At 41.1% G+C, this 61346-nt stretch overlaps 1 protein-coding gene across 2 annotated transcripts; it reads left to right on the top strand.

Annotated features, from left to right (window-relative positions):
• Positions 1–34274: 34274 nt before the first annotated feature.
• On the top strand, positions 34275–61096 carry LOC124872826 (multivesicular body subunit 12B-like). Of its 2 annotated transcripts, none has more exons than XM_047373201.1 (10): positions 34275–34545; positions 36009–36131; positions 36698–36805; positions 52382–52478; positions 52648–52777; positions 55943–56080; positions 56717–56811; positions 57216–57271; positions 57558–57617; positions 59092–61096. In XM_047373201.1, exons 2-10 carry the CDS (start codon positions 36021–36023, stop codon positions 59176–59178), a joined length of 882 nt encoding a protein of 293 aa, XP_047229157.1. In that variant the 5' UTR covers positions 34275–34545; positions 36009–36020; the 3' UTR covers positions 59179–61096. The 2 variants fall into 2 exon arrangements, with proteins under 2 accessions (XP_047229157.1, XP_047229158.1); XM_047373202.1 differs by lacking the exon at positions 34275–34545 and adding an exon at positions 34636–34845.
• The last annotated feature ends 250 nt before the right edge of the window (positions 61097–61346 follow it).

Raw genomic sequence — 61346 nt, 5'->3', positions numbered from 1 at the left:
GTACTATTCCATCCACTCACTTTGAAAGTACCCCATGCAGTTTCAGCACTGCTTTTGCAAACTAAAATGAGTTTTCTGTCACCTGCAAGACATCTTTCCTGTATGTCTATCTTGCTGTCACAACCACATCTCAAAATAGAACGGTGTACAGCACTAAACCCAGCAACATTAATCCCCACAGAGGAGGATGGAGAAACTCATGATTGTGAAACATTATCTGAGGAAATAGCAAAAAGCAGAAAAGACTTAAAAGATACTCCTTTGACAGAAGGAGAAATATTATTTGTAGACGGGTCTTCCAAAAAGGATGAGAAAGGTAAAACAAAAACCGGATATGCTGTAGTGACTCTTAATAAAGTACTAAAAGCAGAAGCACTCCCTTCACACTACTCAGCGCAAGCTGCTGAGTTAGTAGCCTTAACTGAAGCATGCAAATTAATGACAGGAAAAAGTGCAACAATATACACTGATAGCCAGTATGCATATGCAACAACGCATACTTTTGCACAACATTGGAAAAATAGGGGTATGATTACCTCCACTGGAAAACCTGTAACACATGCAGCACTATTAACAGAGCTATTGCAAGCAGTCCAACTGCCAAAAAAGCTTGCAATATGCAAATGTGCAGCACACACCACAGGAACAGACACTGTGACTAAAGGCAACGCCTTTGCTGATAAAACTGCTAAAGCAGCTGCAGAACAACAACCAAGTAGTCTTCTCCTAGTAACAATGGAACTAAAAGATGAAACATTACTGGAAATGCAACAACAATCACCCCAAAATGAAATACAAACCTGGCTAAAAAAGAGAGCTCAACTTAAAGAAGGAATATACACCTGACCAGAAAATAAACCTATCCTACCAAAAAACCTATACAAATGGGCAGCAATATCGAGTCATGGAGTTTCTCATGTCTCGAGAGGAGGAATGGTAGGATTAGTGAACAAAATATACACAACATATGGATTTAACTCTTATTCAAAAAATTTTTGTAGAACATGTTTGATCTGTGCCAAACACAATGCACAAGGGAACTTCAGACCAAAAAGGGGACAGTTCCCCAAAGCAAAATATCCTTTCCAACACATACATATGGATTTCATAGAATTAAATAAAAGTGAAGGAAAAAAGTACTGTTTAGTAATAATAGACTCTTTTTCTAAATGGATAGAGTTATTTCCTACACAAAATCCTGATGCATTGACCGTAGCAAAAGCACTATGTAAAGATATCATACCTAGATATGGAATTCCAGAAAAAATATATAGTGATAATGGAACTCATTTCGTAAATCAAATGATAGAAAAAATAGGAGAAGCCCTACAAATGGATCTTAGACATCACTGCGCTTATCACCCTCAAAGCGCTGGTCTAGTAGAACGAATGAATGGAACAATAAAAAATCGATTAAAAAAGTGCATGGAAGAAACAGGAAGACCATGGACTAAATGTTTAGACTTAGTAAAGCTCTACATAAACATCACAAGCACAGGAGGACTAACACCCTATGAAACCCTGTTTGGGAGGCCATATAGATTACCATTCTTTAAAAATAAATGGGAAACTGATGATGAAAGCACACTAGCAGATTACATGAGAAAAATGTTACAGCAAAAACAACAAACAGATGAACACGCAAGTGACCATGAGCCTTTTGTGTCTACACAGGAAAAACCATTAGTTGAACCTGGAGACTGGGTCCTGATAAAAAGCATAAAGAAGAAGCATTGGCATTCACCTAAGTGGGAAGGGCCCTATCAGGTGTTGTTGACCACTGGAACTGCAATTAAGATTGCAGAAAGAAACTCATGGATCCATCTGACACATTGTAAAAGAATAATAGAACATGACTAAAATAAGTTTCTTAATAGCAGTGTATATTCTAACCATCATAATTTGTGTTGTGGTCATAGCATTGTGGTATCTGCTGTAGCATTGTGACTTTTCAACAAACCTACAGAGGAAAGTCCGGCTACAAAGGGAATTGTAATTATAGTTTACAATTGTCTCAAACCGGTGAAGATCTCCACAACTCTGTTTAAAGGTGCTTAGGAAAGGTTCCAATCTATAAGTAAGATGTACACCCCCACACACAAGAAAATAGTGCTAGTAGCTGGAATAATCTCAGTGGTAATTGTAGGAGCTATTTTACTATGGGAACGTTTTTACGAAGAAAGAAAAGATTTGAGTAAAAGACAAATAAATGTTAATTCCTGCCCAAATGATGTAAGCATCAGAACCACAAAACTATGTGTACCAGTACAGAAAACCACTACAGTAAAAATACCCTGGGGAACGCTTGGAACAGCACGTGATGGCACAAATGAACAAGCCTCAATGTATAAGAAATGGGATTGGTATTTGACCTATGGAGATGTGCAATGGTGGAGTTGGAAATACTTAGTAGCAGAAACAGGACAGGACTGGTCTGATTGGTCCACAGGTCCAGCAATTAAATGGAGAAGACAATTGACCCTGATAAAAGATGGAGGAGGTCTAACCTTGACTGTAATCTCCCCCAACAACACGGGATGTACAGACTTTGTGGCGGCACCATATGTAGATTCTAGCCAAGGCCAATATTACTGGCAGATTCAAATATGCGTTAAAAACATTACTAAGCCACTTGCGGTAATACGGCATGATGCCGCCACACCTGAAAACACAACAAACAAATGGCATATGGGGCTAAAACTATTAGTGGAGTTTAAGACAGAACCAGTAACCCCGGATGACTGGTTCAAAATAACTACAGGAATATCTAAAATAGATAACAACTGGCTCTTAATGGCAGAACAGGCTGCCCAGGCAGTAAAAACAGATTGTGTAGTATGCATGGGAGCCAGACCCCTGCTACAAGTGGTTCCCTCAACGTTGACAGAAAAATGCTTAGTAGAAGTAATGAACAGCACAAGACTCTCAACAAACTGTACTATGTGGGATAAGATTTATCCTTTGACTACCGCCGAAAAACAAAAACCGATGTTTTCAAATAAGGTTGCTCCAGGAAATTTTTCTTGTATAAACCGAACAGGTGTGGGATCAAACATAAGCAGACTCAATAAAGATCAATGTCACTCCATCATAGCAGTAGGTGTCAGCTTTAAACCTAAAGCACGCAGCGACATCTGGTGGTGGTGTGGAGACGATAAACTGTATGACAGGTTGCCATACAACACAACTGGATTGTGTGCATCAGTGTCATTAATATTTCCCGTGTCTGTTATTCCACTCTCAGTAGCAGAGTTGTTGGGTACAGTAGCCAGCATATTTCCACACACCTGGAAAAATAGAGAAAAAAGATCAGGATGGAGTAAAGACGACCCTACTTATATAGATAGCATAGGAATACCAAGAGGAGTTCCTGATGAATATAAATTAGCAGATCAAGTAGCAGCAGGTTTTGAATCCACCATATGCTGGTGGTGCACAATAAATAAAAATGTTGACAGAATAAATTACATCCATTACAATGTGCAACGACTAGGAAATAAAACTGAAGAAGGATTCTCAGCCATCCATGAACAATTGTCAGCTACCTCTTTAATGGCTTTCCAAAATAGAATTGCTGTCGATATGCTCTTAGCTGAAAAAGGTGGAGTATGTTCAATATTTGGGCATCAATGTTGTACATTTATTCCAAATAACACCGCAGCTGATGGGAGCCTCACCAAGGCCCTGGAGGGCCTTAGGTCACTTAACAGCAAAATGAAAGATCATTCTGGAGTTGACACCACAATGTGGGATGGGTTTGGAGAAATGTTTGGTAAATATAAACAATTAGTGTTGTCTATCCTTATGTCAATAGCAGTCTTTGCAGCTATTCTCACATTGTGTGGATGTTGCTGTATTCCGTGTATAAGAGCTTTGTGCACTCGCATAATAACCTCTGCTATTCAGCCAGTCAAAACAGAAATGTCAGAGATGTATGCCCTCCTGAGACCTGAGGAGACAGAAGGAGCCAGTGATGATGATGATGATGACCAGGAAGAAGAAGAGACTTCTCTGCATTTCCCTGATCTGTATCTTGACCCTAACGACAATTAGTTGTATACAGTAAACTTAAAGACCTCCTGCTACTTTTTTAATGACATGTACAGATAAAACACACCATGATGTCTTAACTGAAAATCTGAGAAGAAAAGGTTAATGATTGATGTATCAAGTGTTTAAAACATTTATAAAGAGGAGGAAAATGTTAGGGTTAATTAATGATTATATATGTTTTAACTTTAATAGAAGTGAAGCTTGCTGTTCAGAGTGATTATATCTTATATGTACAAGAGCTGCAAGATAGAGACAGGATGTTCTAGAACATTCTGTCAGTGCAGCTGTTTCTAATCAATATGAGTGTGCATCTCTCCCTGTTTTGTGCTTGGAACATTCTGTAACCAGGGCCTCTTCTCTTATGAATAAAAGGCAGAGAGAGCAGGGGCTGTTTCAGAGTGTGGTATGGAGGATTGTAATTGAGCAGCCTCTGAGACACTCTCACCTGCAGGTTAAAATGAACTAACTTCTCTGTGTCTTTCTTTGTGCAGAATTGTGAAAGTGTTTGGTGTTTAAACCTAACAATACCCGACCAAAAAATTAATTAGGTAAGTTGTGTAAAATCTAGGCTAATTTTAATTGTTTTTCCTCAAATTAATTTTATGACAGAGCAATTGCCCTGTTAATTAGAAAGAAAATTCAATATGTGTTTTATTTGATGTTTTTTCACTATATCTTAGTTCCCTATTTATGAAGATCTTCTGACAACTTTTGTTGGTCTTGATTAGTTAACGAGCATAATTAGGGAAATGTTCACAGTCCTAATTGCCGGTGAGTGCATAAGCACCACTGATCTTTATAGCCTGGTTTGTCTGGTCTGTGTCCATACCTGTTTGCTGTCCTGTAAGTTGTCATTATCTTCATTAAATCCTTCAATTCACCATGTTGAGCGTACGTCAGCCCCTTGTTACATAACAAAAATACATATCAGATATTAGAAATGTATAACAATTTAAACATTTTGGATTCCTCTCACCTATGACAGATGGACAATTATTCTACATTCGCCACAGAGGCCAGGCTAATTTTGTAAAAGCCAAGGTTTAAGTTGGTCAGAAGGAAGCCAATGAAGTCTTCCAGGGTTTTCATGCCCTGGTGGTCCACACTGTGGTAAAAACAAACAAACAAGAGAAGCTATTTCTCTACAGTTTTACTGGCCTGGGATGTCTGAAGACATAGATTTGTGGGTCAGTATGCAACTTTATACTCTTGTTATTTTGTTAAGTCTTTGCAATGTCTTTCTTATGAGGTTAACAACTACATGTAATACGTAAATAGAAATGACGTTATCTACTAGATTGGTTTTAACTAATTTCAAATCTTCTGAAATGTGATGTCATTTTTCCTCTCAGGTGAGTCAGTGTGTGGCATGCCAGGCTAGCAAAGTGACAATTAAGCAAGAGGTGGAGTACACACCAATAAAGGTAAGCTTGATATTCTTTTATATAAACAGACAGACATCATAACCTATAATATTTTGAGAGGACATTAAAATCAGTACAAAGCCTCAGTGGGAAAACTAAGTTAACGGAAACTGCTGCCTATATATTTTGTAGCCTGACTTTTTTCTTTCTTATTGTGTTATTGAATAAGTATGCACATTATGAGCATTGTACAATCCAAATTCAAATTTCTTGTATGTGTACACATACCTGGCAAATAAAGCTGATTCTGATTCTGATTTAGGTAACTCAGCCTTTTGAATTAGTTGGCATGGATCTTGTGGGAAAACTTCAAACTACAACTGGTGGATATCAGTACATCTGTGTAATGATTGATTACTACACCAAGTGGCCACAAGCTTATCCTTTAAAGAGCAAAAGTGCTGAGGAGGTGACTGAGTGCCTTCTTAAGTTTATATCAGTTTGAGGCACCAATGCGGATCCTCACTGATCAAGGAAAAGAGTTTGTGAATGAAGTAAGTATAACTTCACCTAGATATAAGTTAAGTAAATAGAACTTCAAATGTGACCTAACGCTCACATTTAAAATTTTTTGCCTTCATATGTTGACAACATGCATTTTTGTTTTACAATGATTGTTTTTAACCAATTGGTATTTAAATTGCCTCTTCACATAGAGCAACAGAAAGGTGTGTGAGAAGCTGGGCATCCAAAGGAGTCTTTGTGCACCACAAACAAATGGACTGGTGGAAAGAATGAATGGCACCATACGGAGGTAAACTTTTTTGTACAAACGTTTTATTGAATTTGTTTTCCTTACCATTAATGTTATCAAGTGCTTTTCGATAGAATTTCAAATTCTTGTCCATTGTTCATTTAGAGCACTGTCCAAACTGGTCGAGGGCAAACCAGAGGTGTGGGACAAGCATTTAGATGCAGTGTTATTTGGCCTCAGACCAAGTGTCAGGTGACAACAAATTTATCACCATATTTTATGATGTTCGGGAGAGAAGCAAGGTATCCTGTTGAAATCCCTGAGGATTACAGGGTGAGGTTTACTTACAAACATAAAAGCATCAACTTTTTTCATGCAGTGCCATTCCTCAAAATTAAAATTTACCTGATACTTATTTCAAAGGTTGACAACAGTGTGGAGGACAACTTGTCTGTGGAGGAGGTCACTGAAAACATTCTGAAATGGGATGAAGTCATTCAGGCTTCCAAATGTGATAAAAACAGGAGAGGGATAACAACCCCTAAATTCCATGTAGGGATGAAAGTGTGGCGGCTTAACGTGAGGAGCCAACAGAGAAAAGGAGGAAAGTTGGACCCCAACTACCTGGGGCCCTACACTATAGTGTCTATTACTGGCAAAAGTGTGGATCTCCAAGACAACCAGGGAGTCATCAAACACAAAATTAACATGGATCGTCTGATGTTGTACTCGGAGGAGAAACCCAGCATGCCCCGGAAGACTTATGAAGTTCCATCCTCGTCCACTTCCCCTCAAGTCTCGTCCTAGGCCTCTCCAGCCTCCACGGCCTCTCCAGCCTCCATGGCCTCTCCAGCCTCCACGGCCTCTCCAGCCTCCATGGCCTCTCCAGCCTCCACAGCCCCGTACACGGTTCCTGCAGCCACCAGCACGGCCTCTCCAGCCTCCACGGCCTCTCCAGCCTCCATGGCCTCTCCAGCCTCCACAGCCCCGTACACGGTTCCTGCAGCCACCACCACGGCCTCTCCAGCCTCCATAGCCCCGTCCACGGTTTCTGCAGCACCCATGGCCCCTGCAGCCACCACCACGGCCCCGTCTATGGCTCCACTGACCCCACCTGCCTGAAAGGTCCCTGCATCCACCACCTTGGACCCTCCAACCTCCACAGCCCCTGCAGTCACTACCACAGCCCCGTCTATGGCTCCACCGGCCCCACCCGCCTCCACGGCCATGTCCACGGCCTCTGCAGCCACCGCAACAACCCCTCCAGCCTCCACTGCCCCGTCTACGGCCCCACTGGCCTCCACAGCCCCATCCATAGGCCAGTCCATGGACCAGTCCAAGGCTCCTCCAGACTCCACGGCAGAGTCCACACTGAACACCTCAATTATCCAAAGTAAGTTTCAACATGAAATCAAACAATACAAGTTATCATAGTTCTATTGAAAATGCTAAAACAGATTAAATTTATGCTGATGATGAGCTATATGGAGTGTTCTATTTGAAAGCAAGTCAAAGTCTGCATGAGCGTGCTGCAATGGTAGAGCAACATACTGACCTAACATATAAACATTTTTTATTTAGAGAATAATCATAATGAGAATTTTTTTCTATTTAATTTTTGACACAGAGTTAAACACAAACATTGAGAAGACCAAACCAGATTAAACAAGATTTAAAGGAAACAATAGTATTGAGATATTGTGGAATCCTTTCAAACTGATTTGGATTTAAAGCTGAAGATTAATGGAAAACAATATCACATATTGATGTTTCATGACAGATGTGAAAGATGCATGGGAGGGTAAAAAAATCTATCTTCCTGTCTCCAAAATTGGACCCTACAAATTATTCTTCAGTGACATTTCCAACACTGCCCCTCAAAAAGAAGTTGAAAGTGAGGTAAGATGTCAATATATTCAGAACTCCTGACTTCAACATCTTGTAAATGAAACTTGAAGGTTTTTTGTTTGTACACTAGGTTATCAATGCATACCTGACCCTGCTTGTAAAGAAATTCAATGACAAAAACACGGAAAAGGCCTTTGTCTTTGATTCCTTTGAAATGACAAACATCTGGCAACAAAAGAAACCAAAGATGAAGGTAAGAGATCTTTTTTGGTCTTATGCTTAATGTTGAAGTACCCTCACAATTTAAAGACTTTTTATTTTTTTCTAACCTTCAGATTGACCCATGCTTGTACAAGTATCTCATAGGGATAGTCAATCAAAGCCATCACTGGATGCTTGTGGTCAAAGTTAATGACTTAATGAACTCTGTTGTTCATTCAAGATCCCTTAAAATTACATTGCCACGACTATCACCTGGACTCACCTGGATGTGTATGTACAGGTTACAATGCCAGGAGAAAAGAGAAGTCTTTTCTTAGACCCATTGGCAAAAGCAAACGGCAAATAAAACACTGTGAAAACATTTCCAGGTAATTTTTTTATTAACATGTATTTCAATGTCTTAGTGGAAACGCATAAGGACGTGTGATATGTAATTTCTGGTTTCTTTATGAATTTTAGGTCATTCATGAGACTCAAAGGCTTAAATGTATCTAGATGGGCATGTGACACAGTCAGTCAGCCAATCCAACAAGATGCCACTTCATGTGGCATTTACGCATTAAAGGTATGAGTCTCTGATTTGTTATGCACAAAGACCTGTTGTGTTGATGCTAAGATGAAATAGGCATATAGGCATGACAAGGCTAGCTGGCAGATGGTATGATTAATGAGACGTACAATTTGTAACAGTTTATTTTTTATTTATTCGTTTTTTCAGAAGAAAGTATAAAACAAAATGTATAAAAGAAAAATAAAGTCTTCAGTTATGGTGCTGTGATATAATTCTTAAACATAGAACATATAATGCTTGTTTGATATGAAATTTTATATTTATAGTGCCCTTTGAGTATTGTAAGTGGTGAAAACTAAACTAAAGTGGACTTGTGAGCAGTTTACAATAAAAATCACCAAAGCCTTTAACCCATCCTTTTTGTTTTCACATTCCTTTTTTTTTTTGGCCAACAGTTTGCAGAGTGCATCCTCGACGGGTCTCCAGTGACATTTCACAACTCGGCAGAAAGTGTCAATTCTATCAGAATGCAGATTGCTGTCTGCCTCCTGGAAAACACAGGTATCTTGCTAAAATCACACACATGTACTGCCTTGCACAACAGATCCTGAAACTTGGTATGTTGAATCTAAATATGATTATTTACAGTTACATTTACGTTGATAAACAATGTGTTTTTTTTCCTTTTTGTCATGCTATGTAGAGGACTTGACAAACTTATATTATTTCTGTGGACTGATGGATGGTGACACTAACTGGGTAACATTTAACATGTTTAAACTATATGAAAGATGTAAATACTTAATTTTAAATTTCCATAAAATGTAATAAGCCTCAGAATAACAAAGTGCACTGACACAAATTTTCTAAAATCAATTTGTTGCCAACTGTTTGTTTTTGTCTCTTTGTCCAACACAGATTGGATGTGATGTGTGCCCAAGATGGTTCAACCAAAACTGCGTGAAGATGCAAGTCAAAGCCAATACAGGAAAATTTGTCTGTGAGGCATGTCATGTTTTGTTCATCTTGTTTGATCAAAATTAAGCCAGTTCACTTTTTGAAGCTGTGTACAAATGTGTTCATAGATGTTGATTCTGAAGTGATAGCATAAAATAAGTTATTTCTAAAGGAAATCTTGGTCATGATCTCTTGAAAAAGTTTCAGTTGAAATGAGACCAGGACTACCAGATGTGTAAAAATAAAGAATAGATCTTTTGTGGGTTTCTGTCACTTTTTCATGAGTGAAACTTAGGCAGACTAGTCCTGCAAAACTTCATTGTAAAGCCATTTGAGGTGGATAGCTTGTTTGCAAATAAACAAGTGTAAGTGGAAGGGTTTGTAACGACAAAAAAAAAAATTAACTCAAGTCACTGTGAAAAAAAAATTGTATCTAACTTAAATATTGACCAAAAAGGAGCTATAAGTGCACCTGCAGCTGCTTAGTTTATTTATTTATTTTTTTTCCAGTGTAAGACTTAGATCTACAAAAAGTAACCATCAGACATGATCACTTTTTGGCAGGTGAAATACCCCCAAATTGTACTTTTGGGGATCTTTTTTATTGTGGGTGGGTCTGTGCTCAGCAAGATGTCCTAAATATAACCCCCCTAAATGAAATAAAGGAATTTTATGCAGGAATTCTATTCCATGGGTCCTAGAATAAGCTCTAATCAGTTTTTGGCAGGTGAAATACCCCTAAATTGTACTTTTGGGGATCTTTTTCAGTGTGGGAGGGTCTGTACTTAACAAGATCTATTAAATATGATCTATCTCATTGAAATAAATCAATTTTATGCAAAGATTACATTCCATGGGTCATGGATTAAGCCATGATCAGTTTTTGATAGGTGAAATACCCCCAAATTGTACTTTTGGGGATTGTTTTCAGTGTGAGAGTGTCTGTGCTCAGCAAGATGTCTTAAATATGATCCCCTTCAATGAAATGAAGCAATTTTAGACAGAAATAGTGTTTCATGAATAAGAAAATAATACATGATCAATTTTTGGCAGGTGAAATAGTCCTCTTTGGTCCATTTGGGGACCTTTTTCAGTGTGGGAATGATTGTTTGTTGCAGGATTAGTAAAGTATATTCCCTTTGAATGAAATAACGTTTTTTTAGGAAGAAATTGCATTTTATGGGTCAGGAAACAAGCCTTGATCACTTTTTGGCAGGTGAAATACCTAGATATTGTCCATGCTGGGCTTTTCTTGAGTGTGGAATGGACTGTGTTCAGCAAAATCGATAAAATAGGCAGAAATAACATTTCATGGGTCAGAAAACAGGCCTTGATCACTTTTTGGCAAACAAAATAGTGCAATATTTTTAATTTTGTGTATTTTATTTAGTGTGGAATGGGCAGTGTTTAGTAAGATCAGTAAAATATTATTTCTCAGACTGAAGCAGAGCACTTTTTGGCTGAAATTACATTTCAATGGTCAGAGAAAAAGGCCATAATCAATTTTTGGCAGAGGAAAAACACCTAGATTTCTGGCTATTTTAGCAATTTTGCACAGCGTGCATTCTCAGGTCAGTGAAATTCAGCTCATCAGTAAAACAGAGTCATTTAAGGCACAAATTACATTTCATTGGTCAAGACATATTGGCCATAATCATTTTTTAGCAAAGAAAAACATAAATTTTTGGCCATTTGGGACTTAATTCATGCCTTCACTGAGATCTGTAAAATATAGTTCCTCTGAGTGAAATACAGTTTATAATTTCGAAATTTTCGAAACGTTTTCATTGGGCACTACCTGTTTAATATTTTTTTTTTCAAAATAAATGAATAATAACCACCTTGAAAACATATACGTCAAAAAAAAAATTTATTTTTATTTTGTCATTAAGTTACATCCATCACAGTACAATTGCATGACAGAGTGGTTCTAAATCTAAGCAAGGTTAGTACAGATAAATGATCAAAAGTGTATTCTTACTGCTATAGTTTAAAATGTAAATTTGCAGATGAATAACGGCGAAAGCGTGAAACCAACTTTCACACTGAGAACGTCTCAAGTTTTATAAGGAGAAAAGGATAAACGAGACACGCCTTTGCTGTAACATTGACCATACAGATATAACTGTTTTATTTGTCTCTCTTGTTGACTTCAAGAGCTAAACCACCGAGAAAGGACTATCAAAACCAGACACTCAGCAAGCTCCTCCCCTTCTCACTGCTCGCTCCTTCGCGGGGACGCGCCCGAACTTACCCAATCAGTTTTTGGCAGACCATCACTTTACGGCACAACTGGCATCTGAGTACAAAAGGAACGCCCCATTCTTCTTCTTCTCTCCACTACTTTGGTTTCGAACAAACTAGACGCACTAGTGGTGTTTTGCTCCCATCTCCTGTTCATTATTGTAAGACTCGAACATGTGGTCATCTATGCGCAGTGTAGATGCACAAAGCTAGTCACAAAATTTTCTGTAACACCATTATAAAGATTAATACAGCAGAGGAGTCTATATATAGACTCTTCTGCTGTATTGTATGGGTGATAATTATTTTTGCAGCAACATTTTGTGTCTGTATATTTCTCATACTGAGATATTTTATTGTATGTGTCAACTATTCACAACAAAGTACTTTAATTATGCACTTAAGACCTCGACAGCCCGATCTAGGGACTTGGAATATCACCTTGATGGGGGAAAGGAGCCTAAATGTGTGCGGGAAGTCGAGAGATATCGGCTAGTAATGGTCAGGCTCACCTCCACACACAGTGTGGACTCTGGAACCCAGCTACTTGAGAGAGGCCGGACTGTCTTCTACTCTGGAGTGGCCTGCGGGGAGAGGCGGCGAACTGGGATGGGTTTACTTGCTGCTCCTCAGCTCAGCCGTCTCTTGTTGGGGTTTACCCTAGTGAATGAGAGGGTCGCATCCCTGCGCCTTTGGGCCGGGGACGGGTCTCTGACTGTCGTTTCGGCCTACGGGCTGAGTGGTAGTCCGGAGTACCCGGCCTTCTTGGCGTCCCTAATGGGGGCGCTGCATAGCGCCCCTTATGGGGACAACCTTTTTCTGCTGGGGGACTTCAACGCCCACGTGGGAAACGACAATGACACCTGGAGAGGCGTGGCTGGGAGGAAGGGCCTCCTCAATCTGAATCCGAGTGGTGTTTCATTATTGGACTTCTGTGCTAGTCACGGATTGTCCATAATGAACACTATGTTCAAGCATAAAGGAACACTTGGACAGACTTGGCAGGCCCAAGTGTATAGTGAGGGTCTGCTGGGAATGTCTGGCAGAGCCCTCGGCAAATTCACACCTCGGGGAGAGCTTGGACCAGATTCTGGAGGAGGTTGGAGACATAGAGTCCGAGTGGACCATGTTCTCCGCATCTATTGTTGATGCTGCCGCCAGTAGCTTTGGCCGTAAGGTCTGTGGTGCCTGTCGCCGCAGCAATTGCCGAACCCGGTGGACACTGGCAATAAGGGATGCTGTCAAGGTGAAGAAGGAGTCCTATCGGCAGTGGTTGAGGGACTCCTGAGGTAGCTAACGGGTACCTTGAGGCCTAGCATGCTGCTACAGCCTGGTCTGTAACAGAAGCAAAAACTGGGGCCTGGGAGGAGTTCGGTGAGGCCATGGAGAAGGACTACCAGTTTGCTTTGAAGCAATTTTGGCAAAACATCCGGCGCCTCAAGAGGGGGAAGCAGTGTTTCCCCAACACTGTTTACAATAGGGGTGGGGAGCTGCTGACCTCGACTGGGGACATTTTCGGGTGGTGGAAGGAGTACTTCGAGGATCTCCTCAATCCTGCCGTCACCCATTCCCTGGTGGAACCAGAGGGTGGGGACTCTGGGTTGGACTCTTTCATCACCCAGGTTGAAATCACCGAGTTGGTTAAAAAGCTCCACGGTGGCAGGGCTTTGGGTGTGGATGAGATCCGCCCTGAGTACCTGAAGTCTCTGGATGTTGTGAGGGCTATCATCGTTGACACGCCTCTTTAACATTGCGTGGTGGTCGAGGATAGTGCCTCTGGACAGTCAGACCAGGGTGGTGGTCCCCCTTCATAAGAAGGGTGACCAGAGGGTGTGTTCCATCTAGAGGGGGATCACACTCCTTAGCCTTCCTGGTAAGGCCTATGCCAGGGTATTGAGAAGAGACTCTGGCTCAATACTCTCTGCAGGGTACTCGAGGGATCATTGGAGTTTGCCCAACTGGTCCACATATGTTTTGTGGACGTGGAGAAGGCAAGACTCTGTCCCTTGTGGGGCCCTGTGGAGGGTGCTCCAGGAGTACAGAGTCGGTGGCCCTTTATTAGGAGCCATCTGGTCTCTGTACAAGCGGAGCAGGAGTTTGGTCCACATTGCCGGCACTAAGTCGGACCTGTTCCCAGTGCATGCTGGACTCCGGCAGGGCTGCCCTTTGTCACCGGTCCTGTTCATAACATTTATGACAGGATTACTAGGCGCAGCCAAGGGCCGGAGGGGGTCTGGTTTGGGGACCAGTGGATTTCGTCTCTCCTTTTTGCAGATGATGGGGTCCTGCTGGCCCCCCCTAGCCAAGACCTACAGCATGCACTGGGGCGGCTCGCAGCTGAGTGTGAAGCCGCTGGGATGAAAATCAGCTCCTCCAAGTCCAAGGCCATGGTTCTCGACCGGAAAACAGTGGCCTGTCCTCTTCAGGTTGGAGGGGAGTTCCTGCCTCAAGTGGAAGAGTTCAAGTATCTCGGGGTCTTGTTCATGAGTGAGGGGAGAATGGAGCAGGAGATTGACAGACGGATCGGTGCGTCTGCCGAAGTTATGGGGACGCTGTGCCGGTCTGTTGTGGTGAAGAGAGAGCTGAAAGGAAAAGCGAAGCTCTCAATTTACCGGTCAGTCTATGTTCCTACCTTAACCTATGGTCATGACCGTAAGAACGAGATCCCGGACAGAAGCGGCTGAAATGAGCTTCCTCCGTAGGGTGGCCGGACACTCCCTTAGAGATAGGGAGAGGAGCACGGCCATCCGGGAGGAGCTTGGAGTAGAGCCGCTGCTCCTCCACATTAAGAGGAGCCAGTTGAGGTTGCTCAGGCATCTATACCTGGATGCCTCCCTCGGGAGGTGTTCCAGGTATGTCCCACCAGGAGGAGGCCCAGGGGACAGCCCAGCACATGCTGGAGGGACTGTCTCTCGGCTGGCCTGGGAACACCTTGGGCTCCGCCGGAGGAGCTGGAGGAGGTATCTGGGGAGAGGGAAGTCTGGATGTCTCTACTGAGTCTACTGCTTCCGCGACCTCCGGTCCCAGATGAAGTGAGTACGATTCCAAAACTTTTATTTTTCCCTAAATAACTTGATAAACTAGACTCAACATTATGTCAATATGCAATTTAATCTAATGGAACTTTATTCCTAATTTGCTATTTTATCCATTTTCTGCATGTCCCTGTAGTGATTTTCCACCCTGTTAGAATGTGTGTAATTGTCTTCAAAAAAGGACAACAATTCTGTAAAAGCCATTTACAGGAAGTGACATCATTTGATTTTGGAGAGATTCGACTGTGGAAAAGGAGGTAAGCTTCAACTGTCATTTTCCTTTTTCCTTTTTTTTCTTCAACATGTTACACCTGTATGAGTCAGCTTTAGAATTCCATTCAGTTATGTCAAATCATGGAATATGTTAATTCACATGAAAAAAAACAACAAAACAAAACATATTAGAATAAGTTATTAAAGGTGTGTTATTCTGTTGAAGGTTAACTAGCTAAATGTTGATCAGTTATGATCAACATGACCATGTTGATGGTGCGTTCCACCCTGTTAGTAAAGATTTTTATTTAAATAATTTTTAAAAAGCATAAACTATTGTGAATGTCTTTGTGCCAAATCGGGAAGTAAGAAATATTAAATGTACAGTTAGGTAGAGGTCAGTCAGTCAGTTATTTTCTATACTGCTTCGTCCATAGTGGGTCGCGGGGAAGCTGGTCTCTATCTCCAGCAGTCTATGGGCAGGAGGCAGGGTACATCCCGGACAGGTCACCAGTGCATCGCAGGACAACACACAAACAACCAACAACACACTCATTCACACACCTAGGGGCAATTTAGAGAGACCGGTTAACTTGAGAGGCATGTCTTTGGACTGTGGGAGGAAGCAGAGTACCCAGAAAGAACCCACGTGTCACGGTGTGACATTTTGGACTTTGTTTTATGGTTTCTTGTGATGGTTTATTTTCTCTAGATGTTTCTATTAAGTTTATTAGTTTGTTTTGCTCCCTCTACTGCCTCCTGGTGTTTTATTGTTCTCCTCCCTCATTAAGTTTCCTTATGGTTGTTTCCTTATTACTTTGTATGGTTCTATTATTAAGATTAGTCTCTGTATTAGAGTTCTTTGTTCTCCTGGATTCGTTAGCTCCCCCTTTAGTATCTCTGTGTTCCTCCTCGTCTTTATTCCCTTTCTGTGTTCTTATTCTGTTCACATCTTGACACCACGCATGCACGGGGAGAACAAGCAAACTCCATGCAGAAAGACCTCTGGCCAGGAGTCAAACCCAGGACCTTCTTGCTGCAAGGCAACAGTGCTACCAACTGTGCCACCGTGCAGCCCATAGGTAAAGGTATTAAAATATAAATATAAATATTTTCCATGCTGTCAGTAAAAATAGGTAAAAACTAAATTGTTAATTTCATATTCGTAAGCAAATTATCTGTATCAGTTTTCAAAAAATAATAACATGATAACAAAAGGGACAATCTTTCTAAGAAAAAGTCTTTTTTTAATCAATAATTACATGTATGACTATTTGTGGACTATATGTAAATGTCCCTAACAATGTGGAACATATTCAATGACAATGTTTAAAAAAAAACACTTCTAATTATAATTGTATCTATCCCTGAGCTTGACTATCAGGAATGTGCAATATTGTTAAACATGTCAGTGTTGTAACAAAGTATAAAGAAAATAAAACTTAACATGTTTTTTCCAAAAGTTATGAAGCCAAAATGTTGCCCCCTTAGGAAACCAAAACGTTGTAACTTCAGAGGTGTTTACAGATTGACAGTTGCTAAACTCTCTTGTTTTGTGATACTTGTTCTTATACACAACCAGGATGCCTGATTATTTTAACAAATCCTTTGATTTGCATTTTTCATCTTATTGTTTTCATATTAGAGCCAACTGACATTTAAGTCCACAATGACCAAATCTTAACCTAATAATAAATACAAAGTCTGTAATTTTATCATTAGGAAGATGCTTTTTTGTTCTGTTTTGAAAAGAAGTCCCTTACATGTTTATTACATTATAATAGGATTTGCAGTTTTCCTCTTGGTTTATAGATGATTTACATGTAATTCAGAGATCCATACTGCAATTATAAACCAATCTTAATCGCATAATTTCCAGATTATCTCCTGTTTTGTTGCCAGTTTATTCCGTGGTGTGATGGAACCCACATGAATCACCATGCTCTGCTCACTTTGTAAGTAGGTTAATGTGCCGTAATATACTTAAAAGTCTGCTCTTCATTTGCTTGTAGTGCTCGTGATGAATCCTTGCACATGACTCTCTGCCCCTCAACCTACCTTGGACCCCCTTAAATGGGTTGAGAATTCTAGAATTGCACCGCTGAAGGCCCTGTGATCCTACAGCATTACGGTCCTAGAAAGGGTCCTGTTGGGCCACCTAAGTAAGAAAACAAGCACTGTACTTCTTTTACAGTGTTTGCAGCAAGATGCTGCAGATCTTCTACAAGTCTGTTGTGGACAATGTGATCTCTTCTGCCATCATCTATTGGGTTATCACCACTAAAGTCAGTGACTTAAAAAGCCAAACAAGCTGATAAAGAAGATTAGTTCTGTTCTGGGGACCGGTCCGAAACCTCTGGAGAGAAGGATTCTTGACAAAATTAGGAACATTATGCACCACCTTGAGCATCCTCTTCATAAGACTGTCATACAACAACAGATTGTTTTCAGGCTTCTTCAGATCTGCTGTAAGACATACTGCTACAGGAGATCCTTTCTGCTCAATGGAATGTGTCCAGGGTTAGTTGCAACAACATTTGCCTTCTTCTGGTGTCTGTAGTCAGGAAGGGCAGCTGTGATCCAGTAATGAATTCTGCTGCCCTCACCACCTGCTGCAGACCTTTCCTTTTCTCCTGTGAGCAGATGGAGAGCCACACAGTACAGCAATACACCAGGAAGCTCTCTATCTCTGACCTGTAGAAGCTTGTGAGCAGCGAGTGAAGGAGGAAAATGAGCTTAAATTTCCTGAGCAAATAAAGCCTTTGTGGACTTTTCCCACCTGATGTTTGATATGTGTGTTCCAGGTGAGGTCAGCAGAGATTTGGACACCCAGGAACTTGTAATTCTCAACTCTCTTAACCTCCTCGCCATGTATCGAGTGGGGAGTGTGTGTGGTGCGCTTACTTTTGTGGTGTCTACAGTTTCTGTGTTCATGCTCGGTTTCTGCATCCCAGTGCTCTACTTCCTTGGCCTTGTGTTTGCTGTAGAAATCCTCCTAAAATGCCCCCCATGAATCTCCTCACTGCTCCTCTGGCCACCCTCCTGATATCAGCTGTCTGGATCACACCAACAACTTACCGTTCGTTCACCCGCATGTCCACCCTCTAACTTTCCTCTGTTCATCAGACTCAAAGTCTTAAAGAAAACAACAAGGAGACCATTACCAAGCCGCCATTCATCAACACCTGCCAACCTGAGACTGTGGGTATACTCAACTCCCCTTGGATCTTCATCACCTCCTCAAATGGTAAAAAATTAACCTCTGTCAATATGTCAACATATTTTCTTATTTCAAACCTCGGGCGTTAACCACTTCCCTCTCCTCCTCAGTGCCCATCTGGAATCCCATTGTAAACCCAGAAAACCATCTACTTTTACATTTGTTTCTATAAACCTTTCAAACTCTACATTTGTGTCTGCAACTGTTGCTAAAATTAGGGTTTCATTTTTAACCATGACAAAACATGTATATTAGAGTAAATGGCCACTCTAAATTGTGTGTGTGTGTGTGTGTGTTCCTGTCTTGGCATCACAGTGAGAACCATTTTCCCGATTTCACCATCAAATTGAGGACCGTTTGTACCAAAGTGAGGACATTTTTCTGGTCCTCACGACCTATTTTGCTAACAGTTAGGTTTAGGACTAAGGTGTGAATTGAGTTTAGGTTAAGGTTAGTGTTAGGCATGCACTGGTAATAGTTAGGTTTAGGGTTATTGTCAGGGTTAGGGCATAGAAAGGGTTGAAAATGACTGAAAATTAATGGAAGTCAATGGGAGTCAACACAGGGTCCTCACTACATATAGCAAAACAAGAGTGTGTGTGTGTGTGTGTGTTCCTGTCTTGGCATCACAGTGAGAACCATTTTAACAATTTCACCATCAAATTGAGGACCGTTTGTACCAAAGTGAGGATATTTTGCTGGTCCTCACGACCTATTTTGCTAACGGCTAGGTTTAGGACTAAGGTGTGAATTGAGTTTAGGTTAAGGTTAGTGTTAGTGTTAGGCATGCACTGGTAATTGTTAGGTTTAGGGTTATTGTCAGGGTTAGGGCGTAGAAAGGGTTGAAAATGACTGAAAATCAATGGAAGTCAATGGGAGTCAACACATGGTCATCACTACATATAGCAAAACAAGAGTGTGTGTGTGTGTGTTTGTGTGTGTGTGTGTGTGTGTGTGTGTGTGTGTGTGTGTGTGTGTGTGTGTGTGTGTGTGTGTGTGAGATCAATGTGAGATCGTTGGGAAAAAGGTTGGATGAACTCCAAGCCCTACAAAGGACCCAGCCAGAGTACCGGGAATGCAGTGTTATGTGTTTTACTGAGACATGGCTGCAGGATCATATCCCCGACTCCAGCGTCTCTGCCGGGCTTTTTAACCATACGAGCAGACAGAGATTTAAAGAGGAGCAGCAAATGTAAAGGAGGTGGACTGGCAGTACTTGTGAACAACAGATGGTGTAATCCGGGACATGTAACTGTGAAGTGTCATCTCTGCAGTCCAGATATTGAACTGTTGGCAGTAAGTTTTCGTCCATATTATTTACCCAGAGAGTTCACCAGTGTTATTTTGGTAACAGTTTACGTTCCACCTTCCGCTGTTGCTGACACTGCATGTGATGCCATGAGCTCAGTTGTTGCTAAGCTACAGACACAAAACCCCAATGCTTTTGTGGCAATTTCTGGTGATTTTAACCATGCTTCACTCTCTGCTACACTTCCAACGTTTCAACAGTTTGTCAGCTGCTCTACCAGAGAAAACAAAACATTTGATTTGTTTTATGCAAATGTCAAGGACTCATACATCTCTACGGCAAGACCTCCTCTAGGCAAATCAGATCACAATCTTGTTTTTCTCTGCTCAAAATATAAGCCCCTTGTTCAGAGGCAACCTGTAATAAAGAGGACTGTGAGAAAATGGTCACAGGAAGCTGAAGAAGCTCTGCAAGGTTGCTTTGAGGCTACACACAGGGACGCACTGTGCCAGCCACATGGAGAGGACATCAATGCCATGACTGAGTGTGTAACCGACTATATAAACTTCTGTGTGGATAACATTATCCCCACCAGAACTGTGAGATGCTTCCCCAATAACAAACCTTGGATCACCAGTGACCTGAAGGACCTGCTTAACAAGAAAAAAAGAGCCTTGAGAGAGGGAGACATAGAATTATTGAGGAGTATACAGAAGCAATTTAAAGTCAAGATAAGAGACAGCAAGGAGGTGTACAAGAAGAAGCTGGAGAGCAAGCTCCAGCAAAACAATATCAGAGACGTGTGGTCAGGGATGAAGAAGATCACAGGCTTCAAGCTGAAGGATGATCAGACCAATGAAGGTCTGGACAGAGCCAATGAACTGAACACATTCTTCAATAGGTTCAGTTCAGAAAGAAGCGTTGCATCTTCCTCTCCTGCTCACAGTCAAACAGACATTCCACCCTCCTTTGACCTACAGCTGTCCAGTAACACCTCACATTTTTTATCTTCCACCTCAACCCTAGACCCTTCTGCTTCTACATGTTTGCCTTCAACCATATCAGAAGATGCTGATGCTTCCTTTGCTTCCCCCTTCCACCTGTGTGTCTCAAGAAGTCAAGTGAAGATGCAACTGGAGAGACTGAATCAGAATAAGGCTGCAGGTCCAGATCATGTCAGCCCTAGAGTCCTGAAGGCCTGTGCAGAGCAGCTCTGTGGGATTCTGCAGCACCTCTTCAACCTTAGCCTGGCCCAGAAGAAGGTTCCGGTGTTGTGGAAGACCCCCTGTCTTGTTCTGGTACCAAAGAAAACTCACCCATCAGTCCTCAATGACTATAGACCTGTTGCCCTGACATCCCATATCATGAAGGTCCTAGAGAGACTCCTGTTGGCCCACATGAGTAAGCAAATAATAAACTATCAGGACCCCCTTCAGTTTGCTTATCGCTGTGGAGTTGGAATTGAAGATGCCATCATACACCTGCTTCAACAAACCCACTGTTATCTGGACAAAGCCAACAGCACTGTGAGGATCATGTTCTTTGATTTCTCCAGTGCATTTAATACAATCCAACCTGATTTGCTTTGTCAGAAACTCCAGAAGACTCAGGATCAAAGACTACCTGACAAACAGACCACAGTTTGTGAGACTGAAGGGTTATGAGTCTAACCAGGTAGTCAGCAGCACAGGAGCACCACAGGGGACTGTACTCTCACCATTCCTTTTCACTCTGTACACCTCAGACCTTTAGTACAAGACAGACTCCTGTCATCTGCAGAAATACTCAGATGATTCTGCAGTCGTGGGATGGATCAGAGATGGACAAGAAGCTGAGTACAGGAAGGTGGTGGACCGCTTTGTGGCATGGTGTGGAAACAATCATCTCATTTTGAACGTGACTAAAACAAAGGAGATTATTGTAGATTTTAAGAGAAACAGGAATAAGTCAAAAACGATTTCCATCATGGGAAAAGAGGTGGAGGTGGTGGAGGAGTATTGTTAGGAGATTCAATTTGTGTACTCGTGTTAATGCTAAGGTGTGTGAGGTGTATTATTACCAAGTGAGGTGTAGTACCTAATTTTCACCACTGTGAGGAGTAAGTTAAAGAGGTCAGAGACACATGTGTCGTCCCGTTTCTTTTTCCCTCTCTCCGTTGAGATGTAATTTAAGAGAAGAAGATGTTCACTGTTAATGTGACTGAATAAATATGCCACAGCGGCTAAAGAGAATCACTGCCTCCATCAAATTATTCCTCCGAGCTCAGCGCAAGTGAAGCTGCAGTGCTCAACAAGTATAAATACCACGGTGTTCACCTGGACAACAGACTAGAGTGGAGATGCAACTGTGAAGCCATCAACAAGAGGGGCCAGAACAGACTGTACTTCTTGAGGAAGCTTAGGTCCTTTGGTTTTTGCAGCAAGATGCTGCATATCTTCTATAAGTCTGTTGTGGAGAGAGTGTTCTCTTCTGCCATCATCTGCTGGGTAAGCAGCATCAGAGCCAGGGACTTAAAAAAACTAAACAAGCTGATAAAGAAGGCTGGCTCTGTTCTGGGGACTCCTCTGGAACCTCTGGAGATCATTGTGGAAAGACGGATTCTTCATAAAATGAAGAACATTATGGAGAACCCTGAGCATCCTCTTCATGAGACTGTCCTACAACAACAGTGTCTTCAGTCAGAGTCTTCTTCAGATCTGCTGTAAGATGGAGCGCTACAGGAGATCCTTCCTGCCCACAGCTATCAGCATCTACAACGGCTCTTTGAAGAAACCTTCATAATGAGCTACAACAACATTTAACTTCCCTTTTGGATTAATAAAGTACTATTGAATTGAATTGAATTGAATCTGAATTTGAAATAGAAAGGAAATCAGTTTTCAATATAAACTATAACCTAAGGTCTGTGTTTCAACATTTTCTCTTTAGTAGTAATTACAGACACTATGTGTGTTCTGAAAAGCCATTATTACAGTACTGTGCAAAAGTTTTAGGCACAGTAATCTTTAAGAGAGAGCTGGTGTCGGCTGGCGTGACCGCGTATTTCTGACTGTCGGTTCACTTGACCGCAGTTTTCTTCTGTACAGTTGATGTCTCCTCACTGAAGCGACGCTGCAAGCCCTGCAGTTCGAGCAGAAGTTCAGAGATGCGGGGGATCAGAGTCTGCTGCTTTAGTCAGCGCTAACCAATAGGGAAACGTCTTACAGCGTTCGTCTTTAGGCCTCGCCCAGGATGTTCATGTTCCCAGGACTCAAAATTCGTTGAGTTCAACCAAAAACAGAGAGCGTCAAAACCAAAAAAGTGAGACTCGTAACCAAAGATTTTTGACATGCGCAAATAAAAGTTTATGTTTTGCAAATAACTTTTTTCTCTTTGTGAGAAAAAATTTGTCATTTTAATCAAAAAACGTTTTATCAAACAATTTTTCTTTCTCCCCAAAATAAAATATTCCATTAAAAAAAAAAAATCGTTACAACTCTGAAAGTTTTGATCACAACTTAATATTTTTTGATTGAGATTAGTTTTTTTTGATTGAATATTATTTTTTTGATTGAGATTAGTTTTTATTTTATTGAGATTAGTTTTTTGTTTGCTTGAATAATATTGAGACAAATTTAACTCCATAGCTTTCACTGGTATGAAATTGTTGTAATACAATCCTTCTAAGAAATCTAAAAATCTCTGGTAATTGGTGTAAAAACAGCTGTAATAAAATTTTCAAATACTGCTAATCCTTCTGAAAAATCTGAAAATCTATGAAAAGTAATGAAATCACACATTTAGGTAAAGTAAGATAGGAGGAAAAAAAATCATATTTGAGACTATTCTTAGCCGAATAGTGTCTGAATTAGCACAAGAAACCTCAGCAGGGGTAAGCAACACACACATAAGTAAAGATTTTGCAAGGATACGAATACATATAAGTCTGAGTGTGTTTGCAAGAATTAGACTGTCAACACTGATAGAAGCGCCTTTGTTCTTGAGAAGAGAGGTGGAAATTTTATCAATTGGCCGCATAGTCCTATCAGCACACAGCTGGTAGGGGAGTGCTGGGAAGAGCATTGTGTTTATATAACATCCAGGAGATATTTTATCGATAGCCAGTTAGCAGAAGTTGCCATGGCCACGATGGGGCAACAGATTTAGAAAAACAATAAATGTCGTGGTTCAGGCAGTTGTGAATTTCCAACCACCTTAAGAGCTTTACTGGTATGTCTCAATTGCGAATCTAAATAGCCAAATTTCTGGTACTTTCCGCAGATCTGGAGCGTACAACTTCTCCAAGATTATATCCCTTAACCTCTGAGTCCAACCGCTGTCAGGCTGCGATTCTGTTCAAGAATCGTGTCCAGCTTGCGATTCTGCACTCTTAACATTTCAGTCTGAGTGTTGATCACTCTACAGACTCCATCCAACATCACAGGCAGCTTTGGAAAGGTTTGAACAGCTGCCCACGTTTTGCAAATCACTCGATAAGCCAGGTAACCACCAACTCCAAAAAGCAGAAATCCTGTTATCAAAAGTCCAAATATGTACACATTTTCTACGTCCGCGACCGACATCATAGTCACATTTTTACATTTTATTCCTTTGTACACTGAAATTTAAAGTCTTATTAGGATTACTGGATGTGACCTCTTAAATGGGAACAACGCTGAAGTCAACTGCAGATGTGGTCCCTGTTTAATAGACTACAGTTCCAGAACCCGATATATTCTGACTATTCTCCATGATATGGAGAATAATCGAACTCCCACTCTTCTGGTCTGAAGTGTTAGGGTCATCCATTTTGGGGTGATAGACTGGCTGGGCTGCGCAGTTCGACATGCGAAGCTCAACAGACGTCACAGCTCTGACGTCACCTGGTATAATAAAACCTGCGGAAAATAAACTTTCATTGCCATTTCCAGCGTATCTCACAGGACGACGCAATGGAGGTGCATATCTGGAGAGACAAAAGCTCACAGGCAAACTTTTCCTCCACACGGCCATTCCTGAAAGAGTTTGAAAGCTGGGAATCTGTCTGATACAAGAAGGTCAGAAGATTCATATACCGATCGAAGACCCTGCCGGCGCAGGTGGAACCCCACAGAAGTTTTATTTCCAAGGAGACCCCTTGTTGGTGTAGTCGACTGCATATGTAACCTGTTTTGGATGGATGAGAAGTTTACCGTTTTTGAATTGATCACGGACACGTGTCACTCTGGTGTACGTTGGTGTAACTACAGCTGTAACTAACACTCTCCCAGTTAGGGAGGAAGCACGACCACCGTCTGGTGGCCAGTGAGTGAAATGCAGTTGCAACAGGATTTTCTCTGCTGCAGACAGGCATTCAGTGTCAACTTGTGGTCACTAGTGAGAATTACAGTTGGTACCACAGAAATTAACTAATTTGATTAGTTTTCCATTAACACAGGCAGATAATCCAATCACCGATGATCAAAGGACATAACTTGAGCTAAAATAAAGTTATTGATAATTCATTGCCACTTCTGCTCTGAAATTTATGTATTTTTGCTTGGTTTTTCTTGTGTGTGAAGCATGTTTTGACCAGACTCGTATAACTAACTTTAGTTGCCTAACTTGGTAAGTCCTGCTAGAAAGTAAATGACCCATAATATGCATCACAAACATTCATTTGAAGCTAAGAATAGCATTTGAATGTTTTTAGTTCGCTTTACCCACTTATAAAAATTTTTTTTTCTAAAAATGTTTTGTGTGTTTTGTGTTGCTGTTAATTGGTTTTAGCAGTCGTTTCATAGCTGAACAGATTAGTCTGTTTTGTGTTACTGCTAATTGACTTTAGCGGTCGTTTCATTGCTGAACAGCTTTGTTTGTTTTGTGCTGTCTTGTTTTGTCATTGTGCATTTTGGCTGATATGGATAAAACTTCCCAGGCTGCTGCTGTAACGGTGAGTCAGGAGAACTCCACAAGAATGTAAGCACAGGAAGGGATTGGAGCTTTGATGTTATTGTCTTCAGAGGAGCGTGAAGGTCTTAATGATTATAGCATTGAGCAATGTGAAGCAAAGATTCAGGAGTTGTTTCAGGTCATTAGGAACCCACCAAAAGACAGACAGGTGGCCGATGTGTTAGGACAGCTCACTCTTTCCTATCAGCGAAGGGTAATGTTGGAAGTTGACCAGCATTTTAAACTGCAGTATGAGCTGGATGACATGTTACAGACAATGAATGCCACTAGGTGTGAACTGTTAAAAGTGGAGGATAAGTCGGAAGCAGCTGAGTTGAGGGCCAGAAGGTTGTAGGTAGCTGAGAGTAGCCAGAACACATCCCCATCCCTAGAGAACTGGGGGGTGGAGGTAAAATCCACCTCACAGGTTAAAACCTCTGAAGGTCAGGCATACCTGCAACACCCTGAAGGAATCTTCCACTCAGAGCTGGAAAACGTAGAAGCTACTCTCCAGAGACTTCCTTCCCGAGCTCATGGTTTTCCCCACACATCCACAGAGTCCAAAACAGGTATGAGTAGGCAGATTAGATTCAGTGGTGCGATGTCCCACCCCACAGTAATAGACAACCATGAACAACAACTGGCAGTGGACTCACTAGAGGTAAATAGTTCAAGGTTTAGGGGGGGAACAGCCTTCACCTATGACTCGCTGCATCCTCCTCTATGATTCCTCACCTCTGCCAAGGCGACAGGAGAGCCGTCTCTGGGACTCAGGTGGCTCATACCGCCTTCAACCGCTGTCCAGGACCCAAGTCCATGGAGCGCAGGGCCCGCCATTGTACCAGCCTCCGGTGCCTCCCCCAAGGGTTAAAGTTAGGTGATGCCCTGACACACAAGGGATGCAGCAGAAGTGAACCTTCAGATGAGGACTCAGATGGGCCAGCATCAATCCCTGAGAGTGGATTGCACACACGGCAACTTGAGTCTCTTGCCCAAGACATAGAGGGTTTTGACCCTAATAACGCAGAATCAAACATTGATGATTATCTTAGGGTAGTCGAACGCTGTCTTTTAGACCTGTACTGCCCATCAGCATGGGAAAAGTTGAAGTGCATTTTGAAGACGACAATCAGGAGCGTCCATGTTTTCATGGAGAGCCTGCCCTCTAGAGTCCGAGACCGTTATTCAACCCTCTGTGAAGCTTTAAGGGAAGAATCTTCTTTGTACTCAGACCGGGCCTCTGCAACACTTGGTGCTTTCACCATCCAGCAAAAGAAAGGTGAAGCATCCAGAGAGTATTACCAGTGCCTGAGAGCCACTTACTTGCAAGGAGGTAATGCTCCCTACATAGAGGAGGACCATCCTTTTAAATCATTATTCCTCCACAGCCTTCATGAAAGCGTACAATATGACTATGCACTGTAGAACAAAAACCCTCACAATGCAAGAGATCCATAAATATGCTCAGATGGCGTGGGAAACACGTGCATGTCCTGCTAAGGGATCAGAAGGTAAGGCTAGAGTTTTACAGGTGCACACAGAAGAAGACAGTCTTGTGTTAGAAGGTTGAGAAATGCCCTATAAACAGAACCTGTGTTAAGAACAGGTTTAGAGAACAACATAGGTTTGGTCAGCAGGACTAGGGTGGGACTGAGTACCAAACAAAGTCCACTTTGCCGGACCAATTCCGGTTGAACAGATTACCTGACCATCATGTGAGGCCCAAAGGTAAGCATATGGTAAAGGTTGGAGTCAACAGGCAGGATAGAACCTGAAGAGACAGATGGAGAATGCAGCAAGAGATGGAGGAATCCGCAAGATTTTGACAAAAGCAGTGGGCCAGGCATGCACCCAACCTCCACCATCATTAGAGACAGCCAACCATCCGGTGAATTCAGATCCAAAACCCCCGTCAGCACGACTAGGCGTGGACCCAATCACCACAGCAATCAGAGTCTACCTGATCGAATGGGGAGACAAACCTGGGAAACTCCGAAAACCACTTGGGACCTCACCAGGAGAAACTCCACAAACCTTTGCTCTAAGGTTCTTAGGTCAACAGAGCCAAAAGGAACATACACGTCACCTATACTGTCTCATCCTTATAGTAGGACATATAAAACTGAATTTAAATTTTAAAACAGAGCCTTTCCCTGGTGGCCAGGACCTACTGGACAGGTTGGCCACGCTTATTGACGTCCACCAGGACCAACTCTGGGTCCAGGTGGAGGTGCTAAAACCACTGGGTGCAAGCAGCAAACCATCCTTTGTGACCAATCAGGTTGCCAGCTCAGAGGAGCCCAAAGAACCTCTAGCAAAGCTCAGGGCCTCGTCAGAGCCAGACACGGGCACCTCTGGTACAAAGATGCACCCAGCCACTCAGAAAGCTCCTCTCTGCAGTCGTGCATAATTTCTTTGCTCTTCAAAGAACACAGTTTTGAAAACTTATAACCCCAAAGTGGTGAAAAGTGTACACTTGGCCAAGAAATGTGAATTCCACAAATCATCAATCACATTTTTGGGTTACATCCAGGAGGGTGGACAGGTTCGCTCGGACCCAGAGAAGATCAAGGCAGTACTGGAGTGGCCTGTTCCAGACACCCGCGAGCAGCTACAATGATTTCTTGGATTTGCAAACTTTTATCGACGATTCATCAAGAACTTTAGCTTAATCGCCGCACCACTCACCGCCTTGACCTCCACAAACATTGTATTTTCCTGGACACCTAAAGCAGACAAGGCCTTTCAGGCATTAAAAGAGAGGTTTTCTCAGACACCCACACTAGTTCATCCCGATTCTTCCAGACAGTTTATTTTGGAGGTAGACACTTCTGATACAGGTGTTGGTGCCGTACTATCTCAGCAGTCAGCCGCAGATGGAAAACTCCATCCATGTGCTTTCTTTTCTCATTGTCTCACTAGCGCTGAAAAGAATTACGACGTGGGAGACAGGGAGCTGCTAGTAATAAAGCTAGCTCTCGAAGAGTGGAGACATTGGTTGGAGGGGGCTAAGCACCCCATTTTAGTATGGACTGATCACAGAAATCTGGCATACTTACAAACAGCTAAGAGACTGAACCCCCACCAATCAGGTTGGTCATTGTTTTTCTTTCGTTTTGATCTCTCCATTTCTTACAGACCAGGCTCCAAGAACGTCAAGCCGGATGCTCTTTCCCGGCTTCATTCACCTGATTCCACCGAGAAGGATGCCGAACCCATTGTGTCGTCCCATTGGACCTTTGGAGCCTTAGTTTGGGAGGTAGAGGATCTTATAGACAATGCCCAATGAAACGAACTGGACCCTGGTACTGGTCCTCCCAACAGAAAGTATGTACTTACCTCTGTTAGGTTTAGGCTCATCTGCTGGTTTCATACATCCAAATTCTCAGGTCACCCAGGGATTAGCAGAACCATATCACTCATTTCAAGCCAATTTTGGTGGCTATCTCTTCATAAGGATGTTACTGAGTATGTGCAGGCTTGTTCAGTATGTGCCAGACACAAATCGAGCAATCAGCCCCCCTATGGGTTACTTCAGCCTCTCAATACACCCAAACGACCTTGGTCTCACATCGCTCTGGATTTTGTTACAGGTTTACCCTTATCAAAAGGGAATACTGTCACTCTCACCATTGTTGACCGTTTTTCTAAGTCATGCCATCTTGTAACATTAAAAAAACTCCCATCTGCTTTTCGTATAGCCCAGCTGTTGGTTCAGCATGTTTTTCGCCTTCATGGCATACCCCAGGACATTTTGTCAGACCGTGGTCCTCAGTTTATCTCTTGTGTTTGGAAACAGTTTTGTTTGGCTCTTGGAGCCAAGGCCTCCCTGACTTCTGGTTATCACCCCCAATCTAATGGACAGACAGAACGCATGAACCAACAGATGGAGTCCATACTTAGATGCATGACCACAACCGAACCACTGGACTGGTGTATTTTTCTCCCCTGGGTCGAATATGCCATAAATTCACAAATCTCATCTGCAACAGGCCTCTCACCTTTTGAGATTTCCCTTGGTTATCAACCTCCTTTATTTCCAGCTGATGAAAAAGACATTGGGGTAGCATCCATTCGGCACCACATACGCCGTTGTAAACGGATCTGGGTAAATGCAACCAGAGCTCTCCTTCGTACAGCAGACCAGAACAAGAAGTACGCTGACCGCAGACGGCGGCCTGCTCCAACGTACCATCCTGGTCAAAAGGTTTGGTTGTCCTCCCGAGACATTCCTTTGAAGGCTATGTCAAAAAAACTGTCTCCTCGTTTCATTGGCCCCTACACTATTGACTCAGTCATCAGCCCCTCTGCTCTTCGTCTACAACTGCCTTCCAGCTTACGTATTCATCCTGTGTTTCACGTCTCACAAGTCAAACCTTTCGTTTCCAGCACTTCTTTTGAACTTCTCCTGTAAATCACACACATCATTTCTCCATCTGTCCCGCAGTTTAAAGGGCAGTTTTTTGATGATTGTTTGCATATTGGCAGAAACATCCATCTCATGCATACAGCCATTGTTTTCCATCACATTACAGCATTCCCTGAGCAAAAAGCTGAATGCTTGTAAAGCCTTTACATCTTCTGCTTGCAAAGCAGGCCATGACAAGACTTTACTCATGTATGCAGCAATTATCTTCAATGAACAACCAAAATGTTCTTGAAGTAAAGATTTAGCTTCAGCATATCCAGAATCACTAGGCATATGAACACAACGTCTTACTAGGTCATGAGGCTGACCTCTAGTGTACTGCTCCAAGAAGTATAATCAATCTTTGGCACTGTGCGCCTTTGTTTCAATGCTGTGTTCAAATGCTTTCATGAATGTCTTAAATTGGAGTGGACCACCATCAAATATTGGTATGTCCCATTTTGCCAGAAAAAATATTGTTGATTTACAAGCAAGCTTGTAATTTCATTCTACCTTTCCAACACACTTAACAGTTGTTTATTTTCATCAGCTGACAATGAATTTTTATGATGTGATGGTTGTGGCTGTATTTGATGAAACATTCGTTGAGTTGGAACTTCAACTTGTGTTGTTTTTATCTTCTCCTGGTCAGTCATTGTGTCTGGATTTTGTTTAATTTTTGTATCTTTAGGCGTGCACCCAAATAAGAATAGGACTGAAAGGTTGGAGCTTTGTTATGACAGTCAGTTCTAACTGCTGTAGGTACAAATGTATCTGCATCAACATTCAACATTTGAGATCTTTTATTTTCACTTTCAAAATATGAATTCATGCCATCAGACCTAATCTGTGCAGCACTAATTACTTGAGAACAGACAGAGCCCTGGAACATTTTAACTTTAATCTCTTTATTCACACAGGGTTCAAAACTGGTCAATTGAACCTGATTTAAATCAGCTTCTTCACCCGTTTGGGCTGCATTGTTGAGTTGTTCTGCACCTGAAAGCCATGTTTCAACTTCTTGTATAAATTCAGAATTATATTTACACAGGCTTGAAAACCAAATGTTTAGTTTTTCTTGTTCTTCAACAGGACACAGTGGAATAACAGACTCATACAGCTGTTTTGCATTCTCAAGCAATAATTTTAAATCATCTCAATGAGACTGAACACTCTCAAGATGTCCTTCATTTTTCATAAGCTCTTTAATAATGTTTATTTCTCCTTTGATTTTATGAACCCTTGATTTGAGATCCTTTTGAAGCTTCTCAGTTTTATTTTGTAATGCTTTAACACTTAATTTTGATCGCCTTTTTTCATCTTTACCGCTTACAACGGAACTTGATTTAGATCCAGCTGACTCCATTTTCCGTTGTTTGTCTTTAAACAATTCCTCTTCAGACAAAGCGACTCAGTGCGTGTGTATTTGTCCATACCTCAGTTCCAACAGACTTGATTGAGCTTCAGTGAAGGAATCTCATTCAATTAACTGATGACGCTGCACTCCATGCGCCATTACCGTTTCCAAACTGTTCCAAGCAGAAGCGAAGAATCCAGACTTGCCTTTCCAATAAGCCGCTCATTAAATTGTCAGTTTCTGTTGACGATAACCGTGCGGCAAACTAACAATGTTGTAGAGGACCGCACTGGGTTAACTCGGTGAATTTCGACTGTCAAACGCGTGCTTCAAATACTCTCCAGGCCGCTTCTTGTATGTTGCAACCATCAATTTATTCCACTTTAACTGCCATACTTCTCTTTACAGGACTGACACATACTGACCAGGCTAAACCATACAACGGTGCCAACAATAAAACAAAGTCATGTCACGGTCAACAGAAATTACGACCACCACCGGCGCACCCACTTCCTCATACATACAAAAACCAGCGCGCCAGTATGGCTCCCATTCATACCTTAGTGACAGTCACACCCACCTCGACACACCGACCACGCAAGTGTCTGGAGGATATCGTGTAGGTAATGCTCCAAAACGAGTCACTAATACACACTAGTATACAAGCTACCCTGTCATGACATGCGCTAACACTCGGTCGGCTACAGAAAGCTTGACGGGTGTAGTAACAGTAACTAAGGGGGCAGGACTTTTGCGAAAGGTCAGTTGGTACTAAGGGGCCCAAAGTGTGCCAAGAAAATATCCCCCACACCATTACACCACCACCAGCCTGAACCGTTGATACAGGGCAGGATGGATCCATGCTTTCATGTTGTTGAAGCCAAATTCTGACCCTACCATCCGAATGTCACAGCAGAAATCGAGACTCATCAGACCAGGCAACGTTTTTCCAATCTTCTATTGTCCAATTTTGGTGAGCCTGTGCGAATTGTAGCCTCAGTTTCCTGTTCTTAGCTGACAGGAGTGGCAACCGGTGTGGTCTTCTGCTGCTGTAGCCCATCCACCTCAAGGTTCGACGTGTTGTGCATTCAGAGATGCTCTTCTGCATGCCTCAGTTGTAACGAGTGGTTATTTGAGTTACTGTAGCCTTTCTATCAGCTCGAACCAGTCTGGCCATTCTCCTCTGACATCAACAAGGCATTGTGCCCACAGAACTGCCGCTTACTGGATACTTTCTCTTTTTTGGACCATTCTCTGTAAACCCAAGAGATGGTAGTACGTGAAAATCCCAATAGATCAGCAGTTTCTGAAATACTCAGACCAGCCTGTCTGGCACCAACAACCATGCCACGTTCAAAGTCACTTAAATCATTTCATTTTCTTCCCCATTCTGATGCTCGGTTTGAACTGCAGCAGATCATCATGACCATGTCTACATGCCTAAATGCACTGAGTTGCTGCCATGTGATTGGCTGATTAGAAATTTGCGTTAAGGAGCACGGTTTTTTATTGTAAAGTGCCCTAAAAAGACATATGCTGTGAATTGGTGCTCTATAAATAAACTGGACTGAATCGAATTGAAGTTGATCAAATGCTTAAAAGGATCCATTCATCCATTGTCTATACCTGCGTATTCTAGCAGGGTCAGCTGAGCAATGGTGTCTATTTCCAGTGTTCATTGGCCAAGAAGCGGTGTACACAGGTCACTACTTCATCACAGGGCAACACAGAGACATACAAAACAGGCAAGATAAATACACACACTCATACCTAAGGAAGAAGTAATAATAACCTCAAATAAATGATTTTGGACTGTGAAAGAAAGCCGGAGTATTGGGATAGAACCTTTCTTTCACAGTTCAAGTGCTAAGCTTTTCATCATCATTACTGTAACTAAAACGTCTTTTTAGACATTTCAGGTTCACTTATGTATTTTGTATTCATCAAACATTATATCTTAGTTACATTTTAATATCATCTTTTTTCTGTAAGCTACTTTAACAGTGCTGTTTGTTTTTAGCATATGAGCATTCGACCAAAACAGGTTAAATATATAAACTGATGATAAATGCATTTTGGTGAACTTTTAGCAACTGTCAGTATGTGACAGGCAATAAATGCACTATGAATAATGGTACCTGTTGGAGTTGTTCTTCTAAACTCCTGTGCGTTCGTTTATTTGGTCAAAACATCTTAATTCTGTACGAGAAACTAGACTTGAATCTCTAAGAAAGAAAAACACGGACTAAGTAATAAAGTTGTTCACCCGGCCGGGGAGAGAGGTGCTGCATCTGCGTAGTCAGGAACACATCTGTTTTTCTCTCCCCTGCACCGTTCTTTTATTGAACACACACATACTACAGGAAATATACATTTTACATTTGTTGTGCAGCCCTTCTCAGTTTCTCACACATTCTTTTGCTGAAGGTCAGTTTCTCACACATCTTCAGGAATCTTCAGGGAGAGGAGTACCATGCCTCCCAAATACACTGCCGGCTTCTCACGATACAGACAGAAAAGACCTGCAAGCTTTAACCTTGAATAATAATTGTGCTACCACCCAGACTGTTGCATGCCCAGAGTGAAGCATGGGGCTGGATCAGTGATGGTTTGGGCTGCCATATCATTGTGTGACCACACTAGAAGCTACTGTTTAAGGATTTTTCTAACTCTCAAAAGCATAACTAAAAACTCCTAATAATAATCAATCTATAATCAGCAAATCCCAAATATATCTTAGCTTTAGCTACTAATGATAAGGCATTTATATTTCCACATACCCTAATAAGTATTGGTTTTAATTGAAGTCACTACTATGTAGAATTGCTGTGTTATCAATCATTCTTAACGTGTAAACATTTTTTTTAACTGTTTCCCAACCAATTTTTTATGCTAGCATCTAGAATGAAAAGCCAAACAGCGGAGGGTGAGGAATGGGTAGAAGGAAAGACTCTTCCAGTTCCCCAATTACTGCCCCGGGGGTCTTACAGCTCTGTTCATGGTTCCCCTCTAGTCCGCTAGCTGGAAACCAAGTATGCAGAGATTCACAAAGCAACATAAGTTTCGGACGGCTTCGTTGAATATGAACATTTCTTAGGTATATGAGTCTTCCAGGAGCTCTCAGAAGGCGCGAAAAAACAAAAACGCTCAAGAAAATATCTGTAGGCCGGGTGTAAATCCAAGCTCTCACCCCTTGCTGGGTAAGTAGTTGCAGCTAATGAGCTAACATGTGAAGTGATTGCGCACTCGGTGTTTAGGAGTGTCTGTCAGTTAGTTTCCTTACTAGGATAGGCTTATGAAGGACATTATTTAGTTAACCACCCCATGTTCTGGTAGTTAAGGATGCACAGCGGTGAAACAGGCTGGCTAGTCAGTTTTAACCGACCCGTGGATCCTCCCTGCTAACATGCTAGCTGATTGTTCGTTATTGCTAGTTCTGTCGTGCTAGTTTTGCTCGTTAGCTTCTTGGCCAAAACAATCGACATGAAACGCGGTAAAGAGTAAGGATTGTTTTATGAAATCAGTTTTTTTAATAAAGAGTTATTAGATCAGTTAACCCAGTGGATGGCCATTTGTATTAAGCTCAATATATATGCAGAGTAGGCACAATATAAAGCAGACCTGTATTACAACATGTAGTTATAGTTTAATAATATTACATTCCAAATGATATCGAGGGCTGACAGGTTCGTTATTGTGGTAATCGATCCTCAGATGTGCAAGTAGATGGGTACCTTTCACTTTATTTGTTGGGAAAACATTTGTCATTTTCAGACAAGTTTTTAAAATACTTCATCCACCAAGACGGTGGAAACAATACAGTAATCGTAATGCACTAAACTTTGTTTATGAAATGTTTTCCATTTGTGATTTTGTGTAATATCTTGGCATTCGGGTAACGTAGATTCATTATCAGCTAGAACTTAAAAACTGTGTTGCACGTGATGTTTGACTGGATCCGTTCTGGGGCATCAACAATTCAAAGACACCACAGAGTTCTGAGAAATACACAGGGCCAGTTTGATTATATAGTATTTTCCCCCTAATGAATGAAATAATAATTTGAATACTGTTTTTAATATTTACTGAGGTTACTGTTTTCCCATATTAAAATTAGTTTGAGGATATGAAACATTTAAGTGTCACAAGAAAACAAAAAATGTCAGAAATCTGTAAGGTGGCAAGCACTTTTATACTGTATTGTGCAGCCCTACACTACAATAGTCAACTGTCTGGGATGAACAGAGTAACAACTCCTTGGTGATTAAATGATCAAATGTTACCGCAATCTTCTTAACAAATCCTTAATTACAACACTGACCATTTTAAAGTTGGTTTTATTGTTGTATCATCCACCTATCTATCCATCAAGTCAGTGACTGTATCCACATATCCTTTATTAAACTGATGCAATAAAAAAATGAAGCCAAATCTCCAGTAGGGGTATAGTTGATACTTTTTATTTGTTTCTCTTTAGGAAAGCAAATCAAAAACGTATTGAATAAATTTAAATCATAAATTACCTAGGCCTGATTGTTAAAATGCTTCACATTCACAGATGAATCCAGTAGTATTTTAAATTTTGCATTTAAGAGTGGGCTCTGTAGCCAGCAACTTTCAGACTTCTACTTTAATTGGAGTAAGCTGTCATGTTTTGTTGCAGAACTCTGCAGAGATGCCTGAGGTACGGGACCTATCAGAGGCCTTGCCAGAGATGTCTTTGGACCCAATCACTGGTGTTGGAGTAGTAGCTTCCAGGAACAGGGCCCCCACTGGATATGATGTGGTAAACTATGAAGGATGTTTGGAGCAAATGAAATTCTAAATCAACTTGAGCAATTCTGTGAAGTAACTAAATGATTGAAAATGTTTCTAATATATAAACAAGAACAGACATGAATTTCTACATAAAACATGATCTGGAGTTGTGTAGGAATGTGTGTAAAATAAGTTAATTGTTTTGACAAATGGACGTGTTGAATATATTGAACTTCAGACCTCAACAGGTTTGTAACCTTCTGAACTAAACCATTTGATCTGATGCTTTAAATAATTTACATTGTTCCCTGCTGTGATGTGCTCTTGCAGCGCCCTTCAATAGATGTTTGTTCTTTAGGAAAGAGAACAAGAAACATGTCACATTAATCCTGTGCTGTATTTGTTCAGTCTTAATCGGCCAGCCACTACAAAGATACTCTTGTGACTGCTTTGACAAACAGTTGTGAACCCCTTTTCTATTAGTACCTACTCTACTCTACTTGGGTCGGGTCACTCTGAGTAGGGGCTGGTGGAAATAGGGCATTAGTTGATGGTTGTCACGTCAGTGAACATTCTGCTCAAATTCCCTTCTAGATATCTACAACAACAGATGGCCTGGATGCAGATTTGTGGAAAGATGGCCTTTTCAAATCCAAGGTGACCCGTTACCTCTGCTTCACCAGAGTTTTCTCAAAAGAAAATGTAAGTTGGCTTACTTCACCAACCAACACAATGTAAATATTATACATATTTAAAAACAGTTCAAATGTCTCATATTTTCTGTAGTCTTGGGATGTATTGACAGATAGGCAATTGCTGACGGGGGCAACCGCGGAAAGGTGCTGAAAGAAATCATGTCTTGTTTTATATATATGTGTGTGTGTGTGTGTGTGTATATACAGGAGTTAGACAATGAAACTGAAACACCTGTCATTTTAGTGTGGGAGGTTTCAAGGCTAAATTGGACCAGCCTTGTAGCCAGTCTTCATTGATTGCACATTGCACCAGTAAGAGCAGAGTGTGAAGGTTGTATTAGCAGGGTAAGAGCACAGTTTTGCTCAAAATATTGAAATGCACACAACATTATGGGTGACATACCAGAGTTCAAAAGAGGACAAATTGTTGGTGCACGTCTTGCTGGCGCATCTGTGACCAAGACAGCAAGTCTTTGTGATGTATCAAGAACCACGGTATCCAGGGTAATGTCAGCATACCACCAAGAAGGACGAACCACATCCAACAGGATTAACTGTGGACGCAAGAGGAAGCTTTCTGAAAGGGATGTTCGGGTGCTAACCTGGATTGTATCCAAAAACCATAAAACCACGGCTGCCCAAATCACGGCAGAATTAAATGTGCACCTCCACTCTCCTGTTTCCACCAGAACTGTCCGTCGGGAGCTCCACAGGGTCAATATACACGGCCAGGCTGCTATAGCCAAACCTTTGGTCACTCATGCCAATGCCTAACATCGGTTTCAATGGTGCAAGGAGCACAAATCTTGGGCTGTGGACAATGTGAAACATGTATGACTCTGATGAGTCCACCTTTACTGTTTTCCCCACATCCGGGAGAGTTACGGTGTGGAGAAGCCCCAAAGAAGCGTACCACCCAGACTGTTGCATGCCCAAAGTGAAGCATGGGGGTGGATCAGTGATGGTTTGGGCTGCCATATCATGGCATTCCCTTGGCCCAATACTTGTGCTAGATGGGCGCGTCACTGCCAAGGACTACCGAACCATTCTTGAGGACCATGTGCATCCAATGGTTCAAACATTGTATCCTGAAGGCGGTGCCGTGTATCAGAATGACAATGCACCAATACACACAGCAAGACTGGTGAAAAATTGGTGTGCTGAACATGAAAGTGAAGTTGAACATCTCCCATGGCCTGCACAGTCACCAGATCTAAATATTATTGAGCCACTTTGGGGTGTTTTGGAGGAGCGAGTCAGGAAACGTTTTCCTCCACCAGTATCACGTAGTGACCTGGCCACTATCCTGCAAGAAGAATGGCTTAGAATCCCTCTGACCTCTGTGCAGGACTTGTATATGTCATTCCCAAGACGACACAAAAGGAGGCCCTACACCATACTAATAAATGATTGTGGTCTAAAACCAGGTGTTTCAGTTTAATTGTCCAACCCCTGTATATATATATGTGTATCAGAATCAGCTTTATTGCAAGTTCGTACATACAAGTTCGTACATACAAACAAGGAATTTGACTCCGGTACACTTTGCTCTTTGGTTTTGTTTTTGCATTACAGAATATACATATTTACTATGTACAATATACATATATATAATAAAAAGGTGCATTTGCAACATCTGTATGCTGTTGTTTTGTACTCTATTGAATGTTCAACAGTGAAACAGCCTGGGGGAAGAAACTGTCTCTGTGGCGGCTGGTTTTAGCGAACAGTGCTCTGTAGTGGCGGCCTGAAGGTAAAACTCTGAACAGTTTATGTGCAGGGTGTGTGGGGTCTACAGAGATTTTAGCAGCTCTTTTACTGACCCTAGACCTGTATAAGTCCTGGATGGAGGGAAGGTCAGTCCTGATTATTCGTTGCAGTCTGGACCTGTCCTGTTTTGTGGATGAGCCAAACCACACTGAGATGGATGAAGACAGGACAGATTGAATGATGGCAGTGTAGAAGATGACCAGCAGCTCCTGTGGAAGGTTGAACTTCTTGAGTTGCCTCAGGAAGTACAGTCTCTGCTGGGCCTTCTTTCGAACAGTGTTTATGTGTGAAGACCATCTCAGGTCCTCAGAGATGGTGGTTCCTAAGAACCTGAAGTGGTCCACGGCCGATACAGTGTTGGTGAGGGGGGTGTATGGGGGTGGTGTTCTCCGAAAGTCCACCACCATTTCCACAGTCTTGAGTGGGTTCAGTTCAAGGTAGTTCTGACTGCACCAGTGTACCAGCCGATCCACCTGCTGTCTGTATGCAGACTCATCACCGTCCTGGATCAGTCCAATGACAGTGGTGTCATCTGCAAACTTAAGGAGTTTCACGGACAAGTCTGATGAGGTGCAGTCATTTGTGTACAGGGAGAAGAGGAGTGGGGATAGAACACACCCCTGGGGGGCACCAGTACTTATTGATCTGGATTGGGAGAAGATGTTCCCCAGTCTCACCTGCTGCTGTCGGTCCATCAGGAAGCTGTTGATCCACTGACAGGTGGAGGCTGGGACGTTGAGCTGTGTGAGCTTCTGGTGGAGGATGTCTGGAATGATGGTGTTGAAGGCCGAGCTGAAGTCTACAAACAGGATCCTGGCGTAGGTCCCTGGGTGGTCGAGGTGTTGCAGGATGAAGTGTAGACCTAAGTTAACAGCATCATCTCCCGACCTGTTTGCTCGGTAAGCAAATTGCAGGGGGTCCAGCAGGGGGCCTGTGATGTCTTTCAGGTGCTAAAACACTAGCTGCTCAAAGGATTTCATGACCACAGACGTCAGGGCTACAGGCCTGTAGTCATTTAATCCTACGATGGTGAGTTTCTTGGGCACCGGGATGATGGTGGATCGTTTGAGGCAGGAGGAGACCTCACATTTCTCCAGTGACTTGTTGAAGATCCGGTGAAGATCGGAGCGAGTTGATGTGCACAGGCTTTCAGGCATGATGGGGAGACGTTATCAGGTCCTCCAGGTTTCTTTGTTTTCGTGCGTTGAAAGAGCCTGTTTACCTCTTCCTCGGAGATCTTCAGTGCAGGCTGTGGATCTGAAGGTAGGGGGTTGGTAGCTTTGTGGGAATAACTTGTTCCTGAATGGGATGTGGAGGGGATGATTTGAGGTGTGAATGGCTTCTTGTCATGTCTGCAGTAGAAGCCATTCAGAGAGTTGGCCAGGAGACGACTCTGTTCAGGATGGTTGGGGGGGCTCCTATAGGCAGTCAGGTTTCTCAGACCGGTCCATACAGCTGAAGTGTCACCAGTAGAAAGGCTGTTCTTCAGCTTCTCACTGTAGCTTCTCTTGGCTGCTTTGATCTCCTTTGTTAGTCTGTTCCTGGCCTGCCTGTACCGCGTCCAATCTCCACTGCTGTGAGCTTCTTCCTTTTCCTTGCGCAGATTCCTGAGGTGTGGAGTAAACCATGGCTTGTTGTTCCCAAAGGTGCAGAAGGTCTTGGTCTGCACACACATGTCCTCACATGTATTCATGTAAAATCAAAAGCTACCATGTTTTGGTACCTAAACACATCATTATTGCACAGAGGGAGTGGAAGCATTGTCGATTTTCCACGGCGGACATGAGCACAGCATTGCACGCACCATAGCCTGATGACGTCAGAAGCCGCTGCTAAAGTAAACAAAGCAGCTAATAGAAAGCGCTCGAGAGGAGGACTCCACATTTCAAAATGCGATGCAGATTGTGCTAGCTGCAATATTTGTGATGCGAAGTGCAATGCCAGCTGCAGGAATACTTCTAATCTGAGGCAGCATCTGGTTAAGCGCAAGATTTTTCTCAAGCCTAAAGAGTACACAATTTTCAACAGCCTCAGATCCATGGCTACAACTCCTGCTTTTCAGCTCCGTTAGCTAATCGTCGTCTGCAGCCAGCAACATGGGTGAGGCAGCTGCATCATCATCTTCGTCTACTCCAGGTAAATAAGCCTAGTGTTTAAGATGAAGTTAGCATGGTAGGTACCGACACCGATTCCTGGGGGACGGCGGATCTCGGTATCTGTCCATCCGTCCTGCCTAGAACGGCAAAATGGCACAAAACTGCCTCTGGACCACTCGTTTGGTCCAGACCAAAAGTGGACTTAATGGGTTTTTTTTTTGTGCGTTATAGTTCCTTTTCACATTGTGCTTTTTGCAAGTGAACTATAACTTGTAAACAAAGCCAGGTTATTGCTCTTATTGGACAGAAATGAGGAAAACTATCATAGAAGGTCTTGCATTTCTGTTCTGCATATTTGTACAGTTATTAAAGCTGCAGAATCATTGTATCAGGAGGAGCCCGTTCAAAGCAGGTTTAAAGAATGCTGGCGTTGCATCTCCTTCCATTGCCATGTCGATGATTGCCAAATCTATGTGCCTTTAAGGTGAAGCTAAAACTATCCTTTCAAGGCAACAGTTAGAAACAGTAATCCATGCTTTCATTTCATTGCGATTGGATTAGTGTAATTCCCTTTATCTCAGAGGCAGCAAGTCCTCGCTTGTCTGCATCTGGTGCAACATGCTGCAGCAGGTCTCAGAGTGCAACTTCTCTTCATTGGCTCCCAGTGTATTATAGAGTTAATTAACTTGGCCCCGCCCTACTTGGTAGAGCTTTTCCACTGTTACACCCCCAATCGGTCCCTTAGGTCCGCTGATCAGTTGCTTCTGGTGAGTGGGGAGGAGTGAGGAGAGAACACACTCATGGGGGGAGCAGGTGCTAATGGTTCTTGTGCGGGAGAAAATGCTCCCCATGCTCACCTGCTGCTTCCAGTCCTCAGGAAGCTGGTGATCCACTGACAGGTGCAGGTCGGGACTTTGAGCTGGGTGAGCTTCTGGTGGAGGATGTCTGGTATGATGGTGTTGAAGGCCAAGTTGAAGTCCACAACAGGATCCTGGCGTACATCCCTGGGTGGTCGAGGTGTTTCACAATAAAGTGTAGTCCTAAGTTGACTGCATCATCTGCCGACCTGTTTGCCCAGTTGGCAAACTGCAGGGGGTCCAGCAGGGGGCCTATGATGTCTTTCAGGTGCTTCAACACCAGTCACTCAAAGAATTTCATGACCACAGACATCAGGGCTACAGGCCTGTAGTCATTTAATCCTGTGATGGTGGGTTTCTTGGGTAGTGGGATGATGACCTCACACTGAGGTCCTTAGTCCAGGCAGCGGGTCTGAAGGTAGGCGGGTGTTTGGTGTATGGCAAGAATTTGTGTCTGAATGGGATGTGGAGGAGTTGGGTTGAGGAGTGAACTGCTGCTTTTCATACCGGCAGTAGAAGCCATTCAACTGATTTGGCAGGCGAAGGTTCACCATCTAGAAAGACATGGACATAGAGGTTTACAAATAAATCACCACTTATTTTTTTCTTTATTTTTTATTATTGGTATAACAAGTAGCTTAACACTTGCAGCACAACAAAAAATATATAAAAAATAAATTGTAATAAATTACAAATTGTCTGTGTGCGTAGATACATACCTTTCAAAAATTTTGTGGACACAGTCCTTGGTGTTCTTTGCTCATATTGTGGCAATTTGAAGCACCTGTTGGAAAAGGTACATGATACAGGGTACTGACACTCCCGAGAGTACCACACAGTGTGAGTACACTGTACTGCTAGATTATCCATTTCTTTCAGATTAGTAAAACCTACCATGGCATCAAAGGCTTTTGGATCAGAAAGGCGTTGCTCCACTCTCTCTAAATTCTTGATGGTCTCCATTCTCTCAATGTGCAGGGCTGAAAACGTGGGTTGTACATGTTTCAGGAGATTGAGTAGGTCAATTAATATGTTTAATACCCTTTTCTGGAACACTGAAATAAACACATCTGTTGATTAAGATGGCTATCTCTACCTAGAATAGCAAGTCTGAAGAGGACCACCTCCTGGGTCCGGTGGCTGGTTGTCCCTATGGGGTATCAGCAGCTGCCTCACCCATGTTGCTGGCTGCAGACGATGATTAGCTAACGGAGCTGAAAAGCAGGAGTTGTAGCCATGGATCTGAGGCTATTGAAAATTGTGTACTCTTTAGGCTTGAGATAAATCTTGCGCTTAACCAGATGCTGCCTCAGATTAGAAGTATTCCTGCAGCTGGCATTGCATTTCGCACCCTCTGTGCAACAATGATGCGTTTATGTACCAAAACATGGTAGCGTTTGATTTTACATGAATAGGTATTATTAGTACCGACGGAATTCAGTATGTAGCTATAAAAGCACCCATCCATAGGTACGACAATACATACATACATATATATATATATACACACACTTATATAAAACAAGACCTGAGAGGAGAGTATAGAGCATGTATGGGGAGTGTGAGTGAGTGTACGACGTCCATTGTTGTTTGTCTTTACATTGGGTGCGAGGGTGTGAGTGTTTTTATGTGTACGCATTAGGCTGGGAATGTGTGATGTGTCTGTTTTTTGTGGTTGGGTCTTGGCCTGCTCCCACTCCTGGATCAGTTTAGGCCCCCCATCAAATGTTGTGCATATTCCCTCCTGCTACTTGTGGTTGCTGGTTGGTTCCCCTGGGATTCTCCCCTGCTCTTCTCTGGGGGGGTTACGGTAGTCCCGGCAGTGGTTGTCCAGGGGTTCCTGTGCTCTGGGGGGCCTTTAGATGTCTGTGGCTTGGATCTCCTCCGTATCTGTCCTGGGTCCAGGGGGGCATGTCAGTGGCTCCTCACACTCACTATAGCATATTTTTATGGAGAAACCTTGTATACACAAGCGAGCTCACACTCAGACCCACAGGCGTTTAGATTCAGGTGTTAAAAGATACACAAATGTTCTATATTGAGCTACATTTACCACTACATACATCTTGCATTGAAAAGTACTGTGCACTTTTCGGTAAAAAGCTGGTAATATGAAAGTTTCTGCAGGTGTAGAAGCAAGCAGGGTGTTATCTTGTATTCTCTTCATCCTTCTTTCTTTCCTCCATTCTATTCTTCTCTCCCCTTCTCTTTTTTGCCCCCCTTTCTCTCTTTTCGTGCTTCTTTTTTTTTCCTTTTCAATTCTGCCTCCGTGTCCGTAACAATTGAAATAATTCCAAAGCAGTAAAGTTTCTTTTTATGAATATCAAGCAGAGCTTTAAAGCTCAGCGTTAAAGCTGTAATGCTCCACTTGTGAAAGTAAATCTGTTGGACTTTTTCTTGGCACTCAGACAACAATTCTGAGCGCTACTCTGCCGGACAGGACACGGTTAAAAGAAAAAATATATAATTTTAAGTCCCTGACAACCTCGTACTGCAGGTCGAGATTCTGAAAAGTACAAGAATGTTCTTTCATTTCGCAAGGCCGGATAAAAGTGATGGTTTAAAGTGTAATGAGATGTACACTCACTGGGCATTGAGAGGTCCCTGCGCTGAGGCGCTTTGCTTGCATATTGAGGGCCTAAAATTGAAAGATGCATTGCAAAATTATTCAGATGAAATAATAAGGTTAGCATTAGTTGTGACAGATACTTACTGGGCGTCAATGTTTTCCTTCCCGGAGAACCATTAGACCGCTCCACAGGACCATACGGGTCAGAAAACATTTAATTTAATTCGTAGCAATTGTCTTGTGTGTAAAGAATTCATTACCAAATTTAAAATTGTTGTTGCAATGGTTAATGTGAATACTTACTGGACACTTACGCCTGCAGAGATCCTGCAGAGCTGGAGAACTCTTCCATAAGGTCAACTGAGGTTTGATTTATAGAGCCTAAAACACATGAAACAGCCTGCTTTTATTTTAGTACCAAATTAATAATTTCAAATTTTTCTGTCTAAATTATTTCATTTGGACAGCTTCCTGGTTGTCATTCATTGACCCGGCCCTCTGGTACTTGCCTGAATGGAGTAACTCTGTGAAGTGGTATGGGTAGTTCAAGGAACGACATAAATACTCACAAAATGTGGACATCTATCTGGCCCAAGAACCAATAAGCACTTGTGTGTGTCAATTTGTGCTCCAAGGCCCACTGTCTCAGGGCATCTTCAAAGCTGCTAGGCACCTGAGCATCATCATTTGCTTCCTCTTCTGAATCAATGGACCATCAGTCCACACCAGTGTCAAAGTGAAAACTATCTAATGTCCAACACTGTCACTGATAAAACTTTGTGGGGTCTCAGGCACACTGGCACTGCTACAATTACTGTGACTCCCAGGCACACTGTTGCAATTATTGTCAATGCCTCGATGTTCCTCCTCGCTGTCAGAATAACGGAAGAAGTGGAATTAGGTCTTTTGCGTTTTCGCCATTCTCTCATTTTCAAAGTCATCTGTAAACAGTTGTGAGTCTAAGTCAAGTTAGTTATTGTTTTTTTGACTGACCCACGTGCAAAGGGGAGGAGAATACAGTCACAACGCCTCTACCTTATTAAGGTGGTTATTGGTAGGATACCACACACTGACAAAAAGACAAGACTGAATTATAAATACACAACTAAACCTTTGGAGTGTCTTATAAACCTTAGGATATGTAAATGTATGGCCTTTAAAGACTGATGCTGAACTTCATTTGAAAGCATGGCAGTTAACATTAGGTCATCAGGGATAACATTCACAAAGAGCTAGAAAAATACAAGCTCTGTAAATGTTTACCCTCTAATTCAAAATACTTGAAAAAGGCGTAACTGATAATTGAGAAATCTTTCACTGCCACGTTGTATTCTGCTTAGGCTGTAGGCAGTTTTTGGACAACACCTAATCCTTAATCATTATTTTTACATGTGGATCTGGTAAAAATGTTACTGTATGTGTTATTTATGTTTTTTGCTGTATGCTAAAATATTGTGATTTAGATTTTTTTATGTTTCTTAATGCTGTACCCCTGACTTTTGTGTGGTTATGTTTACACTTTGTCCAACTTGATTTTATATTATTCTTTATTGCAAATTAAGCTTTTTAAACCACAGAACCGGCATTATGAAATCTTTTTACATGGTTCCAAAAATGATCGCTTTGTGACGAATTGAGTGGACAAGGCCTAATTTGTCACACACAATAGAAATATAGCAATGAGCAATATTTAAGTACCTCATTGCGTACTTAAAAGTTAGAATAATTAATTTTTTAATTTGCATTGTTCTATTTGCCTTAACATTAGTCTACCACAATAAACACATGTACACGAGTGTGTAACTTCATAGCCACAGTAAAAATTTAGAAACAAGCTTTTTGAAGAAAATGTAATAGTCATTTTATTAACTGAATAATAATAAAACTGAAAATAAAATAAGAAAAGTAAAAAATCAACATACTCAAATAAATAATTAAATGATCTTTAATATGAAATAATGTATATTCATATTAAGAAACTAAAATAGTGAATCTGCACCTGTTTTGGATGTCTATATGACCTCCAACAGTCTGACATTCAAACATTGAACTGCCTATTAACGCAAAAGAGGGGTCGTCTTTAGATATCTAAATTGCAGACCTTGTTTGCACGTCGTGGAGACATCCAGAATTGGTCTTTGACCGGCTCAATATAGACCTGATCTGCACGTCCATTAGACATCTAATGTTAAGTGGGATGGATCGAGCTAGGGTTTTATGTCATCTACAGTACTTTAAAACGTGCAACAACAAAACATTTGTATTGAAAACACTAGTAAAGGTGGTTAGCTAATGGTTTAATTCACAAAACGTAGCTGTGGCTTGGCAATGTTCTGTTCAATTCAATTTAGTTAATTTATATAGCGCCAATTCATAACACATGTCGTCTCAAGGCACTTCACAAAGTCAGGTACATACATTCCAATTAATCCTAATCATTGAACAGTGAAGTCAGATTCAGGTATTTATCAAATTGGATAAAACGTTTTTCTATTTAAGGAAACCCAGCAGATTGCCTCGAGTCAGAGACTTGCAGCATTCACTCCTCCTGGATGAGCATGTAGAGACAGTGGACAGTCCCTGGCGTTGACTTTGCAGCAATCCCTCATACTGAGCATGCATGAAGCGACAGTGGAGACGAAAAACTCCCTTTTAACAGGAAGAAACCTCCAGCAGAACCAGGCTCCGTGTGAGCGGCCATCTGCCACGACCGACTGGGTTTGAGAGAACAGAGCAGAGACACAAAAAGAACACAGAAACACTGATCCATGACTGATCCATGAGTACTTTCTATGGTAAGGAAAAGTAAATGTTAATGGATGCAGCTCCTTTAGTCGTTTCATCTAGAAAGAAAGAACAGATAAACTCTGCCATTTTAGTATGAAAGAGAGCACATATAATTAGCAACAGTAAAAGCTCAGTCAGTAGCTATGTTTAGGAGAGAGACAAGCTTAAACACTGAAAGACAGGGCCAAGTGTATCATCGGTAGAAGGTGAGCATTAGGTTGTCGTCCAGCAGAAGCTTGGACGATGCCCCCCTCCAGGAAGGTGTCACAGGTAGTTACAGAGTCAGGCCAGGTGTAGCTTCTAGGAAGAGAAAAAACAGAGAACATAAAGTTAAAAGCTGAAATAACAGCAAATAATGCAAAATTGGAGAGTAGTGTGAGAATGTTGCGAAGAGAGTGAAAGTGGTCATTATGTCCTCCAGCAGCCTAAGCCTATAGCAGCATAAATACAGAGATAGCTCAGGATAACCTAAGCCACTCTAACTATAAGCTTTATCAAAAAGGAAAGTTTTAAGCCTAGCCTTAAAAGTAGACAGGGTGTCTGCCTCACGGACTAAAACTGGGAGCTGGTTCCACAGGAGAGGAGTTTGATAACTAAAGGATCTGCCTCCCATTCTACTTCTAGAGACTCTAGGAACCACCAGTAAACCTGCAGTCTGAGAACGAAGTGCTTTGTTAGGAACATATGGAACAATCAGATCTCTGATGTATGATGGAGCAAGATCATTAAGAGCTTTATATGTGAGGAGGAGAATTTTAAATTCTGTTCTGGATTTAACAGGGAGCCAATGAAGGGAAGCTAAAATAGGAGAAATATGATCTCTCTTTTTAATTTTCATCAGAACTCTTGCTGCAGCATTTTGAATCAGCTGAAGGCTTTTAATTGCACTTTGTAGACATCCTGATAGTAACGAATGACAATAGTCCAGCCTTGAAGTAACAAATGCATGGACTAGTTTTTCAGCGTCACGCCTGGATAGGATATTTCTAATTTTGGCAATGTTGCGGAGGTGAAAGAAGGAAATCCTTGAAACCTGTTTAATATGGGATTTAAATGACATGTCCTGGTCAAAAATAACACCAAGGTTTTTTACTTTATTACCGGAGGTCAATTTAATGCCATCCAGGTTAAGTGATTGACTAAGCAGTTTCTTTTTTAAAGACTCCGGTCCAAAGACGACAACTTCTGTCTTGTCTGAATTTAGAAGTAGAAAATTTAAAGTCCTCCAAGTTTTTATGTCTTCAAGACATGCTTGTAGTCTATCTAACTGGTTGGGCTCATCAGAATTCATGGATAAGTAAAGCTGAGTATCATCTGCGTAACTGGGAAAATGTATCCCATGCTGCCTGGTAATTTTACCTATTGGAAGCAAATATATAGTAAAGAGAATTAGCCCAAGCACTGAACCCTGTGGTACTCCACAATTAACCCTGGAGTTTAAAGATGATTTATCATTTACATGAACAAACTGGAATCTGTCAGACAGATAAGATTTAAACCAGCCTAGCGCTGTTCCCCTGATCCCTACAGCCTTTTTAAGAGAATATTATGGTCGACTGTATCAAATGAGGCACTGAGATCTAACAGAACCAGTACAGACACAAGTTCATTATCTGAGGCCTTAAGAATATCATTAGTGACTTTCAGCAGAGCTGTTTCAGTGCTATGATGAGCTCTGAAACCTGACTGAAACTCTTCAAACAGGTCATTGCTGTTTAAATGCTCACACATTTGATTAGCAACTATTTTCTCAAGAATTTTAGATAAGAATGGAAGATTGGATATAGGTCTGTAATTTTTCAAGTCATCTCGATCAAGCGAAGGTTTCTTAAGCAAAGGTTTAATTACAGCTAACTTAAAAGCCTGTGGTACATATTCATTTACTAAGGATAGGTTAATCATACCTAAAATGGGGCTGGTAATCAGAGGGAACACTTCCTTAAATAATTTGGTTGAGATTGGGTCTAACATACAAGTTGAAGGTTTAGATGAAGCTAATATTTCTGATAACTCAGGAAGCTCCACAGGATCAAAACAGTATGGAAGAAATAATCATCTTCGGGTCAATGATTTTATTTAAAAAAATCTATATTGTCATGCGTGCTGTGCCTCTGATGTCTTTTGGGCTCCTTCTGCTGACGTGTATTTCATATTAATACTATAACTTGCAGAATTTTAATCAGTTGCGTAGTATTTTAGGTTGTTGATAGGTTCCCTTCACCCAGGGAACGCTGTGCGCGCTGTGGTTATGAAGCTCAAAAAAAAGAAGATGCACAGAGATAGACTGCTTCAAAGTTTGATGCTGGAAAAGTTTGAAATTTTATTTTGAATAGTGCTTGAATTTTACTGTGGGCAAAGTGTACAAACCTTGAATATTATTTTGCCATGTAAAATGCAAGTTCATAACACTTGTAATAAATTAGGCAACAATTATTGCACTCCAAATTGTCTTTTGGGTCATTAATATTTCACACACTGATATTGCCATTACAATATATTGGGCAGCTCTAAGGAGGATTATTGATTAAGCTCAAACAGTCTTAAGATTCTAGCAGGTTTTCACAAGACCATGTATGAAATATATACTTTAGCAAAGCAAAGATATAAGCCTTTTTAGGCATGAGGCCAGCAGGCAGGATAGCACTTCAACCTTTTACTCTCTCTGTTAAAGCTCTGGTGTCCATGACTGGCCTGGATCTAGCAGACTTGGATATTTGTATGGAATGACTCTTGATTTTGGTAACAGGAGATTCCCCAGTTACTCATAAGGGAACACAGTCTCTTTGGAGTTGCACAGAAACATCTATTCTCAGGAAGGATGGTAGGAAAACAAAAATTTTAGGAATGATTCAAGCAGACAGTGTCATGTCATGTTGACAAAAACAGCCTAATGACATTTCTGTAGTCGCCTTGGAACTGTTGATTAGACTGTTGAATTTGACAGCTTATCTTGATATGAGTGGAGCTTGACATATCCCAGTTGTTATGGTTCTTGTTCTTCATCTCACATGTCTTTGAAGTATCTATAATTCCTCATGAAACTTGTTGCTACGTCCCAAGTGGCAGCTGCAATACAGAGGAGACCCAAGTGTAAGATTGTGTGATCTCATATCATGTGTTGGCCTGAATGTTAAACCTTCATGTGAAAAACCCTCAACTAATTTAAGCAGTAACATATATTTCAGCACAAAATTGCATCAAAATTCACTAGGGTTATTCTTCTCATCAAAACGCTATAATACCTTACACATGAGAATTATCATTGTAACCAAATTAATATTAAAAATAATTCCAAGTATAGAAATCATAATCATTGAATAAAAGCATATTCATTACAAATTGTGAAATAATTCATTAATATCAGCTGTAATTCAACCATCTAGATTTGTAAATTAGAAAGTAGAAAGAGGGAGAATATTAGCAACTATTAATAATTAATTACTAATAAAGTTAGAATATAACATATTTAGTCAGACTAACAAATAAGGTGCCACCTGATCAGGAGTTATTAGCCAAACAACTTTCAGTCTGTCAGATATTGTTCTGTGAATCCCAGCCAAACATGGTGTGGTATTATAGAACAATTGATTTGAGCACTTCAGCTAACCGCAAGTTCTGCACACATATACAGAATTTTAAACACAACAACTTTCTAAAGTCTAAGAATTTATTCACATTAATTCAGCTTCAGGTTAAATATTTTAACTAACAAAAACTATTCTACTAAACTAGTAACACTTAACTACACTACTAAAAATGAAAAGAATGAGGAAAACTAATACTACAAAAAGGGTACAAAGAAATAAACCATAACCAATAAATGGATGTAATGATATCACAGTTCAGTGTGGATGTTTATGTTTTAGAACCAAGGATTGTTATAAGGAGTTTCTAATGAGGTCACATTAGTTTGAAACTAATTAAGAACAGTTATTTGTGTGTTCCATCAAGTAATTCACAATGCAAATCAGATGGGTAAAAAAATATTTTAGTAAAATTATATTTTAAAGAATAATTTGTCAGATTAGAAATTGTCCAAAAGATTTACTTTTTTTGCACAATTGATTTTTATTGTAGTTAACTAGCTGCCACTGGGCACAGTGCTGGTGGTGTAGGGGGTTAGGCGCCCGACCCATATACGGAGACTTTAGTCCTCGACGCAGCCGTCCCGGCAACATTTGTTGCATGTCTTCGCCTCTCTCTCTGCACACATTTCCTGTCTAGCTACTGTCAAAAATACTGGGAGAAATAAAGGCCACTAGTGCCGCAAGTAAAAATATCTTTAAAAAAAAACTATACAAAACAAAATTAAATAAACAATATTTAGATTGTTTTATCCTAAACAAATTTTTCTGCTTGCAGTTCCTACGCTGTCCTCTCAGGGCAGTAGAAGGAGGACGCTGCTTCACTCAACGTGATTAGAGACACGGTCTCCTCTGGGGGATTCTTTTTCTGCAGAAGCTCAGACAGAAAAGTTTAAGATAGCTTGCTTTGTTTACCCCTATAAAATGAACGCTCAATGCACGTACAGCAGATGATAACTAAACTTTTGGCCGGTCTATTATGGAAGGGTACACAAACATCAGATCGTACTCAACTTTGGATCCAGGAATTCAAGTAATAGTTTAGCTCCCTAGACTACCTTCATCTGGGCAACTGTGGGTAACGAGAACAAATGCAGCTGAGTTCATGGTTCTGATGTCAGGAAATCCAGATGTGAATCCTCCTTCATGAGCTGTACTAAAAGTAGGTTAATGCAGTGCATTCTGGGTTTCAGAGTTTACCAGTCTCTTTGTTTGTGTACAGTACATGTTTCATCCCTTGGCTGGGGCACACCGCGATGATTAACACAACTCACTTTCTTTTACATCATCGCATGTCCCCACCTGAAGTTTAGGGTCAAGTTTTAATGCAAGGCATGTGAAATATTGTAGCCTAAAAATGTTGCATCCGAACAGTTCCTTAAGATCGTGAAATTTTACACATCATTAAATCACCACTACTTGGAATTTAGGAATCAGTTTCTAAAGGTCAAGAGTGGTTCCATGCTCTTCATCTTCTGTGGACACTTTATATATGTCCTGGCATCAGAAATCAACAAAATAATATCCACAATTCTAAGTGATTCTGATTCTAGTCTAGTCTAAGGGGGATTATGCGGCATGGCACTGTTGGTGTAGGGGTTTAAGCGTGTGGCCCATGTACTGAGGCTTTGGTCCTCGACACGGCAGTCCCAGATTTGAGTCCTGGCCCTACCGACGTTTGCTGCATGTCTTCCCCTACCTCTCCATCCCTGTTTCCTGTCTGCCTGCTGTCAAAAAACACTGAAAAATAAAGGCTACTAGTGTTGCAAAAAATCTTTAAAAAAAAAAAAAAAAAATTGGGATTTCATTTGAATTTGTACTTCTTGCTGATTTTTCCCCTCTCTTGACTTTCATGTGCATATAATATCTGTCCTTGGAATCACTGATCCCCCTCTCTCTGCTCTGGTCCTTTCACTCTAGAGCCATTTAGGCAATGTTCTTGTGGACATGAAACTGATCGATATAAAGGACACTTTGCCAGTGGGTTTCATCCCAATCCAGGAGACTGTCGACACTCGTAAGTCAGCCAAAGGCTAATGGTATCAGAAGTCTAAAGTGGTTTTGATCTTCAAACTTTTAAGTATGTTACAGCTCAGTGATTGGAGTAAGCATAGCTTTATCACTGTCTTGTGTTTGAGTATTCTGTTGGTAGTACAGCGATGCTAACTCTGACTTGTTCCTTTCAGAGGAGCAGGCCTTCAGAAAGAGGCGACTTTGCATCAAGTTTATTCCAAGAGACTCTACAGAGGCAGCTATCTGTGACATCCGTATCTTGGGACGCACCAAACAGGCCCCTCCTCAGTATACCTTCATAGGGTGAGGAACCTTATATCAGTTGTTAGCTTTTGGGTTAGGACTTAACAAGAAGTTCATTAATAAGAGGTCAGGGCAAAATTATAGTTAACCGCACAAATGGTTAGACTAACAATCTTTGTATTGTAGCTTATATTACAGACGAGGTAGGGGCAACTGTATAGTTAGGTTTGTATAAAACTAAAAAGCATAGAGTGTCTCAACTGTCTGCAACAGCAAATCCTAACAATGTTGTCGATGTTTTGTTAGTGTCTGTGTTTCCATAGCCAGTGCAGCAGAATATTCTGCTGTTAACATTTTATAGCCATATAAGATGTCAGAAAAGTCTTTGTAGATCACATTAGACAACTTGATTAAAACAATATGTAGCAAAGCTTTTATTGCAATTACAACCTGTCCTAATTAAGTAATTGTGATCAGAGAAAAGAGGTAACAGATTTAGTGTTACGCAGCCTATCGAGGAGGTTAGAAGTTACTTAATGGAAAATAAACTACAAGTACAACAGGCTGGAAGAAGCCAGCGCTGTCTCACTGGTGGAGGAACTGAATCACTTCTACACCCTTCAAAACCAAAGGGTCAGATTCTCCAACACCAACCCTGAAGCCCTCCATCTACAGGAACATCAGGTGAGAAGGGTGCTGAAGGCTGTAAACCCCAACGAAGCTCCTGGGCCAAGTTTTGAAGGCCTGTGTTGACCAGCTATCAAGAGACCTGACATGGATCTTTAATGCTTCCTTGATGCAGGGCACCGTTCCATCTTGCCTGAAAGCAGCCACCATCATCCCTGCCCCAAAGACGTCAGCCATAAACACCCTTAAATGACTCCAGACCAGCCGTACTGACCTCAGTAGTCATGAAGTACTTTGATAGACTGATTCTCCGCCACCTGAAGGCCAGCCCTCCTCCCTGCTTCGACCAGCACCAGTTTACCTATAGGGCAAACGGATCAACAGAGACGCCATCACCACTGCTGGCACCTGGAAAAACCTGGAACCTACTTCAGGATGGTTTTTATGAACTTTACAGAGTCCACTCCATTAGGTATCTGGGTGTCCACATTGGTTGTAACTTAACATGTGCAGCTAACACACCAGCAGTGCTTAAAAAGACAACAGAGACTCAATTTCCTCAGATTACTGAGGAAAAACCATCTTCATTTTGAACTGCTGTTGGCCTATTACCAATCCACCAGGTGCTGTGCTCGCTGGCTGCACAGCAACAGACAGGAAAGCCCTGCAGAGGCTCATAAAGACGGCACAAAAAAATCATTGGTTGGCCCCTTCGTACATGGAAAGATGTTGCCAGGTCTCGTTGTCTCTCTGGGCCTATAAAAATCCGGACTTGCTTATCACACCATGGTCAGAGATTCTCCAACCGTTTACACTCTAGTAGGAGGTTTAGGAGGACAAACTGCCTCAAAAACATCTTCTACCCATGGGCCCCTAAATACTGGTTCTACAAGCTAAAATATATCAGTACTGTACACTATTGGTGATCACTGTTTTTGCATTCACAACCCTGTATATATTTCACATATTATTTATCACTTTTACAGGTACTTTAGCTACAAGTTAATGTCCAATATTTTTATACTTTTAATTTTATTGTCCGGTAAAAAGCTCAAAATGATTTTATTGTGTAATGTGAATGTTTTACAATGACAGTAAAGTTTCTTATCTCACATGCACAGATTTTGATTCAATAAAATGATAAAAATGTAATCATTGGTGTGTTCTAATGAGAAACTTTTATTGATCCTCCCTATTAAGCATTCTAAAAAAATAACGTGTCCTTAAGTCTGCTACAAGTTCAGTAACTGGCTAACGTCACGGCATGTATGGCCTTATTCAGGTCTGGACTTTGACTTGGCCATTCCAACACCTGGATACGTTTATTTGTGAACCATTCTATTGTAGATTTGGCTTTATGTTTTGGATCGTTGTCTTGTTGGAAGATAAATCTCCGTCCCAGTCTCAGGTCTCTTGCAGACTCCAACAGGTTTTCTTCCAGAATGGTCCTGTATTTGGACCCATCCATCTTCCCATCAATTTTGACCATCTTCCCTGTCCCTGCTGACAAAAAGCAGGCCCAAACCATGATGCTGCCACCACCATGTTTGACAGTGGGGATGGTGTGTTCAGGGTGATGAGCTGTGTTGCTTTTACGCCAAACATGTCGTTTTGCATTGTGACCGAACAGTTGGATTTTGGTTTCTTCTGACCAGAGCACCTTCTTCCACATGTTTGGTGTGTCTCCCAGGTGGCTTGTGGCAAACTTTAAACGAGACTTTTTATGGATATCTTTGAGAAATGGCTTTCTTCTTGCCACTCTTCCATAAAGGCCAAATTTGTGCAGTGTACAACTGATTGTTGTCCTATGGACAGACTCTCCCACCTCAGCTGTAGATCTCTGCAGTTCATCCAGAGTGATCATGGACCTCTTGGCTGCATCTCTGATCAGTCTTCTCCTTGTTCGAGATGAAAGTTTAGAGGGACGGCCGGGTCTTGGTAGATTTGCAGTGGTCTGATACTCCTTCCATTTCAATATGATTTCTTGCACAGTGCTCCTTGGGATGTTTAAAGCTTGGGAAATCTTTTTCTATCCAAATCCGCCTTTAAACTTCTCCACAACAGTATCTCAGACCTGCCTGGTGTGTTCCTTGGTCTTCATGATGCTCTCTGCGCTTCGAACAGAACCCTGAGACTATCACAGAGCAGGTCCATTTATACGGAAACTTGATTACACACAGGTGGATTCTATTTATCTTCATCAGTCCTTTGGGACAACATTGGATCCTTCAGAGATCCTCACTGAACTTCTGGAGTGAGTTTGCTGCTCTGAAAGTAAATGGGCCCAATAATATTGCACGCCACACTTTTCAGTTTTTTATTTGTTAAAAAGGTTTTACACATCCAATAAATTTCATTCCACTTCACGATTGTGTCCCACTTGTTGATTCTTCACAAAAAATTTGAATTTCATATCTTTATGTTTTAAGCCTGAAATGTGGCAAGAGGTTGAAAAGTTCAAGGGGGACGAATACTTTCACAAGGCACTGTATATAATGTGCAGCTCTGTTTTTGGGCAGTTTGTTAATTGAAAAAATGTTGTTTTGAAGACTTCAATAAGGCCTTTCTTCTGTTAATGTGTGTTCCACTTTATTACAGCGAGCTCAACAACATGGGAATCTGGTATCGCATGGGGAATGTGCCCCGTGCTCAGGACTCAACGCATACACCAACAGCCAACAATATCCAAAATGCTAATTCCTCCACCGTCCAAGTCCCAGCTGCTCCTTTGCCCAAGTATGTCGTGTGAACTATTATGCACACATCAAATTGTACATAAGACCTTGGGACTGTTCTCTTGTGTTTGCAAAGAATTTACATCCAGTGAGACCTCAGTGAGCATCCTTTCCCTAAGGCTGTGTCACACTTTAACAATGTGAACACATCAGTTTCTACAAACACATTTACTTTGCTATGCCTCACTACTACAGCATGCAGCGTTTCAGTGAGGAGCCTTTTTCACACCAACTGGTATTGAAATAATTGTCATTAAAATTATAGCATGATTTTTACATCAGCTGATTAAAAACAAGAACCTATCTGGCAGTGAAGCAGAAATATAAATAGTTAAAAGCTTCATTTTATTCTGAGGTAATTAATTGAGGAGAAATGCTTTTTTGCATAATTATGAAGGACAAATGTGAAATTGGCACATTTCAGTTTAGTAGTTAGTTATGATGTGAGAATTTTGCGGATATTGTACAGATTTTTATGCACATCAGTGTTTTTTATAATCAAATGTGAGAGATATGTTTTTTTTTTTTTAATATATATCTTTAAGATATTTAGACAGTGTTTTTCCCTTCCTGAATGTGTTTTACCTAACATGTCTCCATTTTCTCCACTAACTAACTGTTTTTGTTGCTTTTGCAGACATATTTCCATGACCCTTCCGGCTAGCTTCAGAGGAAAGAACACCACCAGACCAGACTATGAGCACCAGAACTCCAGTCTTTACGCTATCTCAGGTCAGTAAGACTTTATCCTCTTAGTCCAAAATATTTTGCTGGATTAAGATAAAAACCAGGGAATAGTTCTAATGATTTTAGAATTTAATAATAAAGTAAATAAAGTAAGAATTGTTTCCGTGTAAAATCTCAGTGCTTTGATTGGTGAGCTCAGTATTCAGTTGTCACTGTTTAGTTAAGTCAGTACATCTATGACCTACAACACATTTTTGAAATGAAAATGGTTGCGGCGTAATATGTCAGAACCAGCCACAGTGTTACATCTGGAGTCTTTGCCATATCATATAAAATCCTTTACTAATTTTAAGCACTAACATTATTCTATTGTATGGTCTTGATTGTAATTTGTTGTTTTCTAAATTGATTGCTGTCTTTGTTATGGCTATGAACTTTGTCTTTTTTAGCAATGGATGGGGTGCCTTTTATGATTTCTGAGAAGTTTGCCTGCGCCTCCTCTGATGTAAGTGCTTGGTGACAAGTTGATGTGCTTGTAGCCGTCTATGTTCAGTACATTTCTAGCATTTCTAACCTTTAATGTGTGCAACTGTGCCTACCTCTGAGACAGTCATATAGTAACATATGTTAAGAACATTATTATGTGGGGAACAGCGGAAGAATTATCCTGTGTGATGCTGCTGACATCTGAGTTAAAGTTATTGTATAATGGATTAGAAAACGTTTCAGAAAGAAAAGACTTGAAGCTAAATTGGTGTATCTAACTAACCCTTTGTGTCCTGTTCATACAGCTGCAGCAGATGGATCTGATGGGCATTACAATCAAGTCTCTAGCTGAGATTGAAAAAGAGGTGAGGACTTATTACAAGTTATTACTCTTCATCAGATTAGATGCTGCATTAACCAAATGGAAGCAATACTGTTATCCAACACTAAATTGTCATGTTTTCTGTTATTTTGTGTATTCATTTTTAACACATTTCCCCATATTTTTTGACAGTGATTCACAAGACGTGTATTTAAAACATCAGAAGTTAAAAGGAATAAAACAGATCAGTCTTTATTAGCAGAAACATCTAGAATGAGACTTCATTGTACTATCTGCTTAGAGAAGTTATTTAGACACATCTATAACAGATGACAGATTACATACAATTCTCAGCTTTGGGCCCACATTTATCAGCTGAGCCGACAGCAGAAATATAGACGTGCAAATCTAAGGATGTGTCATTTAATCAAGGATCATTTAATGATTTTTATTTGAATTTATTATGATTTAATAGAGAAGACACTTGTTTCATATATAATAATAATAATAATTGATACTTTATTGATCCCCAAGGGGAAATTAGACCCTCTGCATTTAACCCATCCCTTATAGGGAGCAGTGGGCTGCCATTGTGCGGCACCCGGGGAGCATTCTGGGGCTAAGGGTCTTGCTCAGGGACTTAGAGTGGCAATCTGTGGGATACGAACCCGGCTCCTTGTGTCCCCTCCGGAACACAAACCTCCTGCTCTAACCACTCCCCCATATATCACACAAAGATAACTCATTGCAATAAATAAATAATATAACTTGCGTTAATATTTAAATTTGCTGAAAATAATGAAGTTGCATGCTTTTCTACTTACTGTATTTGTTAGAACAGAAAAACATTCATCTTCTGGAATAGATGTAGCTGGCTAAAAATATTTTCTGAGCTCAGGATATCGCAGGAAGACAGATGCTGAGCTTAAAACAATGCTGCTGGATAAATCTGTAATAGGAGGGATTTATTACTTTCATAAAACCTTACGTTTATGAAGAGCATGTGTAAGGAGCTTTACACAGCCAATGCTGTTGATCTCTAATGTGTAAATGCATACAGGAGGCAAAGGTTTCCTGACTTAAACAGATTTTTTTAATCCTGAGTAAGTAGGTAGCATTAAAGAGACTTTGTCTTCTAAGGTACTTCCCCATAAAGTCCTGCTAAGATCTAGAACCAAGGGAGGGAGACCTGGTTCTCGCAAGCACTAAAGTACAGGTGATATTATATGTGAATCTTGTCTTGCGAACAGTTTTGAAACGCAAATCCACCTCTGTTTTTGCTAAATGATGCTAGTGGTGTCCAGTAGTAAATGAGGAATAGATGTTCCCAGGAGTTACACAATGTGTCCACTAGTTGGCACTGTGGTAGTACCAACACACACCACAAAAGTAACCCAAAGCATAAAGCTCTAATTTATGTTGTTGACCAGTACTGACGTTTTTAGGTCAGGGACTCGTTGAAAGTGAAGTATGAGGTGATTAAGACTCAGTAATGTTTTGCTGTCTTTGTGTATCAGTATGATTACAGTTTCCGCACTGAGCACAGTGCAGCAGCTCGCCTCCCTCCGAGTCCAACACGAACCTCGCTGAGCTCTGAAGCCTGACGCTCATCTCCTTAAACAACTCTCTTGTAATGAATACCAACATGAGAGACTGGAGTACTGAGTACCTACCCACAACAAACAGTAAAAACCACCAACCTCTCCAAGATGGCCACCCTGAGAAGGACGTCAAAGTCCAGCTGGAGCCTTGTATGTGCTGACTGAAAACACTGCATACAACACAAAGCAGCTGCCTTTTAAAGGACAGAGGTTATGGATTTGTTTTTTTCAGCAAATGTAAAATAATCTCACTAATAAATGTTACTTCAAGATAAAGGATGTGTTACAAACATGGTGAAAGGGTCCCAGGGTCGGTAATTATAATGGAGGACATTTGTTTGGGTTTTGCTCTTCATCTAAAGGCAGATGTGCCTCCTTTTGAAGTACTTGCTGCTGTGTTCTGAATCAACACGTCAAGAGGGAAGTTCAAGTTCTTCTAGCCTTTATGGGAAAAATACATTGTTCTCTTCTTGTTACTGTAGTATACTGGTTTGACTGTAAGCACACTTTGTGTTTGGGACTTTGGGTGTTCTTGCTGTTTGCCTGAGATATCCTGTAACCACTTCTACATCTTTTTACATGAGCCAACATCTGGATAGCATATGAAACCACTGTTGCAGTTTGCCAACTCCTAACACAGCTTCCACTGCTAAATTACAAATAACACTATAAGTCTCAACTGAACTAGTTGACAAATAGTAAATGTGCTTGGATATTAACATTAGAGAAAACAAAAATACATTACCATCATTATACATCATTTTGTAGAAATAAAATGTGCATTTTTGTTTTACTGGTTAAATAATCTCCTTGGTCGTTTTAACCCACTTGTGACGTATTAGTTTGAAGCTCATTTGCTGTTTAAGTATCTAATCCAAACAGTCAAAGGGAAGACCTTATAGGATATGTATTTTAATTGTTTTCTAAAAAGTGCTCTTAAGTTGAATTTATGGTTCACATATTGAAAGAAACATACCTCAACTTTGGATTTAAAAGCTTCTGCTTACTTTGTTTTCAGCTTAAACCAGCAACATCGTATCTAATGAAATTACAGGAATTATGAACAATAGCGAGAGGTCAAAGGAGTTTTCAGTCACTGCTCTTTTGTAACAAACCACTAACAGCATAATAATGGAGTAGCTTCATTCAATTTTAGATCTTTTTTGTTCCATTATTGCTGCTATGGTCTGCCGCTCAGTGAGACATTTCATACGTTCTTTTTTTTAAAACTTTTGTTCCTATTGTCTATTTACACTTTTTATCTTTATGCTCAAGCTTTTGGGAGCCCACAACCAGACCAGTATGCACCAGTTACAGTATGATTGGTAAATATGAGCACTGTATTCACTCTGTTTTTGATGCATTTCAACTCCTGATAATTTAAGAATATTGGTTAAAAATCAGACACTTTTCTACTGCCTAAATAACTCCAAATGTTTATTGAATGTTGGTATTTTCACTATTGTCAAGTCACTACAACAGATTGATGAATTTAGCTATTTTTGAGTGTATAATTTATTAGTCTATTTCAGTATTGTGACCATGTTTGCTGTTTTGTTTGTTAGGGCCATGACATAGAAAAATGCCCTTTGCACTGTTGATAATATTGCCAGGATGAAAAAGTAAGTCCATATCCTTGCTCTCATTTAAGCTAATCCGGTATCATTTCCTAGACTTAGTACTCACTTCAAAAACAGTTTAGCTAAATAGTTTAGAGTTCACTAATTCCAGCTAATCCTGTTTTCAAAGTGTTTTGGTGACACAGTGAAGCATCAGAAGATATAGGATATTTTAAGGGTAATAATCAAAGATTTTGTTTCATTGAACAGATTTTATTCTTTGGTGTAAACAAAGTGTAAACAAATCAACTTTAATGGAAATTGTGTTACAAGGTTTAATTAAACTGTGATGAACAAAAGTCTATATGTCAAAGGATAATATTTTTTTCTGTTATTACAACTTTTATTAAACTTAAGCCAATTCTCATTTCTGTATCTTTAGGTTTATATATATTTTATATTCTAAGCAGTCAGATCTCATATTTTTGGTGTGTTTCCACTTGGGAACCTTTAACAGGATCCACATTACTTTTTGGTCCATCCCCCCCCCCCCCTCAGTTTTTACAGGATACAGCACAGTAAAACGGATTACCTGGCTAAAATCTACCACAG

This window comes from Girardinichthys multiradiatus, chromosome 8 (assembly GCF_021462225.1).
Source record: "Girardinichthys multiradiatus isolate DD_20200921_A chromosome 8, DD_fGirMul_XY1, whole genome shotgun sequence".
Taxonomy (NCBI): domain Eukaryota; kingdom Metazoa; phylum Chordata; class Actinopteri; order Cyprinodontiformes; family Goodeidae; genus Girardinichthys; species Girardinichthys multiradiatus.
Note: the sequence above shows the minus strand (reverse complement) of the source record. Positions and strands in the feature narration are given on the sequence as shown.

Excerpts from the sequence above, each read along its gene's own strand:
- LOC124872826 (XM_047373201.1), top strand. The coding sequence starts at position 36,021 with ATGCCTGAGGTACGGGACCTATCAGAGGCCTTGCCAGAGATGTCTTTG. Across the intron at positions 52,778-55,942 it reads CCTCAGTATACCTTCATAGG|CGAGCTCAACAACATGGGAA; the intron begins GTGAGGAACCTT and ends ACTTTATTACAG. Across the intron at positions 56,081-56,716 it reads CCAGCTGCTCCTTTGCCCAA|ACATATTTCCATGACCCTTC; the intron begins GTATGTCGTGTG and ends TTGCTTTTGCAG.